Source organism: Oryzias latipes, chromosome 12 (assembly GCF_053564925.1).
Source record: "Oryzias latipes strain Hd-rR chromosome 12, Olatipes_Hd-rR_3.1".
Taxonomy (NCBI): Eukaryota; Metazoa; Chordata; class Actinopteri; order Beloniformes; family Adrianichthyidae; genus Oryzias; species Oryzias latipes.
Genome location: NC_136248.1, coordinates 18,869,177 through 18,937,309, shown reverse-complemented (window position 1 = coordinate 18,937,309; position 68,133 = coordinate 18,869,177). Strand labels below are relative to the sequence as shown.

The 68,133-nt window shown below is 37.8% G+C and overlaps 3 protein-coding genes across 4 annotated transcripts; 1 reads left to right on the top strand and 2 right to left on the bottom strand.

Annotated features, from left to right (window-relative positions):
• Positions 1 to 7,453: 7,453 nt before the first annotated feature.
• On the bottom strand, positions 7,454 to 38,348 carry lrrc75bb (leucine rich repeat containing 75Bb). Its single transcript, XM_004074932.5, has 4 exons — positions 37,808 to 38,348; positions 31,046 to 31,174; positions 26,562 to 26,674; positions 7,454 to 8,517 (listed from the first exon to the last, which is right to left on the bottom strand). The coding sequence occupies exons 1-4, from the start codon at positions 38,096 to 38,098 to the stop codon at positions 7,926 to 7,928; spliced, it is 1,125 nt and encodes a 374-aa protein (XP_004074980.1). The 5' UTR covers positions 38,099 to 38,348; the 3' UTR covers positions 7,454 to 7,925.
• Positions 35,134 to 51,013, top strand: ggt1b (gamma-glutamyltransferase 1b). 2 transcript variants are annotated; one of them, XM_078955461.1, is made up of 13 exons: positions 35,134 to 35,279; positions 42,608 to 42,802; positions 42,996 to 43,126; positions 43,203 to 43,292; positions 43,449 to 43,641; positions 43,751 to 43,911; positions 44,532 to 44,681; positions 45,945 to 46,081; positions 48,424 to 48,611; positions 48,692 to 48,819; positions 48,910 to 49,022; positions 49,099 to 49,212; positions 50,291 to 51,012. In XM_078955461.1, the coding sequence occupies exons 2-13, from the start codon at positions 42,636 to 42,638 to the stop codon at positions 50,435 to 50,437; spliced, it is 1,719 nt and encodes a 572-aa protein (XP_078811587.1). In that variant the 5' UTR covers positions 35,134 to 35,279; positions 42,608 to 42,635; the 3' UTR covers positions 50,438 to 51,012.
• A 1,846-nt stretch (positions 51,014 to 52,859) lies between these two features.
• ggt5b (gamma-glutamyltransferase 5b) lies at positions 52,860 to 66,435 on the bottom strand. Its single transcript, NM_001252237.1, is given in 12 exon segments — positions 52,860 to 55,835; positions 56,014 to 56,124; positions 56,201 to 56,310; positions 56,418 to 56,509; positions 56,596 to 56,783; positions 57,934 to 58,064; positions 58,927 to 59,073; positions 61,199 to 61,359; positions 63,555 to 63,750; positions 64,503 to 64,598; positions 64,685 to 64,812; positions 66,213 to 66,435. Coding segments are annotated over 12 exon segments (1,677 nt in total). The 5' UTR covers positions 66,383 to 66,435; the 3' UTR covers positions 52,860 to 55,688.
• Positions 66,436 to 68,133: the final 1,698 nt, after the last annotated feature.

Sequence of the window (68,133 nt, the reverse complement as noted above, 5' to 3'; positions counted from 1 at the left end):
CTTGTGTTCACACATGTGTATTGTGTTAATGTTTCCTATAAACCAGAGCAGGATGCTCTCTCTGTTGTTTGACTCTTTGTGGGATCAGATTGGTGGCCTCAGGCACTGCCCCTGCATTCGTGAAAATTCCTCCGTCAGCAGCATGTTGACATGACTCTGCCTCCAACAGGCCTGAACAGGGAACCACTTTCATCCGCACACACCATTAAATGCTGACAAGGAAAGCAGCTGAGCCATCACTATAAAGAATCCCTGAAGCATGAAAGCTGTTTGCATGACTTTTCTTCTGTTTATTCTGTCTGTTTCCTTGAAAAACCATTGTTTCCACATATCACATATGGTTTTGGGTTCCATATTCTGATAGGTTTTTTTTATGTTAATATTTTCACACTGATATGTGTGCTTTGTCCATCTTCTAAGGAAATGCAAAAGCTTGTATTTAGTGTGAAATGTTACTGTGTCTGTTTTGACCTGTGCAAGCATGTTTCATTTATCTTTTTGTTTGTTTTGTTTTTCGCCTTGAAACTTTGATTAGATTTTTCATGGTTATTCCGCTCCGTGTCATGGTGGTGCCTACCTTCTATGACGCATTTTTCTGTTAATCTAATTTTAAAACACAAAGGAAATTTTTTGGCACCACATAAAAAACCAAAGACATGTAAAAAAAAAAATCATTGGTTGTTTCTACTTTTAAAATCTGCTTAAAAGTGATGTTTGACATCCTAAATCTTTAAAATCTGATGCCAATAGGTAAAAGGAAATTATCTTTTTACAGAGATGTAAAAAGGTAGTTCTCATGAAGTAAATCACTATCATGTGGATTTTTTTTTCATACACTCTGTTACCAATTATCCCAGAAAAGTTTGATAAAAAGGTCAGATATCAGTGTAGGTTGGCTCATAACATGGAGGAGTCAAATAGAAACCAAAAATAAACTTACTGTAACTCCAGTCATGGATAATTAAATCACTGATAAGTGTACACTTTCTTTTTCTCATACTCAGTTTTACCAGAAAAGGGAGTTTTGTTCTTTTCGAGGAAAGGCCTTTTTACTGTAATTGGAAAAGTTTATAATGGGATCTTTTCTCTTTCTCTTTTTAAAATAGCCTTCTGTGGGGGGGGGGGGGGGGTTACTGTAAACTGAGGGATGTGCAGCTTTTGCTTGACTCAAAGGCAAACATGTGCTTTTTCCCTAAGTCTTCCTTCAGCTTAAAGTGATGACGCAAGGTGAGCCTGGAAATCTGAACTCAGCCGTGTATCATCAGAACTTTCTTTAGGGATTCAGGCCACTACTGGTGATCTCAAAGTCTGCTGTGGTATGTTTCAGGTTAACACTTCAGATTGAAAATGTGTTACCGGAGGGAAAGGTAAAGAGTGGGTTGGGCTTTTGTTTTATTTTTGTCATGGTTTGGGTTTCTTTGTATTGGTTTTTGCTTTCCGTCTTGTTTCAGTCATGTTTTAGTTCTGTTTCCTGTTTTATTTTGAAAGGTTTCCTGTTTTGTCATGTTTTTGAGTTTTACTTCCTTGGTCTCAATCTGCCCTGATCATGATCACCTGTGTCTTGTCAGTCCTGTCTGTACATACGTCTTGTCTCTGCCTTCCTCTTGTGCTGGTCCATTAAAGTCTCTAATGTCTCTCATGTAACGTCTTTAACGTCTCTTCCCTGACTCCCTTCATGCCATGTTTTCATGCTATGCCCACAGTAAGTTTAGTTTTAGTTTTGTGTTCCTGCTCTGCAGCGCCTTCTGTAATTTAGAATAAACCCCTTGCCTTGGAACCGTGTGCCTCCGTCTCTGCATTTTGGGTCCTTCATGCTCCCCAGCCCTCCCCAACTTGACAATTTTCTGTGTCTGTTCTTATTTATTTATTATAAAGTGCTTCTAGCTGCGCAATGAGATGCGCTTTTTACAAATACAGTTTGATTTGATTTCATTTGAAAACTTTAAGGTCCCTTTATCCAGTTTGATTCTTTAAGAGGTGATTTAACAATGTCCTTAATCAAACACTTCTATTGAACAACTTAAATATTTTTTTAGATTACATTGATTCACACGGAAGACTAGGCCTGATTTGGTCAATTTTTGTCTAAAATAAAAATGTTTTCAATGGATTTTCTTCAAAAAAACCAAATAAAAAGAAACAATAGTTAGTGTTTGTTATCAGCTGATTTAAAAAATATTGATTCAATTTTGCCGACAACTCAGTGTTACACACATGTCCTACATTTTTTTAAAAGTGGGGGGTAATATTTTACAAAGTTACTTGCAGGCTGATGTGACATTTGTGACACATCTTTGTTCTTCAGGATCTGTTTCCTTCCTTTTAAACTCCCCTTTATCAGGGGTGTCAAACTCATTTTGGTTCGGTGGCCACATTCAACCCGTCTGATCCCAAGTGGGCCGAACCAGTAAAATAAAAGCAAAAAACAGCTTTTTTTTTTGGTAGCCTAATCACTTAATCACTTATTACACATTCATTCACAGAGGACAATGGATCTCAACTAAAATGCATTTCACTTTTAAAAAATTGGTCTATTCAATTTTATACAGACTGAATATTTTACATCTGACACTGAAGCAATCCCGATAATAAACTCAAGAGGGACTACGGAAAAAAATGAAACGCCTGCCTAAAATGTAAATGTGCAATCCAATGAAAAATTAAACTAAAAAACTCTTGCAAACTTTTGTGAACATAAGAATTTGGAGTTCACCTCTTTCTCCTGAAACTTCACCCAGCCATCAATATCAAGATTCAAATCCTTTGCAGAAACACATTTACTGTCATTCAAGTGTGCAAAACACAATGACATGTCCAAGAATCTTTTCCTGGTTGCTGCCTAATTTTTGTGGCAACACCTGCCATCTTCCTGACCTTTGATGGTGCGCCATCAGTGACCAGACTGACATCACGTGACCGGTTCACTCAAACATTGTCCAGCACAGTAACTAGACAGCTGACTGTGTCATCAGCTGTTGGGTCCATCAACTCAAGAAACGGTGCTGTGACAGTCTCTTCAGCACCTCTAATAAATATGCACAGCTGTATATATGTGATGTTGATGCTTTTATCAACAGCGACCGAAAATCCCAAAAATGACTGGATTCCTTCATTTGGTGCCCAAGTCTCCTCAGAGATGTTGGGTCTGTAATCGTAATCCTTGACAGACTCATGTTGGCAAAGGTCGACTGCTTTTTTGGAACAAGACTTCTGCAGCCTTCAGCATTTTTCCACAAGTTTTGGATGTTTGCACCAACTTTTTTGCAATAAGGTGTTTGTCACTGTTCAATCACTGTCGTCACTGCTGCAGTAAATGCAGACGGTTGTTTTTTCAGTTCAGCTAATAGTTGATAAATCTTCTCTTTTCTTAACTCCCCCTGCAATTGGTCAAGCTTTTTTTTATGGTGATGCTCATAGTGGTGCTGAATGTTATATTCTTTGAGCACTGCGACCTGTTGATGACATACCAAGCATGCAGGTTTTGCATTCAGCTCCGTAAACAAATAAAACTCTTTCCATTTTTCCTGGAAAGCTCAGCCCTTCACTTGAACCTTTTTTTTCTTTTTGACAACATTCTGGGGCCTCATTTATAAAACTTTGCGTAGGATTTGCGTCAGAAGTGGCGTACGGATGAAACTTAGGACGTGCATACGCACAAAAATATTCGGATTTATAAAACCGTGCGAACGCACATCCTACGCATCTTTCCCTTAATACATCACATTTCATGACACGCCCATAGTTGCCCATAAATAGTCCGTGAAACGCCCACAAATGAATATTCATTGATTGCGAAACCATGGCAAACACAGGGAGGAAATCAAAAAAACGTAACTTCACTCATTGTGAAGTAGAAGTTATCGTTGGCGAGGTGGAAAAGAGGAGAAAAGTGTTGTTTGGAGGGCACAGTGTGGGCATTACTAATGCCAAAAGGCACGTGAGTGGCAAACGGTAAATGCTGAAGCTTCACAACCTCGGACCGTAGCCGAAATAAAAAAGAAATGGTCGGACATCAAAGTCGAGGCAAAAAAACATCTGGCGCTGCATCACCAGAGTGTGTCTGCCACGGGGGGGTGGGGGGTGGGGTGACTGGCGGCAATAATTGGGGAATCCCTTTTAAGTGGAGTGGTGTCTGAGGCGCAGGGGGAACACCGACGCGCCCGATGCACCGGGTAACACACCCCCAAAAGCCCGCAGAGGTCCAACAGGACGGCTCGAGGAAGTCGGAACCGGCTCATAAGCCACTCGTCCTCGTTTGCCAGCAAGTCTTCTTGCTGTCTAAAGATGCGTTCACTCCGAATTCTTCCATTTGCCACATCTTGTAAGTGCGCAAGAACAGCCATTGTGCGTCATTACGCATTGGGATGGGGCATTTTATTTCCATCCATTTAATTACATCTGACAAGCTACAGATGTCGGTAATAATCGACGTGGAAATGGGAAATTGATCAGCGCAAATGTAATTTCTTGTTGCTTTCTGAATGGTTGAGACATACCCCATACATTGTTTTATCAAAAATAAAACAAACTAAAGGCATATGCATGAATACCATAATTCCGTAGCTTATGAAGAAATGTTTTACTGTGAAAACAACTTTCCCCAGTGGACAATTAATATCTGTCTGTCTGTCTGTCTGTCTGTCTGTCTGTCTGTCTGTCTGTCTGTCTAATTGCACCTATATCTGCTCCGCCAGACGGACACACTGACGAGAATCTCAGTTTTGTACATTATTTCGTTCTGTTAACTATTATTTATGAGGATGAATTGCACAACATGCCAATATTGCAGAACATATTTCACTTTTCTTTCTGCAGTGTGTTCATTTAAATTTCTGTTGTAATTTTCGTTTGATTTTTTTGTTTGTTTCACTGCTGATCGATCAAACGGTTGTTCGTGTAGGCTGTTAATTGTAAGACTTGCTTTGTGAAGTCTTCATGTTATTTATGAGAGGCAGTATTGTCATTTTCACTTTCACGTGTTTCTTCCATCTGCCGACGGTGTCGCCGTTTCTCATTTCACCCGTTTTTGTGCGTACGCCTGGGTCAGAGCTTGCGTGAAGGACCGCACATTTTCCCGTCAAGTTTGCTTTTTATAAATCTCAAATATTGCGTAGAGAGTGGCATACACCTTCTTTTGTGCGTACGCAACGTTTATAAATGAGGCCCCTGGTCATTAGGGTGTCACTGCTGATCATTCTTATAGCAATGTAACAGTGGTGAGACTCACGAGGAACCAAACTAGATCTTACCCAGACACAGAGCTGTTAGGTTTAGCTTTTGGCACATGTTGATGCTGTTTCACCTGTTTTGCTTTTCCTTTGCTCCTCCTAGTGGTGGAACTGCGCATTTCAGTAATTTCTTTAAAACAATCCTAACTCGCCACAGGAATGGACTAGAAAGTGCTTTCTTTTTTAAACATCCTTTTAATTTTTACTCTGCATGACTGGGCCGGATCGAACCATCTGGCCGTATGTTTGACACCCCTGCCCAATATGCTTCTTTAAAAAGAAAAAGTGGTCTGAGTCCTCCTAATTTAAATAATGAATGAAAAATATTGTTTTATTATAGATAAAAATAGAAGTGAAAATGAAAAACTTGATTATATTTGGAATAGTATTGTTAAATTATGCAATACAGAAATTGTGCATACTTTAACAATTTAAGACAAAACACTTGTTTCATTGGTTATCCCAAAAATGTAGTTTTGTCATGAACAAAAGCTCAAGATGATTTATTGTGTGTGTGTTGTTTCAGACATTGAAGAAAAAGCAAATATTTTTTTTCTAAGGATTTATTTAAAAAACAAAATCAGGCAAACACCAAGCGGTATCTCAATGGTAAAATCTAATCAGATGTACCATTTTCTATTATTTATTTTTATCCCAACACAACACGTATGCAATAAGATTAAACTCTTAAATGAAAAAGCAAAAATATTTTAATATGAGTGAGAACCTTTTTAACTGTTTTTTTTTTTTGGACACAAGAACACAATATGTTTGTCTATGTTTGTGTGTCTATGTTTGCGGATGAGGCTGTGCAAAAAGTGCAAATGTGCAAGCGTTTTTTTACATTTCCATGATCAAAGGTAGTAATTTACTCTGCATGCCCACAACAAACTCAGACACACACTCTGATCATCCTCTGGCTCCCAGACAAACCAAATTTTTCCTAAGATCATGAACAAACTGAAATGAATTTCTGCAGGTGGGATCAATGACGGCTGCAGTATAATTATATGTAAATACACTTTCTGCATTTGCGGTCCAAAATGATGCAACAAGAAACATTCAAACCTGTAAATTCAATGTACAAATAAGAGAAATAGGAGCTGAACAGAAGGTGCTTTGATAAATCCATGCCACAACAGAGTGACTTTTATGTACTTTGGAGAAGAGAATACAAAAAAACAGTTTTTTTATTTAATCATCGTGTCCAAAAATTCTTTGCAAAAAGAAATGGTCGTCTTTTTTGTAGGTTTTGGTCTGACTCATAAATGGCAGCAGTTTTAGACAATCATTGGACAAAATGATCTGGGGTCAGTCCTGTTTGCAGAGACCATATGAGTATGGCTGAAGGGGCATAATGAGGCCTGATGGAGACAGTTATCAGTTCATGGGTGGCTCACACCCAAACACTCTGTAAGGGGTCTGCATGTGTGCATCTGTGCTTTTCCGGCAACGCTTAACTATCAGTAAACAGAATCTTTATGGAGATCAGTATTTTTGAAATTTAGTTGAAATCCTTCTTGATTAGAACTAAATATGTTGAGTCAATAGGCCTGTTTCTCTTTCTGTTTATAAGGAATTCTACTAATTGCATGGCAAAATGAAGCAGAAGTATGAACAAAACAGACGAAAATGAAAAAAAAAAAAGTTTAGAGTTGTGATGAAAAGGTTTATAGATTTAATATAAGTTTTCATATTAATATAAAATACTTATTTTTGTCAATAATTCAAACAACTTTTAACATCTACAAAATACAAATAAGGATATTTACCCTTTTTTGGGGGCACATCATTTGGTGAAATAATCTCCTTACGTGATCCTGTAGGATCAAACTGGCTGCTCAACTTTCAATTGAAAACTTTTCATTGACTGATCCGATTGTGACTAGGTAGTTGATCCAGGTTATACCTGTCCTCTATGGTCCTCTTCCTCGATTACAGCAGAGAAAAACTTCAACTCCCAAGATCCTGAGCTCTGAGAATGAACTGAGATTTTAGGGTCCACAAAAAACTTTTGTAAACTCACTCCTGCAGATTTTCTGTGATTAATGTAACGTTTTTTTTCAAAGCTTGCTCCTCTCCTTTGCTTAACAACATAAAATGATGATGTTTGGATCATCTTGATGAGGTTCTATCATGCTTCATGGTTTAATTTGATTGTTGTCTGATGGGAGCAGAGGTTGTAGGTTATTTTGTGGTTTAAAAAATGTCAAATTTAAAAAAAGTCATGGATTAAAAACCATTGTTTAATAATGAATCTGACACCAAAGAAAATGTGTAAAACTTAACAGTGTCTGAACACTTTTGGACTGCCTTGAAACATGTCTTACCCACTAACCTGCCCTTGTGCAAGGCACTTACTCCCCATGTTCTTCAGTGGGACATGTAAAGATAATGGAAACCTGTGTGGTAAAAAACATAAGCTGAAGCAGAAAAACACTGGAAAACAGTAAGCCTAAATAATTTCTCTGGGTGAATAAAGGTCATGTCAGTCCTTAAATGCTTTTACACTGAAGGTTCAGCTGCTGATATACCTGCAAAAATCACAGCATTCATAGGGAGATTCTATGCAGTTAATATTGTTGAGGTCTGAGTTTCAGGGTCAGTGTCAACACCGTCGGTAACTCTGATGCCAAAAAGCTGGTTGGGCTTGAGGGCAAAAGATGTTCCATCCACAGAGAAAGTTGCTTCGAGAAATCAACTCCCACAGAAGTGGAGCGGCACATTTTTTGGCATGTTTTCTTCTCCGAAGCCCCAAGCCTGAAGCTCCAGCCTGTCTTCTTCTCTGTCGTCTTCCTCTGCCTCTTCATACTGACTGGGCTCCTCCACTGACGTCTCCATGTTTGGGTTGTAGCTCCCGAAAGCCTGCTCCTCTCTGTATTCATAAATGGTGGGCAGGCTGCTGCGTAAACCGAAGCGGCGGCGCAGGGCCACGAGCAGTGGCTGTGGGATGGTGAAGACATCGACATTGTTGCCCAGGTCGATCCATGCCAGGCTGGGGAACTTCTTAGGGTCCTTCACTGCGTCCGTCAGGTCTTTCAGAATGGCTGATGTCAGGCGGTTTCCATTGATGGCAAGTGTGGTCAGCTTGGGCAGACAGCTCAGGTAGGGCAACAGCAACCGCAAGCTCTCATCTTGCATCATAGTGAAGCTCAGGTCCACGGCTGACACCGCCTCACCGCCGGTCTGAAGATAGAAGGCCACACGGTGGACATCTCTTCCAGACAGCGGAATTCCTGACAGATTGATCACGTCACCTGACAGTTTCTTCTTTAGGGTGGTCTTCAGACTGTTTAAGGACAAGAAAAACACTGATTATCTTTTGGTTCACAAATTGGATCTCCGATCTATACTGTAAGAGGCCATTTCTGGCAAACACCATTAAAATGCATCTGTTTTTTGGTACTTGTAACCTGTTAGATAAAGATAAACAACTAATCAGGAACCACCTTTATTAACAGGTCTGAGGACGTGCAATGTGCACAGAAAGGATAGCAGCTTCTACCAGTGTGGAGAATTCAGCAAGCAATAATGCAGAAAAGGGAATTAGCATTTCCATGTCACTCAGTCTGAACCACTTAACAGCAAAGTTCTGCTCACAGACTGAAAAATGTCTGTGAAAAGCAGCCAGCATCCACAGTCTTCAAGTCAAAACACCCACAATAGCGTTCAAAAAACTATGCAGAATGGCTCATAAAGCAAAACAAGTACCGGTAACTGGGTTTGCCAGCCTGACAGGGCCTATTTATGTTTTTTTTCTTATTTTTTTACATCTGGTCACCTATGTCTGCATTTTTGGAGTGACAGGGTAGCCGGCAGCATTTACAAAATGAGACAATTAACTGCCGGACTTTTTCCATTTGAACCATGTAGGGAATCAAATTGTTAAATTCCCCAAATGAGCAGAAAGAGGCAATTTTAATAAGAATCCTCAGGCAGTAAGACTCATAAATTAAACAGTCAAGCGTGTCCTAACGTAGTGTACTTGGTCTATGTGATGGATTATTTCATGGAAAGATGTTAAATGTTCCTTCTTGTTTTTTTTTTTAGCTTATTACAAATGCAAAATGTACCTCAAAGGCATTTTAAAAACATTTTTTCTAGAGTTAGGAACTATAAAGCACAAATTGGGAAATGTATGAGAATTGGTGGACAATTCAAAGAAGCTGACCAAGGTTCCATTTCAAATCCCAGCTGTGGCCTTTCTGTGTGGAGTTTGCATGTTCTCCTCGTGGGTTTTCTCTGTGCACCCAGCGTTCTCCCACGGTCCAAAACCATGCTTCATAGGCTAACTGCTGGTTCTAAATTGTCCCTATTGAGTAATTGTGTATCTCTGCAACAGACTGGCGACCTGTTTAGTGGTTCCTTGCCTTTGCCCAACAATAGCTGGGATAGGCTCCAGCAACCCTGTGGATGAATATGAGCATCAACTGTCATTAGAAAATAGTATTTTTTTTTTGTTTGGACTGTTTTAAGTTTAAAAACAGAGCAACAGGTGACAGAAAAGTCAAACACTTTATTTTGCTGAATGCTATGAAAAGCTGAACTTGCTTATTTTTAATAGCTCTTTTAGCTTGTAAGGAGCACTAAGGACACTCCCTGCATCTCTCTTTCCTCTGTCTGCAAGCCTCATAAATCGACAGGCTGCGCTCTTTGCATCTGTCATCCCCTCTGCTTGGTTAAGGGAAAGAGAAAGATCTGTGGCACACCGATGCTGTGATTCGTAAGATTATTGATTCCAGGCGTAGGCTATAATTCGTCTCTCCCTCCCTCACATCTTCTCTCCTGCTCATTTTCTTTCACCTCTTTCTTTTGTGCAGACTCGCTGAACTATATCTGCTGAAGGAAATACACTCGTTCTTTCTTTTTTAGCTATTTCTTCTGCTTGAAAAAACTTCATTTCAATTTTAATTAAATTAAATGTAGAATAGTTAATTGATCATAAAAAGCAATACATTCTATCCTTAATGTTCCGATTTAATCTATAGAAAGAAAAAGTAATCCATTTTTTATATATATATATATATATATATATATATATATATATATATATATATATATATATATATATATATATATATATATATATATATATATATATATATACGAGACATGGGACTAAACTGTTGATGAGTCCTAGAAACAATTATTTTATTCAAATATCACTCATGCCCTTTAGGTAAAGTGAATACAATATTTTCCTAATGAATCTTGGGGTTTGTAAAAAACAAAAAAAAGCTCCAAAAGGGGATCTTGTCAGTTATTCGAAGAAGAAAATATGTTTTGCTTGTCTTTATTTTTTTTTTCGAACCATTTATACTATAAGTAATTGAAAACCAAAAGAAGGTTTTGCAAGTTTATTGTTTATGAATGCAACTTAGAACAATACCTACATTTTCTTGAAATTAATGCTTGATAAGTAGTTGGTTAGTACTAGTGTGAGCATATTATCAAAGTAGGAATGACTTTGTTGCTGGGATGAAAAGACTGCGGGCTATCTCAGACTCATGAGAATTTCTGAGAACAGAACAACATGACCATCAACATTTATATCAGCCTGCAGCTATGATGTTCGTCCATGTTTGTGACCAAAAGACCAAAATATTCAAAAACAGGCATGAAAAAACAGAGAAGAATCTCACATTGATTAACTCATGTTGGTCTATCAGATGTATCAGCGTTCGCGGCAACATTAAGGCAATGCAGAAAATCTGCGACATATTTTTGACCCATTTCTGTGACTTCTGGAGGTTTGCAGGCACGCGCTGGAGTTTCTGTGTCAGTCTGATAAAACAATTGTCCAAACTGATTTATTTATGGGAGGAGGGGGTTCCTGTCGCTTCTACAGATTTTCCTCTTACATGTCCATGTAGCGGGAGCAAAGAGTATGTGCTCATGGGGAGGCAGAGATGTAATGTGTTTTTAATGAGACAGAACCTAGACAACCTTAGACTTCCTTCCAAATCCACTGCCCCCGGGTTTGGTGAACACACTTCCACCCACAGGCTGCTCGGCTGGCTGCAGGCCCAGCAGCACAGCTAGCATTTTTTGCAGCAACAGCATATGCCTCAGTCCATCCCAATCAATCCATAATATTGTAAACAAGAAAAAAGCCACATCGCGTTGGTCGTGACTGCCAGTCCTGCTTGCTGTGGTTCACATCCCACAGCTTAAAAAAAAATGTGTCTACATAATCATTTCATGATTGCTAGCATCCCCTGTGCCGAGACTCATTTAAAAATAAAACAAATAACCGGAGGAAATCCATCTATTGACATCCTCAGGAGTTACTGTTGTAACTGCAGCAATCTAATAAGAACTTAGTCTCATGTGTCAAACTATTGGCGGTTAAAATGTGGGTTCAATCCGAGGGTCTTAATTGCTTTCCGTAGCTTGTCTGTCCTCCGGGAAGTTGTTAATTTTTTGAACAGGGCTCCCTCCGGCTCTGTTGTTACATAAGCCGTACAGGTATGAAACATCTGGGCTTTGTCACGTTAATGCTGCAGGCAAAGACATGGAAAAGGTGAAAAGAAAACCTGCACATTTCCATTAAACAGAGAAGGGTTTCAGAGCTACAGCTTGCTGCTAACGACTGATTGAATCTGTTACACCTCACTGGACGGCATAAATCATAATTCTGCAGCTGTTTGATCTTTTCTGGAGACAATGGTTATAGACTAATGAATATAAAAATCTTCTGTCAGAGCACAACAGATAAACTATGGTCAATTTGAAATTTTGTTCTGTGGGTTTTTGCCACGTACAAGCAGGTTTATGTGAATATGCATCTTTAGAGAACATTAAGTCTCCACCTTTAAAGGGCATATCGATTGATTTCTGCGTTCACACACATTTTCCAGCCCATACTCCTGTGCCACTTGGTGTCAGGTTAGTCTCCGCTCAGTCTGGCTGTCTCTCCTAGTGAAAGGAAAGTGCTCGTCATTAGTCTGCTGCCTCCCTGCTTCACCATTCTGCCCATCAATTTTCTTTTAAAGAAACTAAACTGTTTCAACAGCTGAGAAAAGACGGAGAGCGTGAGGGATGAACCAGGCAAAGAAAACGCGGTCAGGACTTAACGCTCACTTATATTTCAACATGAAAAATAAAGCAACATTGTGACAGGGGTGTGAATAAAAGCCAGTGGCATCCTGTCTTGCCCCTCCCAAAACGAAGTTCTGCTTTACTTAATCTCTCTATATAAATAAGTAAAATCAACAAATATAGGAGGGCGTGGTGGAAGCTTTAGTTGGCTCATTTATTGTGGGATTTAATTAAACTCTTGGGGGGGGCGTATGTCCTGGTAATGCATTAAAGTGCCTATTATTGATTACATGTTCAGTCATGTTGCTTGTGAGTCCAGCAAAGACTTTACTGAGGCCGATGTTTGAATTTTAATGCCTTAATAACAAAAGCCCTTTAAAATTGTTGCTAACAGCAACGCTTGCACAGAGTACGCAACAAAACCTAATACATATTTACTGCCACTGTACTGAACAGAACGACAACCAGATGAAACTGAGATAAACCTTCATCAATCCAGGAGATTCCTGAGGCTTTTTGGGAATCCAAAAATCAGAGTAAGAAAAAAAAAACAATCCACAAATGAAGAAATCACAGAACCTCAAACTCATCCAGATAATTATTAAAACTGCTGGAGTAACTTTATGCCTGTTTTTTGCAGCTCCATTTAGTGTTCACACAAAATAGAAAGTAACTGGAAAAAATAGCATCTGTGGGGGAGTCCACCTTAAATCAAAACAAACCATAAGGAAATACATTTCAATACATTTCTTTTTATCATTGCAAATCTTAACCCTCAAGGAAGATATCATGTTGCAACCTCAAACAGGCCGTTTTTGCTGAAAATACCCTCCAGTGCAGATAAATTAAAGCAATTTTTCAAAGAGGACTACAACTCCTGCACAGATGTGAAACACTCATTGCCAATTATTGCAAAAGCTTGATTGCATTTGATGCTGCCAAGCGTGCCACAGCTAGTTATTAGATTAAGAGGACAATCATTTTTTTCTTATAGGACCAGCCAGGTTTGACCATCTGTTAAAAGTAAAAAAAATAAAATAAAATAAAAAAACAAGATTTGGGCCTTAGAAATGTTAGATTACCAAAAAAAAAAAATCACGTTTACTGTTTATTTTTCTAAAACATGAGACTCGATTGCTTTACTTTTATTATCCTATAGTGGAAGTATAATCTGTTTTTAGTCTAATTTTTGGGCTCTATTTTTACTATGACTATGGAGCTGTAAGCAAGTGTAAGTGGTCATACCAGTCTGCTTTGGTGAGCCAAGTATCCAAAAAGAGGTGACATTTTAATGTAGCGAAACCTAAACAGGATGGATGAAAATTGTGCAGTGTTTGGAGGGAGTCACTCGCAGCCTTTTGGCAGCAGATGAACGATGTGGATTTAGGCCAAGAAAAGGGCCAGCTGCGGTCAGACGAGGACGAGACAAAGCAAGTGTCTGCAGAAAGTCTCCAAGAAAGTTAAGAAAACAGAATTTTTTTCCCCAAGTGCATTCTCAAGAAATTCTTAAATACAATGGTCTGGGGACAGCAAATATACAAGGTTTTAAGCAGTTTTGATCAACAACTCAGAAAAATTTAAAATTTACTGAAATCTTCCTTTTTTTCCAATTGCTTCTATTTTTACCATTTAACCAATACAATTCTGGACTTTCTATTTATTAGAAATCAATCATTGATGTGGTTTAGAATAGGGTTTCTCTGACCTTGTTAATAGAAAATATTACATTCATGATTGTGAAGAAATAACCAGCATGAAGACAAATGCTTTATGATTCGTTCAGATGAACCCTGTCTGACCAAACGCTGAATATGGACGCCCTTTCACAGACTAAACAGAAGGCTTGATCAATGCCACTTCATCAATGGTTTGGTCTTGACTTGTTTATTCCTCTAATTGATCTGTGCTGTTTTGGCTTCAGGCGTCTCTGTAACTCAGGAGTGAAAGTCTGACTGAGGCGTGGGAGAGCCTGCCAGGCTCAACTTTGTGCTGCTCCTTGATTTCTGTTCTCATGTTTTATCTCTGTGTGCCTTCATGCTTGTGACTGTAAGCTTCAGTGCTGAAAATCTCATCTGCAGATTTGAGTAATTTGATTCCTCTTCTTGTTAAGCATCAAATACTTCCTTCATGTGCTTTAAGGTAGTCTGGCCTGGGTTAATTAGCCCTCTCTCATGGGCAAATGGTTGAATCTGCCTTTTCCTCAATAATGCAACTGTCAAACTGATGCTGTGAAAGGCAGCGGCTGCACATACCAGCCACTGTCCTATAATTTCACAGGGATAATAGCACATTTTCTGGGGAGGAAAAAATAGCCTCAAAGCTCTTTTGGATTTGGATTAAATTTCAGTGAAACATTTAGCGGATGGGCTGATTAGGGCTGCCTCCATTGTGCATTGTAAATGAAGCAGCTCTGAGATGTTCAGCACTTGGACATCTTTGATCTGTCAGTTTGTTTAAGATAAAACTTTAAGAGACAGGATGCTTTCTGAACGCACATGCACTCAAAACCATTTAAAGCCCCACTCCAATCTTTCTGATGTATTGTAAAAGCGTTCCCAGTGGTCTTTTACTTGTAATTATGCCATTTTCTGCAGAGCAGCTGTAGTTCATTAGAAATTCACCTCTAAGTTGTGGGCGGGACTGTTGGTGTAAAGTAAGCCTGCCCCCTTCCCATCATCCACCTGTTTACACTCTCTCCTGATATAGCTTACAGCCCCTCATCCCAACCTTTTGCTGTGTTTATACAGCAAAAGGTTTATGAATGCGGGTTCTTGAACTCGCTTTTAGCATACAGTATTTACACTGAGCTGTTGTTACCCGATATGAGTGCACGTACTCACAGTTACAAAACACTTGGTGCAAAATGTTGGAGTGTAAATCTTGTGAATCTTGCTCCAGGCTTTTTCTTTCACAGCTTTATTCTGATCTATGAAAGCTTTAGTGTCATATAGTTCCGTCCAGGCACAAATCCCAATCATATATTTCTCCTCCATGATTCCTTTTCAAATGGTTGGTACTTTGTGTTTTGAAAAGCACGCTATCCATATGTCACTACCAAATCCGAGTCCCCAACTGGTCAAAGTTCAACTGGTTTAACTTTCAACACACGATCAATGACTATGCGGTTTGTATGTAGACCCCAAAAACGAACTTAAGAACTTGAGCAGCGACATGTGAATGCAAGGGTTTTGAATCTCAAAGCCAGAAACGCTCATGTTCGTGCATTATCAAAGACATTTCATTGGAAGTGGTTGCTTGAACGTACGTTTCTGAGCCCAGTTTGAAAGTAGCATGACATTACCGGTGCAACAAAAATGGCAAGCAATATTGGAGCTATCCAGCCGATTAGTTTTGAGTCAGATGCCAACTCGGACGAGGAAAACGAAGACGTACATTGATGTCGTCGTATAGAAGTGGATGCATTGGAATGGAGAACGAAGCTGGTGCCTTGTCACAGTATAGCTTCTACGTCACACCTACAAAGCTCTTCCAACTGTATTTTTTATCTGCCCCTGATTCACAACAATTTGGATAAATAAATACCAGGAAAAGCAATTCGAAGCCTAATATTCTTTATGTATGCCCTATTTCATCAGAAAAGAAATCTGCCACAAGAAAAAAAGCACTAAAAGCAAATTTTTCATGGGAGTGGGTCTGTAAATGCGAACGAGTTAATCTCGATCATCCTTTGTGCAAGTCAGAAGGTGTGGGTTTAATTAGAAAAAGGGTAAAGAAGGACTCAAGAGTCTGTTGAGTGCAATAAACCTTCAGGAGCTTTAAGCTACTCCATCATCAAATTCTCAAAGGGACTGTGCCAATGAATGCAGTAAACATGTCAGACATGAAGGAGAGAAGAGGGAACACAAGATACACTGCACTATACTAAAAATAAACATAAACTGAAGCATATCATGAAAAGTATTGAACACCTTGGAAAACAGTTGGGATTGCACAACAGCATACCATAAAGCAGGATGATTGTGTCATCTGTGATAAGCAAAGTCACTATTATGAAACTAGTAATAAAATGAACAGGTTTCCAAATTCAGACAGAAAGCTTGGGTAATGGGGGAAAAATATGGTGGCCCTGAAGTACAAATCACACCAACGGATCACTAAATGCAAAGTAACCAGAAAAGGTAGGTACTATGAGACCTTGGTAATTGGATGATGACATTTGAGTGCTGATGTTTAGGTTTTTTCAAATGGGTCTTAAATGTCTGCAGACTAATAAAAGTTTTAAGATTAGTACATTGCATTTCCAGAATTACTTCATGCCAAATAACTTTCGGTTGAATTTATGGACACACATCATCATCCAATCAGTGATGTCCCATGGTACCTATGATTTGCTGTCTTTGCAAAAAAAACAATATTTTTTTTTTGAAAACAAAAGTAATTTCCACAAATCAAACTGAAATGTTAAAAAATGGAAGAAAAGAAGAAATCGGAAAAGCTAGGTACTATATGACATTGCTGATTGGATGATGACAGTTGCCCATTATTTCAATCGAAAGTTGAACTGAAAATTGTGTTTTGTTTTTTTCATTTTGATTTGATTTTGTAAATGTAATGTTTTTTTTTATTATTTGTTTTGATTTTTTAATTGTTGTTTTGATCTTTAATGTTTTTGGGTTGAGTGGTTTCTTGGTGTAATTTGTACTTTAGGGCCACTGTTGAAAATGAAGTTGAATCAGACTAAAGGGGAGGGATTCCATAAGTGAGGTGTCAGAAAAAACAGCACTGACTTTTAAAAAAAAATACTTTGGACCCATTAAAGACTTCGTTGAATACAATAAGATATTGGATTTCTGTTTGATGAGAAAAAACAGAGCAAAAGTTTTACTAATTAAACCGTATAACTTTCTGATTACTATACAATAAAGCCCTGTGCCCTGAAGACTCAAAGGAAAAACTCTGATCTTATCTTCCTTCCTTCTACTCATCCTGCAGGATCTGTTTGTGCTGTGGGAAGCCCTCAATTATTAATAGAAGAGGATGGTGGCAGGATCTTTATGTCTTTCAAAGTGGAGGTCAAATGGAAAGCAAAGGCAACAAGGTTGGTGTTGCAATGGAGTCAAGTAAGATTCTTTTTCTGTGAGTGGAAACCTGACCAGCAGCTGTTTCAACTGCCTAGCTTAGCACTGGAAAAGAGGCGGGTTTCAAACACGCCTGGGGAGTCAGGAGTTGGAGGTCAGACTTGCTGTGTCAGAGCTCCGTGGGAGCACTGCTGGGTGTTTATTAGCTTCATAAAAAGAAGTAAAACATGTGTCATCTGTAGATGATGCATGCACTTTTGTGCTAGATAAAGGGCATGGAAACTGCTGCATTAGAGGAATGAAACATTTAGTCTAGAATTTATACATATAGGTATACGTCTGAATATGCTTATGTAATAAGCACACAGTGCCGAGTATAAGTTTTAGGCAGGTGTAGAAATTGCTGTAAAATATGGTTTAAAAATGGAACTGTTTGTCATTTCCATAAACCAACGAAATGCAAATAATAAAGAAAAAAGACACATCGAAATCAACTTTTTGTAAGATCATCCTTCGCCTTCAAACAGCATCAACTCTTCTTGGTACATTTGCACACAGTTTGTGAGGGAACTTGTCTAATAGGCTGTTCCAAACATCTTTGTGGACAGGCTTTCTTCTGTCTCTTGTGTGATCTCAAACATATTCCATGATGCTAAGGTGGGGGCTCTGTGGGGCCATGACAGCACTTGCTCATCTCTATGCTGAAGACAGTTCTTAATGACTTTGTGGTCATCATCTTGCTGCAGAAGAAATTTGAAGTAAATCATCCCCCTCCCTGATGGTTTTGCATTATGGATGAGAATCTGCCTTTTTTTCCCACTATTAATTGTGACCAAATCTCCAACCCCATTTGCAGAAATGCAGCCTCAAACCTTTAAGGAACCTCCACCGTGCTTCACTGTTGCCTGCAGACACTCATTATTATGCTGTTCTCCAGCCCTTTCATGAACAAACTGCCTTCTACGACCAAATATTTTTAATATATTTTTAATTTTGATCCATCAGTCTGGAAAACCTGCTGCTTTTTTCCTGCATTCTTGAGTCTCTACATCCTGTTTTTCTACATTTGACGTTTGACTCTTTGGCCTGAATTCTTCCATGAAGGCTACTTCTGACCAGACATATCTAAACATTAGATGGATGTACCTGGGTCCCACTGGTTTCAATCACTTCTGTACCAAGGCCACTGCTGGCCATCTTCTGATTTCAGTATTATCTGCAGCATTTAGTTTCCTTGATGGACCACCATGTCTACCATCGTCATGGTTATCCATATCTTTGTGCTTCTTCAAAAGAGCTTGAACATCTCATCTCAAAACCCCAGTCTGCTTTGAAATCTTTGTCTGGCAGAGACTTTGCTGATGCAGTAGAACTACCTTGTGAATCTTGACATGAAACTGTCTTCCACAACCTCACCTTGGTGGCAGAGTTTTGGTTTCAGTTTAAGACTGGATCTCAACCCACGTGTGATTTGATAATCATTAACACCTGTCTGGTGTCATTGGTTAATAATACATCTGACCATAACTCTACAAATTACCTCACTCAGTTTGACAAAGTTCCATGTTAGCTCACTTTGTAAATTGGCAAAAATAAGTAATTATATTATAGTTTTGAAAGCATTCTATGATGGCTGCATGTTTTCACACCTGCCTGCACAGTATGTATGCTGTTATGTACATATTCTTGAGTATTTAGCAAAACAAAACTTTTGTAATTTGGGGGTTTTTGGGGTCTAAGTGGCAGAAAAATCTCTTCTATTACATTCCTCTTGGTTTTTATTCCCAAATGCCAAAGTCAAAGTTAATGTTAGTGTAAACTCATTTGATTAAAATTACATAGCATTCAAACAGCACGATTTTGCCTCTTCAGGGTTTTTTGTGTTAAAAGGCGACAAAACTATAATTGCTGTTAGTATTCAAGCAGTCCATGGTTAGATGACCCCACCTTAAATGATGGAAAAATAAAAAAACTCAATTCCAAAGATTTGAACGCTTTTACAAAAATGTGAATTTCATGCAAAAAATGTACCTATTTGTTAGTTAAGCAGAATTACAATAATTGTGTAGTGGCATAAACATGATGTATCTCACAGCCTGCAGCTTTCCCCTGCAGAGGCAGCTAAACAAGCATGTGACTAGTTCAAATGTGACAGATGCTAACTATACAGTATATACCAGATGGCGTAAAAATACAAAAACAAGTTCCAAGATGGGATTAAAGTCAATTAAATTTACACATAGCTATTTCTTTTAAAATCATGTTTATTCTAAAATTTCCTGACAGTAAATGATGAATGTTTAAACAATGTTAATTTATGCAAGAGTGGGCATTTCCTCAGTCAACATCATGTCGGTGTTGAACATCTCAAAAATGGCAGCTCTTAATAAAAATTAAATAATAATGAAATATTTGTGAATATAAAACAAAACTGTGTATAATAAAGAAAAAAAATAAAAAAAATATTAGAAGCGATGTATCAATCTCTAAGGAGATCAGGACTATCAGGACTCACAAAAATGCAGCTAAGGGGAATTTTACTGTATCTTTTCCTTTGTATGTAACAGTAAAAAAGTAAAACGCTCTGCCTTCGGCAGGTTTGAGAGATGTTTTTGAAGTTGTAGAGGGGGATGGCTAAAATATAGAAATAAAGAACTCCAAGACATTACACATCTAGCAACTTTTTACAGGCTAAACAACTACACGCTGCAGCTGTAATGAAGATGCCTCGGCAGTTTTTCTATGGGCTAATGCTTGCCGTAGTTTGAATTGGAAATGACAGGATGACGGGAAGTGCCACATGTGGAAATGAGCTTTCAGCCGCTGAGCTGAGGCAGGCAGAAAACATTTAGTGATTAGGGAAGACTGAATTTTCTTGCAGCACTGCAGCTCAATAAAAATTTTCAAGTAATTTAAATTTAGTTATGAAAATACATATGTTTGGAAGGACTGCAGGTTTTTAAATGATCACAAGCATGCAGCGGTAGAGTGAAACAACACCATGATTTGAAAGGAAAGTTAGCATGCATCTTAAAATACAGCAGAATGCAAAAATCCAAGGATCCTGTAATTTCTGTGACAAATTTATTTTTTATAAATCATGTTTGACTTTCATTTCAGAGGATTTCATCTCCCTTGCAAAAATATTCATCAAAAGATTACAACAAAATTTACATGAATGCTTTTCCACTGTAGGTAAGTCCTGTGAAGATTAGGGAAATTATTCCACCGACGTATGAAGGCACAGTACAGCGCACTGGTAATGAAGCAGCAGAGGGGAAAAAGGCGTGGGCTTCAGCTAGATACACACAGAATCTGACAATGTTGCTTCAGAATGTAACCGCCGTGAAACAGTCAGTAAATAATGATAAATCTTTTTGATTCACTGCCTTGTTCACACCACCGCTGGTCCTGATTCTCTGTGGAGCTCAAGTCCGGATTCACACCAAGGATTGGTGGAAAAAAGAAAAGCTTTGAACACATTTCATAAATGCAATGGAGAATTTTTAAGGGGACACAAATTTACAAAAATGTAGATTTGGAAATGTATCATCATTAAGTTTATTACTAAAAAATATTGTCATGTAGACTTGGTCTGATTTCAAATTCTACTTTCTCCTAAAAGTAATTTTAATACCAAAGATAAAAACAACTTAATCTGTCTTACTGCAGAGGAGACTTTCCCCTTTTTTACTTGATGTAGGTTTCTTAGTTCACTTCCGATGTGTTTGGTCAGTGTTAATTCCCATTGCTGCTGGACTGCACCCTTATTTTCAGATTGGGGAGCTTTCACACCTGCCAAATAAAGTTAACAAAAATCTCAGTGGAGTTCATGTTTCGATTCTAATCATGATAAGACATCAACATGTAATTTTTCGGTTTCCATTCAAAAAACCATGTTTGGCGGCTGGATGGCTCAGTGTCATGTGGGGCCGGTGTATGGGATGCCACAGGTTTGTTCCCCAGGGGGTGCAATAAGCTTCATACAGTGTGGGTCGTTATAGGCAAGACCCTTCATGCTACTGGCTAACCATGTAGCCACAAGGAAGTCTGGTCCCCAGCCCGGATAAAACACAGGGTTGTATCAGGAAGGGCATGTGGCATGAAAATCTCTGCTCTGTGGTGACCCCTGAAGGCAAATTCAAATGCCTTGCTCAAGGGCACCGGAGTTGAACTACCTACCCTTACGTTAACCGCATCGTTTGTCTTTTGTTGGAGAATTTGTTCAGCAGCAGCAGACATCTGGCCAATTTTCTGTCTCACCAGGGTGACAAGTTCATCAAGAGCCAACATCCTCTAATTTCTGGTGACATTTGGCTAAGAAAAGCCATTTATTATTGCTTTTAGATAGCATGGGTGAAATGTAGGACAATAAGGAAAAAGAAAGCTGATTTTCTAAAGTGAAGATAAAAAAAGATTAGATGACTTTAAACCTCATCTTCGTGATAAATTGGTCAAATGTTCACTTGTAAGAACAAGTCCTGTTCAATGTTGATTGACTCACTGAGCAGAACTTGTACTATTCTGCAAGTTAATTTGTGAGGTGTCTGTGTTCTGTGGTCAGCCACGATCCAGCTTTTTGTAAATACTAAAAAAATGAGGAAATGATTTTTTGGAAGGGTTCTGCAGCTCTGTGAGCTGTGGGTGGAGAGGAGCTTTGGTGTGAGCAGCATGAGGTCTGGGTCAATTATCAGAATTCAGACAGTTTCCAGCACTCACCTGCAGCTAATGACACCTGCTCAGACAGCTGTCACAGACACCTTCTTCACTCTCACTATCAGCATTTAAAAGAATCTCACAAAGCAATGTGATCAGGGAAACTTTTAACAATGTTTATCAGTGTTTCTAGTATTTTGAAAAGGCTGATGCAGAAAATGTAAAGAGATATTGCTCTTTATCTGCAGTAATTTCTTTAATTGCGTCTGCAAAAGCTGATCTAACACAGCTTTCGGCAGCAAATAAAAGTGAATTTATGAGAAGATTCCAATCTCTTCAAACCCTGCTGCAATGGCAGTTTGAGTCTAATAAAAAATATGAGCTTCATTAATCTGAAATTCAATATCAATCGCGAAAACATTGGCAACCCCCCTCCAGGGAATCGGCGAAAGTGTGCTTCCCAGAACATACGGCTCCTGCTGCTGCAGAGAGAAATGAGATTGCCATACCTGGGACAGACTTATGTGGCATTTATGATATGAACTGAGCGAAGATGCCCTCAGTCATTTGGGCAGATTTATGCTTTTTATGTTATCTCCCAAACATTTTCAACTGCAAGCTTTGACTTCACTAAAACACACCAATTTATACCACAAAGTGCAGCTGCATTTATCCTTTGATTTAGTTCACAAAGGAAACAAATTTGTACAATTTTATTGTAATATGCATGAAAAAAAAAGAATTCTTGAAGATTTCAGAGAGAGGCTTAAGGAAGGAAGAATAAACATGACTTTTATGGAGCAACCTTGCAGTGATTCCACTTTCCGTCTGACACAGCGCTTCCCCAGAGCCTCAGCTCAAACTGCACAACTGCTGTGTATGGCAACTGTTGAACAAAATGGGATCTCACTAGACAGAGGGCAAGAAAATCAATGCGAGGAGGGGATTTTAAACAAGGTGGAGTGGAGGTTCAGGGGGAAGACAACAGGAAAGGAGAGTGGAGAGGTTATGGAGGAAAAGATGGGCAGGAGTAAGAAGAAGGAGAAAAAAAATGACATGAAAGGGAAGCTTTTTGAAAATGTTGTGATGTCTAATTTAATTCAAAGATATTCCTATTCCCAGAGAAAAGAAACCGTCTGCTTTGAGTCTAACAGTGGCATGCTGTTGCTGTGTGGATGGTTGCAGCTCAGGCTGTGAAAGACATGGCGGTTGCTAATGAGCTCACTGGGAGAGCCTGCTTTGTTGTTTTGTTGAGTGTTATTTTGAAATATCGCTACCAAGAGAGTGGGACAAAATAGAACTCAAGTTTTCTTTTTCTCATTTGAGTCTGTTGTTTCTTTTACCAACGAATATGTTTGTTTGAGCAGGTTGGCATCCATTAACACTGGTGTTTTTTTTGTCACTTGAGCAATGCTAATCTCTTCAAGTGTGGTGTGCCACAGGGTTTTGGTATAGTACCACATTTAATCTCTACCAAAAAACACCAAAAGCGTGACATTTTCTTCAGATTTTACAATTAGGGTGACCTTTAACTTTTTTTTCTGCTGACTACAAACAAATTGGGTTTTGACATTTAAACATCAGTTTGATTGGTGTTGCTATAGCTACAGACTTTCATGTTTAAATACCCACTCCAATCATCTTTTGATCTATTTTAAAAGCATTGTTTTCTAGGACAGAGTTTCTGCAGAAAGGAAGGAGTTCATTAGAAATTCACCTCTGAGTTGTAGGCGGGACTGATGGCACAGAGCAAGTCTTTCTCTACTTCCTGACATCCATCTATTTACACTTTCTTCCCCACCCATTACTGATGCAACAAAACGGGAAGCTTCAATATTTGATTCGAATTTTCTTTATATCATTCCAGCTTTTACAACTGTAGCCAGTTAGTTTGTCTCAATTAAAGTCATTTTGATGCCTATCAAAAAAACAAGAGACAAAAAAAAAGAATCATCTGCAGAAAAAAATAACAATTGCATCAGGAAGTAAAAGCCGTCTTTGAACTAAAGTGCTCACAGTCTGCCTCAAACCGTCCAGTCATGCATTTCCAAAATCCTAGATTCTCATAAGTGACTTATCTGGGAGTTTTACTTAAAATCTTTTTTGGCAATCACTTTGAGGAAAAAGAAATAAACACATGTTAAAGGTGTTGCAAGACTTATTTTTGTCACAACTGTTCTGAAAGTCATCTTTCTAAATAGAAACAAGCTCAGACATGAACGCTGTTCTAAAAACTCTCAGGGAAAAGGTTTACAACATTGCACCTGTGCAAAACAACTAACGACTTCTGATCATTAAAGCAACAATACAAGTGCAACAGAAAAAAGATGCTTTGAATGTTTTGATGCAAGATAGTTTAAAAATTATACATATTTTCTGTCTGATTATATGTAATATTCTTTACATTCTAACATTGTTTTTTTTGTGGATAAAAATATTTCTCTTTTGTTTTCCCTATTGTTCAGATTTAAATTGGTTTGAAAATACACATATCAAAAGACAAGGTGCTTTTTGCCATGATTATCCTGTGTTAGAAGTTTGTTTTGATTCAAAACCAGCAAGAAAATGGGGCAAGAAGAGGCTCTTCCTCTTATTTCTTCCCTCCTCCTCCGAGGCATGACCTGATTCATTTCATTTTTAATCAACAAATGAGGGGTGCGGCTTTATTGTATATCTGTGAAGTGGATTGCTTGGTTATATCAGCAGAGTGTGGGGCTGCCACAGGATTTAGCACCGTGCTTACGTAACCCTGACTGGCTGAGACAAGCTCAATGGAGTGTTTTTTTTTATTATAGCCTCCTGACAAAATCAAGTCTAATCTTGTTGCATATCACGCTGTTTATGTTAAAATGACAGTGCCTGAGGGACATATTGCAAGTGAAATGTAAAGTTTTATGATTATGTATTTCTTCACAGTAGCAGGTCAGTGGGAGGTCTCAAAAACAGATTCTAAGGAACCTTGAAAGCCCTGAAACCTGCAAGTTGGGGCCAATTACGGTTTGGAGAACTAAGGCATAGTAAATTCATAAAGACATTACTGTCAGTTGAACACAAGTTTGAACTGCTGCGACTTTGATCACTCTTTTTGAGTGCCATTTCCTTCAACTTCACACCCCCCTCTTCCAAAATCCTCCAATCTCTTGCGAAATCATCAAGCATCAGAAGAACTTGTTTCCTCTATTTTGCCTCAGATACAAACTGTTTACCAAGTCGTGCAACTGCCAAGGGGTAAAATCATGTGTTGCAATCTATAAAGTGCAAAATTAAAAAAAGCTTTTTCTTTATTTTTTTCCCCCCTCAATAATCCTCTTTATGGTTGAAAGGAACAGAGCCTGTCCTGGCTGTTAATGGGATGGAGGTGGATTACATTCTGGACAGACAACCTGACATGACCACAAGCTCAGAGACAAACAGCAATGAACACTCACTCTGACAAATTACAGCACGCTTCTTTTCCACTTGAACCTACTTGGCTCAATGAAGGGGCAAAGATGGACAGTAAGTTTGTGCCTTTATGGGTAACTAGAAGGGAAAAACAGCCACAGCAGTTATTAGCAATTATTGGAACACGCTCAATAAGGCTGTTCAAGAGCTGAAAATTCAATGCTCATAGGCTTCAAACAGGAAGTTGCTCTGCTCAGCACAGCTCTAGTTTAGTTTTGCTTTTGCATGAGGGAAACTACCTGGCACCTGTTTCAAACATGCAGTATTGATCCTAAAGTACAATGTCAACAGACTGACGCTGATTGAGTTATAGTGCCATTACAAACATGTGGAATGAATGCTTTAATATTTTTGATAAGTTAGCATTTAGACAGTTAGCATAAGCTAAAATTAGCTTATGTTAATAGAGGGCAAACACCAACTTTTAACAGTGGTTTTTCTTACATCTTGGTTTGACACTGCTGTATAGTTTAAAAGATTTCCTGTAATTTAACCTATCCTAAATTCATCACCTACAGGTTGTGCTTTTTCTCCTCTCCTATCTTAAGTTAAAAAGCCTTGGAATGAGCAGCAGGTTAAGAATTCTTAAATTACTAAATTGCGATTGTGTTTTTTCTTGCTTACAAAGATCTCTATGGCAGTATGTAATATTTAAAACAATGTCAAGGTGAAAGGAGTTCAGTTAAGTGATGATTCAAGTGAATTATGGAAAAATACCAATAAAATTACCCAGATACCTAAAAACCGTGCAGAATAAGGGGAAAATATGCAACTCAAAATAAAAAAGTATAGTGCTTAGTGAAAAATTCATTTCTGGTTATCATAAATTTTAAATGTTAGCATAAGAGTCATCAACATTCTAGACTCATTGTATCTAAAAATGTCAAAGAAAATGTAAAATTTGCATTTGACATATACAAGAAAATGACATTTGCTGATTCAGCTTAAAAGCCAAGGATGCTCTCGGGGTACAGATCTCAAAGGGAGAAAGTTTTGCTGGATCAGGCTGAAAACTTTTTTGTTTCAGAATTTTAGGGCAACTCTGGGGAATTTTAAGAGGCACTGATGCATTTGGTCAGGAGGCATTTAGCACCCCTGGGACATTGCATTCTGAGGAGTGTTGGCATGGCTTCACACACTCACACACACCCACCAGGCCTGAGTCTTCCTCCTGGGCACGCCCTGTCTCTTCCACTTGGAGTGGGGAGACAAGTGATAAATCAGTTGGCGGCATATCTTGTTGGTGGACTTGAGCGAGTCAGCCTCCTGAAAACAGGAAATTTGATAAAGCCATCACTTAAACACAAAAACTGAAATTCAAGTTTTATAAAGGGATGGAAATAAATAATACAAGCAAGAATAAGGCTACATTTTCTACAGAAAATATCTACTTTTTCTCCTTTGCAATCACACTCTGATCATCTTTTGATCTATTGCAAAAGCATTCCAAGCGGTCTTTTTTATTACCATTATGCTGTTTTTAGCCAAAACAACAGACAAACCTCTGTTTTCTAGGGTATAGTTTTTGCAGTGTGGCAGTAATGAAATTGTGTTGAGGTGGGAACATTAGTGTGGAGTAAGCCTATGCTCATTTTCAATCAACTTTTTCGTTGTGCCTGAATACCTTCTGTGATGGCAGCATACCCTGCCACACCCACAAACAACATGGCGGTAACCTCCCTTCAGCATTGCACACTTTCTTTTTAATTTTATTATTTCAGATTCTCTATTCTTGAATAAATGCACACATTTCTTTGAGTTAAAATATACATTCATTATCTATTTTCAATAATTTCTAGCACATGGACACTTGTTTAGTTTACTTATTTTGGTTTGTTTAATTAATGTCACCTGTTTTTGAGTTGCCAGTGCTGAGGGGGCTACTGGTCGCTATGGGTGTGGCTGAGGTTCTGCTCCTGGAGCTGTGCTGTGAGGACTGGCAAAGGAGGAGCTCAAGTCTTCACAGCCTTTAAATACTCCAGTCAGGCAATTAGGAAGGCACCATCTACTGAAGCCTCCAGGGGAGAAACCAATGGACTTATTTAATGTTTATTTGCTTTGCTTCTGTTGGTCATTATTCATTTTGTTCAGTTTTTGATTTTTTTCTCTTCCACTAGGAGACCAAGTTTTGTGTTTAGTCTTGTCTTTATAGTCTTTGTTAAATGTTTGTGTAGTCATGTTAGTTCCCCCCCATGTTTCTCAAGTGGTATGATCAGCCACTATATATGTTCCCCTGTTCTGTCTTTGGTTAGGTCAGTTTGTTTCTGTTACTTGGTCTGTTCAGTTGGTTAAGTTAAAGGTTTTGCCTGAGTTAATTATGTTTCTGTTGACCTCTTTTAAGGGCCCAGTTTGTTCATCTTTTTACATTTTTTGAGAAAAATTAAAACTTTCATTTTTGATAAACTTCTGTTGTCCTCATTGGCCGCTCGATCACTCACACCTTCACTACTCACTACGTAGTGTGTATATGGTGCATTTGCCATTTTTTAGTGCTGTAAGGATCTACAATTCCAAAACGGAATGCCCTAAATATTTCTCAGAAGTGTCTGTGAAATGCCACAGTGCATCAATGCTCACTAGATAAATAAATATATTATAGACCACAATGAATTGTGTGTGTGAACAATTTATTATGGAAAAAATGTATTTAATTAATTTTTTTAAACAAATCGTCCAGGTTTTCACCATCAGAACACAATAGATTCATAAATAGTTTTCATAAAATGTGTGTATTTATTATTATTATTATCATAACGTTTTTACAAAAAATCTGTGACATCATATATGCCATGAAAAAAAAAAGTAGCATTGTGTCCGAATTGGTTTTAAAATCCAAGGAACTAAATAGTGCCGTGCTGAATAGTTTTTAGTGGTTAGGTAGTGGGGAGGGACTTCTGACATTAGCTTTGTTTACACTCTCCTGCTAGTTTACAGTCCACCTCAACCTAGCATTAGCAGTGTAAAAAAAATGGTGGAGCTGTCCAGTTTTACAGTCCTGAGCCAAATGCCTGTTTGGTTGGATTCATCAGCATAAAGCGGAGGAGAGAGGTTGTGGCTGGCTCATTATAGTTTGTACGGAACAACTGCAAGCTTTTTCAAACAGAGTTTTTTTTTAATCTGCTCCTGATTTGCCACCATTTGAATAAAGAAATACTTAAAAAGGAGAGAAATGCTACAACAACATGTTAAAAACAGCGAAAATACAATTTTCATTGGAGTGGGTCTTTAAACCCTTGTTGTTGTTTTTTTATCCTTCGTGCCTTCTGTCCACCTTCTTGCCTTTATTTTAGTCCCACACTTCAAAAAGACTTAAAACGGCATGGGTTGCACTGAGCAAGGCTAAATCTAATTAATGGGACAACACAACAACAAGAAAGAGAGAATGTGGTGAAAGAAAAAGCAGAGTCAATTTAGCCTTAGGCGATTAACCATCCTTTCTGCCAGTTCTTCTTGTGTGTGACAAAACAGACGGGCCTTGTGCTTCTAAAACATTCGCCTCTGCTGTTTCAGAGTCTGGGCATGATTTACAGTAGCTAAAGCTTATTTGTGACGTTGAAAGTGCTCAGGATGTGTGATCTGCACGGATCAACATTGCCTTCCATAACCATAGGACATTAATCATGGCGTCTCAATCGAAGTGCATCCAAGCGTGTGAACTGAATTAACTATTTAGGATGATAATTGAAGGTTTTGAACTTTCACAAATGATGTTTGTTTTACTTCACGATGTGCCCTTGAAGTTTCATCTGAATAAAGACAAAAGGAGGCCACTGAAGCAGCTGCCTGGGCCTTAATCCAGCACATAGCCTCTCAGCATCCCTGTCACGTTTAGCACAGTATCTCGCCATGAGTCGACAGCTAGTCAGGAGCACATTGCTGCCAGCTCCTTACTTTCTGTTCTTAAGTCCCGGGCTTTCCTCACTAAAGCAGAAAGAGACGGGATTAGAGTTTCTTACAGGTGATTTAGTCTGGACATGATTGCAGAAAATCGCAGTGTCCCTATTTTTAGGGCTTTCTCAACTTTTTCCTGAAAAGATAACTACTTGCTTTTAAACATCTTTTTATAGCTGCTTTTACAGGCTGTCTAATGCCATTGCTCATATACTTGAGTCTGAAATGTTGGAAATTAAAGTGACTGTTTTATACACTCTAATGGATGTGACTCGGCTCATTTCAAGTCTTGACAAAACACTTTATTCATCTGACCTCATGAATTTTAACTTGATATTAGGATATTATGAAAAACTTTGTTTAGTGTGAAGGTCTGACATTGACATTTTCTATTTTACAAGATATAGGTAAGGCCTATTGCTTGGTCTTTCACATGTGTTTTCTCTAAGTTATCAACAGATATTTTCTATTCAGTCAGAATTTAAGTCCACAGTTTTTTATTATTCATTGATAAATCCTTTGTAATTTTTTGTTTTTAAATAAATTTTGTAATATTTTTATTAAAATCAAGTTTTTAAAGACCCTCTCTAATGAAAACAATTATATTTGGTGTTTTTAACATGTTTTTGTGTCATTTTTGCTGATGATGGAGAGCATATATTAAGAAAATTCAGCTCAAAACGAAAAATTTCTTAGCATTTCTTTATTCAAATTGTTGTGAATCAGAAGCAGATGAAAAAACATAGTTTGAATTTAAGAAATTCTTACGTAGAAAATATGTCGTGTGGGCCACAAGCTCCCTGCTCTGCTCCATCCATGTACGTCTTTGTTTTCCTTGTCTGAGCTGGCATCTGTCTCAAAACTGTACAGCTAAACAGCTCCAATATTGATCACCGTTTTATTTTGCACCTCTAATTTTAGATTGGGGGTGTGAAGGGCTGAAAGTTGGCAGGAAACCGTGTAAACAGAGAGCTCTCAGCAACGGGAAGGGGAGGGGGGGGATTGCTCCATGCCAACAGTCCCGTCCATAAATCAGTCATGAATTTCTAATGAACTACTGCCCACTTGAGAGAAACTATATCCTAGAAAATGTCACAGGTTTTTTGATTTTGGCTAAAAACGGCATAATCGTAATTAATACACCACCGGGAACGCTTTGAAAATGGACGAGAAACTGATCGGACTGGGACTTTGGTTTCCCCAAAGTAACCCTGGCTAATATTCCAAGGATAGCTAAATTGTTTGTAAGAGATGACATCTGTCAACAAACACACAAATCGGTTATCTATCAGCCACATGCCAAAATCCCCACAGGGCTGCTATTGTGGTTGGTGCCAAATCTAGGCTGACCCAGCCTAGATCTGCATTTATTGTGGTCACTAACTTTACTGACCAAATCGCAAAGGCCTCTGGACTCATGCCCATTCTCTTTAATGCAGGGAAACCAAATGTACCAAACATCCAAAGCTAGGGAACAGATGTCTGGGAAAACCCAAACTTCAGGTTCTTCTTTGAACAATTATTTGATGTTAATCTAGCAGACTTTTGTGTGTAACTTAGGAAAAAAAGCATATTCAAATTTTTTCTTAAGGTTTTTTTTATCTGAAAACCTGCTTTCTATGCGTGAGTAAAAAAAAATTATAAAAGAAAACACAACAAATAAAAATAAACATGAAATCTCTTCCAGGCTCTGAATGGAGAACTGCTTTCTTTTTATTCTATTCAAATATCACAATCAAAACACACCTTTTTTGGACATTGCAGGTCTCGAGCAAGACGAACCAGCAGCTCATGAGAAATGGGGTCCACCAGGTTAAGAAAAGCAGCATTTTTGTACAGAATGTCATTGAGTGACGACCCCTGTAGTCCCAGATCCTGAAGGAAGAAAAAAAAAAGAAAGAAAATAGCAAACTGAACATTGCCCTATCTGCATAACAATCTACATTTCCTCAAATGCGTTTAATGGATTTTTCCATGAAAATAGATTGGAAATAGATTAGAAGCTTTCTTCATTATCCCCTGTCATCTTATGCTGTTGAGCTGAAGCTGATCAGAGGTTCCCTTTAGAGCTACAATGGTAAGCATCTGATACAGTTTATTATACAGATTTTTTATAAAACTTAGTTTTGTTTAAGGAGCTCATAATGCAATATAGTTAGTGGGTGAACTATTACACTTTCACTCTGGTGAGGACAATTACAGGCTAGTTTCTGTGATCGTATTAGCAGTTTTTACTTATTTCTATTAGAAAAAAATGAGTTCTTGATGCAGTTCATGTCTTATGGTTCTGTCAATAAGGATGATGTGAGTGGAAATGTTTTATCGAACCGGGACACATCCTTAGAGAGTGGTGATACTTAGATTATCTTTAGAGGATTTTCTTTTGCACCTAAAATGTAAACAAAACATTCTGACCATAACATTGGTAACATCATCATCAGTGTTTAGGAAGCTTGTCTTCAGCTGATATATTATTGTCGTTTTAGGGTTGACGTGTAAACACAAGGGAAAGAAAGTTCAAGATAATCTCCATTTTCCACCTCCATGCCTCTGCTATTGTGCACGTTTCCATTATCAAGATCACTGGTTTTACTGTAAAAAAAGAACAAAAAACTTTCATTCAGTGGAATATCTTCCGCTTGTTTTGCGATGCAACTTTAGAGGCAGTGAAGCTGCTGAATAAAATGCCTGTTTCCGCTGTATAAAACTGAAAGGCTTTTCAAATAGCAGGCTGGAGGCTGCAGCTGTGTATAAAATTCTCTATAAGCGCTGACAGCCATAACGCTCTCAGGCACAGAAGAGGCAAAGAGGAAAACTCCCATCAGCATTTTCTCCTTCTTCAGCTTTGAGATGATTTATTACAGCGGAGATCTGTGGGATTCCCTTATGCTTGGCTGTTCTTCACGCTATCACAAACCGGGTGTCCAAAGGCAGGGATGGATGTTAAAGAGGTCGTTGTTTTTGCCAGGTGCAGAATTCAATACAACAGATTTTTTTTCCCCCAGACATTTTTTGTAGAGGATTCACAAAAAAAGGAAGCACTTGTAATAAATTGCATGACGATCTGATTCCATGACTTAACTCTGCTGATTCCTCATTGTAAAGGAAGAAAGCTCTTTCAATGTTTGTCACTTCCAGGATGCCTGTGAGCCTTCGGGTCCCCTGACAAATGTCCTCGTTAAAGCTGCATATCTAATCCGACATCGGCTTTGTCACAAAACATCTGAATAAGACGATGAGTTCAAAATGCAGAACATCCTCCCACACATGCAGTTCATTAGAATCCAGTTACATAGAACACACAAAGGCAAGTCATACAGTTGCCAGTTTTGGTCTGTCAAATAGGGCATCCAGCATCCTCTTCTGTTTCTTGGCACTTGGCAAAAAAGCTAGGGTTAGAATACCAAAGTGCATATGTGTTTTTTCCTTATCAAGGAAAAGTGAGCTGCTGGAAACAGTTAAGTGCGGAGTAAAAGCTTGTCTCTGCTTTAATAGTTAACAGTCTATCCATTTCTATTAAAACAATCTTTCATCATTGTTATTGTTTGAGTGTTTTTTTACGGAAGGGCTGTGCAACCTAAAGCCATATGTGGACCATCAAACTATTTAATCTGGCACGCCAAATCGGAATAAATCACAATTAGAACCCTTATTGATAATTTCAAATTCCCTGTAACTCTGATGTCTCCACATATGTGGCGTACTGCAAATACATTGACCTTTGTAGCAGAAAGTTGTTCCGCATTCGTGTGGTGTGGGAAGATTTGTTGTTTTCTCTGATGTTCCTGTGTTTTCCGAGATGGACATTCATTTTTCCGGTGATTCCAACACGTGTTGAAATTCTCCAAGTTTGCATTTTTCCCTAAAGAACATCAACCCATTGGTGCAACTGAAATAAAAATGACAACAAAAGTCACAGGTCCGCCCTTTTGTCAAATTTTAGAACCCTTTGTGGTTCATGAGTCAAAAAATGTGCCCAAACCCTGATTAAGGGTGTCAATGGGTGAAGATGCACTGACTGGACATCTTTAGCCTTAAAACACACTGACACCATGTGTCGTTTTGAGGTTGACTGAGTAGGACAGATTTATTATGGGACCTTTTATTAACATTTGTCATACAGGCAGTGTTTAATGTCAGAGGTCATGTCTGCACGCAGTAGTCTAATGCTGTTTAAATTAGCTGGAAATTACCCTTGGCCTTTTTCAAACTTTGAGAGCTTTCAGAGTTTGGTATGTTTGGCAACTGTGAAAGCTCATCTGAACTCTGGTGTGAAGCAAAGACACAAACACTTGTTTACCTGAAAAATAACGCTGCAAGAAGACTCACTACAGTGTGATTGTAAACACATTTCCGAACAGACCAAAAGTGATCCAAAAACATTAACACTCGCAATTTAAATCCACATAAATGAGAAGATGCTAATCACCTGCAGGAGAATTAGGCTGAATCCAAATCGCATTCCTAGCCCTCTGGCTCCTCTCTAATGCTTAAATTCTAGGGGCATTTGAAGCTTTAGTGGAGTCCGATAGTGTTTTTTAAGGCGCAGGCGTTACGACTTAGGGATGACTATCCCTTTGCAGTTATGGTGATTAGTGTTGCGCTTACTCCTAAAGGTAAGTATTGACTTTTTGTTTTTGCATGATTTTGGAAAGTTATAAAACCGAAAATGTTACGTATTTCCGAGCGCTGGCAGCTAACGTAGATGACTGCGACTTATTGATGCCATCATCGAGCGGTAGTAACTTCCGAATTTGAAGACACTATTTTTTTCATATCTCTCCACTTGGAAGGGATAAATGTAGGGATGGGGAGAAGCCGTAGGGGTAGGGAAGCAATTTAGATGCAACCTTATGGGGTGAGCTAGCTTTCTTCAGTGCTATTTTTTGTCAAGCAGATTTTGCTACTGGATCAGGTTTTATCCACTCCCATATCTTTCAGATAAAAAAATAAAACAAAAATAAAAAAAGAAGTCCAATTGGTTCATGTTTCCCAGGCTAGATATCTGAATTTACCGGACTTTACATGTGATCGCCAACTGGGTTGGATGTTTTTTTTTTCTTTCTACTCATTTGAGCTTTTGTATGCTTATCACTGCACTTATGTACATTAAACAAAACAAAAAAAAAAGCCCATATTAGGTTGTTTTGTTAAATGGTTTAATTTATAAGAAACATACCCATGTTGTCTCATAAATCATTCACTTTATTCTAAACGTGGTAGGTCTACAATATCAGTGCAAATCATTGGACCTTCATCATTTCTACAGAATTGCCAGAAAATTTGAAATTTAAGAAGTTGTGACATCACTGACATTGAAGGTCATGTTTGACGGCAAATAAACATTTACTCTTCTGTAGGACAGAGCATTTTCCTTCACTTTTTAATTGAAGACTTACAGAGAGACGATGACTTAATCAGAGTTCAGATTGGCCTGTGATATGTAAGGCTGAGGATCTAAGAGTTAAAAAGGTGCTCGTGTAACCCTTGTGTAACCCTTTAACATTGGGAGTTGGGTCATCTAGACCACACAAGAGAGTGCGCTGAACATTTTTTCTTCAATGATTTGTGATCTTCACTGGTGTCCACGGATTACATGAAATCCTCTCCACCTTTATTCACCTATGTCATGGTAGGGAGTGTAAATGACCCATTTTAATTGTATTCTTATTACCGGTATTGTTTAACATTTCCTTTGATTGAAGATGCTTTTAATTTCTAAAGAAGTATGCTGAAGATGTAAAAGAACATGATAAAAAAAAGTATTATTGTTTGTAATGTGTATTTTGTTTTGAGGACTTTTATTGTGAAGGTCCCACCTACTCCCATTTTTTCTGTGAAATCCCTGTGTCAGTTCAACAGAAACAAAAAAAAATGGTTAACAGCTGATACTACGGCAACAAAGGAAACAGACAAATGACAGACGGATTACTGTCTAAAGCTATAATTTGTTTTTGGCATCTAGCTGGAAGGCGAACAGGTATGATTTTTGGTTATGTGTACTCTGTATACATTTTGTGATTATTTTCAATTTGTTTTATGTAAAATAACAAAAAATGTTTCTGTTTGAAGTTATTCAACAATCTAACGCTACTAGTTGAGGTAAAGAATGATTGTAAATCAAAAAGGAATTATTGTAAATTTGTTGGTTTGCTTTTCTTCAGCTCTTACGGTGTGACTATGACTGTGGAGTAAATAAATGGGTTGGAATACCCCATAATAGTCCATTAGTTACTATCATTGAGTCCATCGTCTGAATCAAGTCCGGCTGGAATGCTACAGGGAGAACACGTCAATGTAAGGGTGGGGTCATAAGATAGCACAAAGGTTAAGTGGTCACTTTCTGTTTTGCCTGTGGTAACTTCTTCATGCTTCAAATCAAAGTGTTTTTTATAAACATTTTAGTTTTACATGGGTCTACCTTTTTCAACAAACTCTGCCCAAAGTATAGCCTAAGATCCCTGTTTTTATTGCAACCTGTTACTTCTGCAAAACAAAAAGTGCAGAATCAATATTTCAAGATCCTGATGATCAGAGAAAGTTAAATCACAAGTGTTGGATGTTTTATTTTACTTTCAGTCTTAATAGTGTCTAAAATGTTAAACTACCACCAACAAGGAGAGTTCTGTATAATTAAATTTTTATAATTCTTTTTTTTTATTTAGGTTGTACTTGTTTTTTGGCATATGCACAGAGGCAACTAAAGACAAGACTGTGCAATTGAAAGCTATTTGTAACGACTAACATCAGTAAAGAAATGTCAAAAGAAGTGAAAGCTGCGCCATGACGTTATTCTTTTTATGTGTTCCACAAAATACCAAATTACATTCTAACATCACATCAAAAAGAGAAGTATTTTAAAAACATTTTGACAATGTTAATGACAAACGGCTCTTTTATACTATATTAAAATGTCTAAAATCGCAGTAAGTTCACCTTCCTCAGTTGGAACTGAGAAGAGTTCATCATCAACCAGAGCTGCTAATCAGATATTTTTTTTGTGGATTGATAAAAGGTATAGGTTTGACCTCCTTTGTAAAAGCAGGCGTTCTGTTTTGAAGGATTTTTATGATGAAGTTACAGCACGTGGTTATTATTAAATACCCGTCTTTTGAAATAATATGTATGGTTAAAGAAAAAAAAGGAAGGCATATAAATCAATCATTTCAGGGTAATTACCCCAACATCATTCCATCCCTCAAGGGAAAAGCTGCCTTACTGTTGGACCACAGCAAAAGGAGATCTGCTGCCACTTTCTTTTTTTTTTTTCTTTCTTAATACCGTCTTGAAGTATTATTAGTCAGACTCTTGGCTTCAGCCCCGACAACATAGCTGTGCTCTGGCTTCCCCTCAGTGCGGGATGGAGGGCGAAGCTGTGCTTTGTGAGCAGTTGCCATATTCAATACCGACAAGTGTACATGTTGATCTCCGAATAAACGCATTTATTTATTTATGGAAGATTTGACAGGACTGCTTTAATAAACATGAACCCTATGAAGTCTTAAAGAAGGCATGAGTCACATCCCATTTTGCATAAACTGCATTTTGTAAATGAAGACAAAAAATTCATCATTATGCACGTTTATTGATGTTCATGAGGAAAGGGAAGAATGAGTCCTGCAATTCTGCTTTCCATTCCTTTTTTTCTTATTCTCCCTGAGTGTAACATTTGCATTGATTTCCTGCTTTAATCTGCATATATCTTTGCGATTTATTCATGGTCACCATACAGGTGGGCAGGGAGTTTTTATTTCATGACAGGGGTCTGTCTCTTGATCAAAATTACTTTTGTCTGCACTCCAAACAGCTTTCCTTTGATCGGCTTCCAGGAGGTGAAGAGCTCAAGCTGGGCTTTATAACGAAACATCTAGAACTTTGTTTCTCTAGTTTAGATGAAGCCACACAAAGTGAAGATGTGTGGAAGCAAAAAAAGCAACAAAAAAAAGAAGGTAAAGACAGAAAAATTGGTTCCGTTTTACTATCCAGAAAAAACAGATTTTGTATTTTTTAATCAAGGTTTTATCAGCCAAGCTTTTCGACAAAAATAACCTTTTAAACAAACTTTTTTTTTACTTTTCGATTTAAAAACCTGTTAAATGAGCTTACCGTGTCAGCATTATAACACAATGACTTTACTGTGCAAAGTCTAACTTTTATAAGCTGAGGACGAGTAAATGATTGAAAGAATTTATTTGTAAAAAATATCTACAGCATACCTGAGCATTATGGCTTTGGCTTGTTTATGTCATCCAATGATTGTGGAGCATTAAGTTTTAATGAGTTAATAAATATCTACTACGCATTTGGGTGTAGCTATACAGGAAAATTTAATATTTAATCAAGCTGAAAACCCATTTGTGATTATATCATTTAAATAAAAATAAAAAAAAACAACTGTTATTTGGTGTTTCTTTAAATCTAATTGGTGAACTTCTTTTTTAAATAAAGTTGGAAAAACGGTGCACACTTTCCCATCAACGAGGTGTTTTTTTGTTTGTTTTATTTTACCTTTCTCAGCAGTTTCAGCACTTCCCCCGCTTGCTCCATCTTTTGCTCCCTGAGCAGCCTCTGGATTTCTCGGACCCAAGCCACCCGTCTGACATACGGGCTCTGGTTGGCTTTGCGCAGCATCCCCGGCAGCTTGTCGGAGCGGATCATGAGGGAAGTAAACATGAAGTCTCCGCCGGTCCTGCCGGCGCTCCTCTCGTTCTCCCTCGGAAGATCATTCCTTTGGCGTCTCCTTTGGGTCAGTTTACTCTCCAAATCAAGACTTCTCTGCCGAGTTAACTTAGAGCCCATCACTCCAGGGAGGATGCGTCGCGGGTGAAGGTGGTGGAGAGGAGGAGAGGTTTACGGCACGCATCCAAAGCATCACACTCAGCCCGCATCCAGGTGCGTCCACGGACGTGAAAGTGGGGCTAAAAGTTTTGGAGACAAAACGAAGACGAAGCATCAGCCTGGGAGAGTCTGTCTGACGCGCCCTGCCCTCATCCGCGCGCGCTCTGTCGGAGTCTGTGGCATCCTTTGCCTCCACTCCGAGCTGGTCCTGCTCTCAGCCAATCAGATCGCGATCTGCCTCACAGACTGAGAGTCATGCTGGAAACGGTACCCTGACCTGACTCTACACCAGACAGACAGACCTATACCTGAATAGGAAAAACTTGTTATAAACTCTCACAGCATAAATCAGTCGTAAAACACGCAAAACCCTGAAAATGCAAGAGAGAAAAGAATAGCATTAACAATCCCTACAAACTTTTAAATTAGATTACTAATAGTGATTTTCTTATAAATGTAAAAATTTCCAAAAGCATTTCAAAATCCCAATATTTCATCTGAATGATTAAAATAATACAACTTATGAAGTGCAACCTAAAAACTAAGCAGTCGAATTTAGTTGCTTGAATCAATTGTTGATTTAGAAATTGCATTTAGTAATCTTCATATTATTTTGCAGTTTTATTATGATCATCAAACAGCTTTATTTGTATTTCAAAGACACACCTAGTTCTCCTGTACTATATGGGTCTCTTAAAAATATTCAACAAAAAAAGGTTATCTGTCTTCTGTGTCATGAAACTAAAATAAAATAAAAACAACAAATTGCTTTTGAAACCGTACGACTGGATTGCGCCAATATATGGCAACGGTTCCGTCTACAACTCAAAGGTGAATTTCTAATGAACCCCTGCCGCACTGCAGAAACTGTGTCCTAAACGACACAGGTTTTTTGATTTTGGCTATAGCATAATCATAACTAAAAGACCTCTCGTAACAATTTTAAAATAGATCAAAAGATGATCTGAGTGGGACTTCAGCTTGTTTGATTTTGACTCCTGGTAGAACAGAAAACCAAATAAAAATTGAAGAGCACCACAAAATCCACCAAGCCAAACATGACTGAAAGCCTGTGTTCAGAGATGTCACATCCAGCCAAGATGGAGATGATCACACAGCTGAAGAACTAAATTTAAATTCACCCAAAGCCACCCAAACCAGGCGGTCAGCTGCAATTAAATCTGGTTAGAAGTGTAGTCAGCTGTCACTGTTTATAACAGAGGGGGAATAATGCCTGAACTGCCAAAAGTGACAAAAAGGGTCTCTCAGCAGGGGAGAACAATGCATGAACATGATGCATTGTTCTCCTGTTTTTCCATGCGGTTGGCATAAAAGACATTTTTTGTAAATGCCATAACTTCCTTTCATCATGTTTTTTTTTATCAAATGATGAAATGTTAACATTATTTTTAGCTTTGTGATGAAAAAGATGACTCTTAGATGAAGTTTCACATGCTTCTTAATCTACATGAAGTTTTTACAGCTCATTTTACTCATCAGCATGACAAACTGTTGTCCTGTTCTGTTTTCAGTTAGAGATAATCATCAGTATAGTTTGTTGTTGCTCCATGTGAGATAAAGTTCAGTTCAATTCAATTCAATTCTGCAGGGATCGGTGCACACGTTTATTTATACGTTTTTTTCTTGCCGTGATGATCTCAGAAACCTAAAGCTGCATGAAATCCTGACATAACCTGAAACTCATTGAACAGAGTAAGTTGGAATTTAGCAGAAGCTCGGAGCTTGCAACCCTCTTACATCACCAAGAGGAGACAACCCACTAAGTTGTGAGAGAACTCCTTGCATTACAAAGTAATGGAGAGGTCCCACATCCCATTCAAGTTAGATTTGTCATAGTGACTCTTTGCGCCTGTCAGAGTTATTTTTATTTTTCTAAAGTAGAAATTTTTTTGTTTTTTTGTTTAGGGATGTACGGAGAGCGAATCTCCTCCTTTGCTGTGAGTCTTTTGTGCCTCCAGCGTTGCGTTTCTGCTTTGACAGCATCCCAGTTGCTGCCTTCAGCAAGAGAGAGCTGTTCTTTCAGATTCTGCTTTTTTTTTTTTAGTACTTTCAGTCTGTCTTGTAAAACTGATTAGGGATGAATCAGGAGAAACCTGCACAGACTGATAGTAAAGATGATTCTGTTTATTTGAACGGGACAAAGACACAAGTTTACCAGCTGCTATGTGTTTTGGATTTTATCTAAGAGCCTAATGTCTAATGCTAGTGATTTCTAGATTCTGTTTCAGGTTGTTTTTGCAAAATGTCCAAAAATCTGCTGTCATTGCCTCTTTTTTAAACCCCCTGAAGGAAACTTGATGTTTGCTTTATGAGACATTTAGAACACTTTCAAATCAGAAGAAATCACCAAAAAAGTTGCTCAATTTCTCTGTGCTCTGCTCTTTAATCTTTTCTTTCAAAACTGGATTTGTGGTGTGTTACTTTACTAATGCGACAAAGTGTTTCCGCACCTGTCTCCAGCGACTAAGAAGAGTTCAACTTCCAGATTCTTTGCACCTTGGTTGCAGATACGCATGTGTGAGATTTAGCAGATTTTTTGTGAGTGAATTTTATATAAAACATCAAAAGAATAAAGAGAAAAACACTATTTGAATTAGTCATCAATATTATAACAGATCCGGCAACACTTTTGCTTGTGAGCTGATGCACATTTTTGATGGAAAAACCAGGAAAGTGTCTCATTCACATCAGTCTATACAGTTTTCACCATCAGAATGACAAAGGTAACGAGGAAGACACTGATAAGAGGGAGCAAAAGGTCTGAAGTTTGATTGTGTTTAATTGCACATCACACATCTTTAGATCCTCCGAACTGGAACAGATTCCTAATTTGAGTGGAGCAGTTTCAGGACACTGATATTAGGCCCCAGAAAATCATTCACTTTAAACACACAAACTCTCTTATTTACAGTGTGGTGTCCCTGGCATTGCACCTGTCTAACTGGTGAAGCTGCACTTTGTTCAGCTCAGCACTCCTCCACCCTGTGCTCCTGCAGTTTGTCCTCCATGTTTTTTTTCCTTCTCCCCCGCAGATGCAAACGCCTCATTTTTCCCGGTGAGGTAGCACCTTAATTAAAATGTAAACATCAAAGGTGTCACATACAAACCCAATAATGTTACAGCGTGAGCTGTACTGCGTAAAGATTGCAGTGTCAAAGCGCTTCCCTCCTATTGACTTATATGAAATGAACCACCAGGAAACTGCAGCCTCTGCAGGTTAATCTTCACTGGGAAGTTTTAGTTTCACCAAAGATCTAGATCTGTTTATCACGCACTCTTTTTTCAGAGAGCTGTGATTGTTCCGCAGGTATCAAAAGGTTTTGCATAAATTGGTTATTCACATAGTGATTTCTTCCTTCAATGCAGCTGCTTAAGTCTTTTCTGTTCCCTTTACATTGTCTCCCGCCAGTGACTGAGCAAGTTAGGCATTTTGGAACCGGTTAAAGTTTAATGGCTTTATGATATAAGCTCATTACCTTTTAACTGTGGGCGATTTCAGCACACATCCTGTCACTGAAAGCTTGGGAGGAACTAAGGTAAGACAAAGCTGATTCCTTATTCCTGCAATGTTTTAATGCAAACCTTTAATTATATATTAGATTTAAACAACTTTTTGATAGTTCACCTCAAAAATGACATTTTTTTCTTTTTTTTAAAAAGGTCTATATACAGATACTTGTTGTGTAGCTGCATGTTGAATGGAAGGCAGTGTAAATGAAGAGAAAATCCCTTTTTCTTACATTTATTTGAGTTATAGTGCTGCAAAAAGACTCAATCACAACTTCAGCATTTTTTCCTTAATGATTTAGAGATTTAAAGTGTATAAAATAAGACGACATAATCATTTGTTTTCATTACATAATGTCTAAAAATGAACGTTTACAGGAAAAAAAAATCTTTTTTGCTTTGCTTTGTTTAACAGAATTTTATTTTTTGAAAATGACATTTTACATGATTCTGTTGAGTTTCAAGACCCCAGGTTAGCCTTGAATAGTCGAGACTAAATCACAGTTGCAATGCAGGCTTTGTGCTGTCAGCACACAGGAAGAAAAAACAATTCAAATTTATTTCATCCCTGCATAAGAAATGACAAGGACTTGTTTAAAATTAAAAAGACAAAATATGTTTTATTTAAAAGGCACAATTCCTGATAATCATACAAGAGCAATGAATTGGATAAATCAGGGTTTTTCTAGCAGAAAAGAGTGTTTCCTATCCATAGCTACAATAGTTAAGAACTATGAGGAAAAAAAGGATCTTATCAAAGAGAAATCGTCATTTTGCTTCTGACATTCTCACTATCGGAGATGCTGCTCTGACTCTTGTGGTTATGTGATTTTATTCAAATTTAATGTTTCCCTTTTCTACTTTATTAAAAAGCTTCTTCTTCCAAAAGCAAAGTCTCAAGTATTAAAATTTAAATTATGATAATTTTTTATTGCATTTCAGACATAAAAGAAGAACGACAAAAAAAAAAATGGTCAAGAAAACAGTGACGATCGCTTTGGCTGCACTGGTGTTGTCATCTGTTGCCGTTTTTGTGGGCGTCTTCTTCGGCGTGAGGAGAAAGTCATCAGCTGATGGGCAGATCTACCTGAAGGCTGCTGTGGCAGCAGATGCTGGACCCTGCTCAGAGATTGGCAGGTGAGATAGAGAAAAAGACAAAACGAATGCAATTAAGAACAGTTAAATAAAGTTTATAATTTACATCATTATAAAAATATGAGATGTATTAATGTCATTTTTTGGCAAAATCTTCATTTCTTGATTAACAAACAACGATTAATGAACAAAGCAATGTCTCATTTCTTCATGTATTTCCATTTTTTTGTTGCAGAGACATCCTTCTAAAAGGAGGGTCAGCCGTGGACGCCACCATAGCTGGATTATTATGTGTTGGACTGATGAATGCTCACAGTATGGGCATAGGCGGGGGGCTTTTCTTAACAATCTACAATGCAAAAACTGGTACACATATTCTTAAAAAACTTAAAGCCACCAATTCTCCTTGCTTAAGAAATGCTCATGTGTAATTTTGTCTCAGGAAAAGTGGAAACGATTGATGCCAGGGAGACGGCTCCACACAATGCAACGAGGGACATGTTTGGAAATAGTACAGATTTAGCTACGACAGGTAAACTCTGAGCTCACAGACTTGGAAAATTATGAAAAAATAACCATATTACAGGAATCTAATCATGCTCCAAACATTGTAAAGCTTTTGCTTACAGCAACAAAGTTTGAATCAATATCTGATGTAATGTCTGCTGAAATGTTTCTTGATTTATAGGTGGTTTGGCCATTGCTGTACCCGGGGAGATACGAGGCTACCAGATGGCCCATCAGCGACACGGGAAACTGCCTTGGAAAGATTTGTTTCAGCCGAGCATTCAGCTGGCAGAAAAAGGTTTTCCTCTGGGCAGGGCCCTGGCTTCTGCTATATCAGACAAAAGAGACATCATCCTGAATGACAAAGTCCTGTGGTGAGACATCAACTTGCAACCCCCAACCACTTTAAAAAAAATTTTTTTTTTTTAATTTTAGCTTTTAAATGGATGCATTAAACATATCTGCGCTTTTCTCTCCTTTCAGTGAAGTATTTTGTGGGGAAGATGGCGACGTCTTAAAAGAAAACAAGACCATTAAATTTACTAAACTGGCAGAAACCTACAGAAAAATAGCAGAGGAGGGTCCTGATGCCTTTTATGAGGGCTCACTAGCCCAAAATCTTGTGAACGATATTCAAGCAGCAGGTAGCTCTCCTTTAAAAAAATCATCTTGGAAACTGCAACATTTTTTTATAAGATCTCAAAACCCAAAAACGTATACTCTAAAAGGTTTTTTTCTTGCTTAATTGATGTGAAAACCATGTTAAAACTTAGATTTTCATATTTTCCATTAAATTTTGAAGGCTAAAATGTGGAAAGTGCAATTACACAGAAGCTGTTTTAAGTTTAATTTGTAACATGCATTTTAATTTTTGCTACTTAACCATAATATTAATTTAGGGATGTTTTTTTGGGGCTTCACTTGTCCTTAAATATATTCTCCTGCAACTTACTGCTACAATCTCATTCATTTTGGATCTATTTGTCTTTGAGCAACAGAGCAGAGCTGAGTGATTGAGTTTTGTCTGGAAGATCCTAAATGATTGCATGAGTCATCATCAGAGGTTAAAATGACAAATGCAGGTCTTAGAATGATAAAGGGCCGCTTCCTGTGCCAATTAGATTGAGTTTTTTCAACTGCAAAGCCAAAATTGTAATATTCCTGTTGTTATACTCTCTGCATTTCTAATTTCCAGGATTTGGGGGATTTGCACCCCCACATCTCTTTAAGTGAGCATTCACAGTGTTTGTCAATCCATGTTTAGGCGGAATCATCACAATGGAGGATCTGAAGAATTATACGGCTGTTTTAGATGAGAGCCCTCTGAGGGTGAACGTGGGGGAGTACGCCATGGTTGTTCCCAATGCCCCCGCGAGCGGCCCCGTGCTATCGCTGATATTAAACATCTTGAATGGTAAGCCTTGATGCTCGGTCCAAAAACACATCCTGAGTGGGAGAGAATCTGCTTCAATGTTGGCTGCCTTCGAGTCACTCCTAAAGGAAGGAGTCTGCTATTGGCAGTGTACTGAATTACTGTATGATCACTTCTCTGTTTGAGGCTTTTGTGACTTCATCTCATCTGAAATAAATGTGTAGGTTTTTTAAACCCTGTGCCGTTTTTACCCAGACTCATTCAGTGGCAGTAGTTCGTTTAAAATTAGCCCCTGAGTTGTGGGCAGGACTTTTTGCATCTCCCTCCCATCATCCCTTTGTTTACACTCTCTCCCGCTATAGCTTACAACCCATCACACCCCCAACCTAACATCAGTGGTGAAACAAAATACTGGAGCTATCCAGCCGTACAGTTTTGAAGCAGATACCAGCTCAGACAAGGAAAACAAAGACGTACATGGATCTATTTGTCTACAAGTGGATGCATCAGAATGAAGCGGAGTAGAGAGCTTGTGGCTTGTCCTAGTAGCTTCTACGTCACACCTACAAGCTTTTACAAACTGCTTCTGATTCACAATGATTTAAATAAAGAAAAACACAGAAATGCTCTTTTCAGCTTAATTTTCTTAATATATGTCCTTCATCATAAGAAAAATGCCACAAGAACATGTTAAAAACACCAAAAACACAATTTTCATCGGAGTGAGTCTTTACAAATAGCTCATTATGTAAAGTTAAATCTATTGTTATCAATTCAAATAGCAAATTAAATGAATTTACATCCAAAGTTGAGTGCTGATTGGATGCTGGCTTGAAAAAACGCTAATAAGAATCGGTGTAACCTTTCTTGTCTTTACTTGTCTCCATATCCTTGCTCTTCTGTCAACGTGACACATAGAATCGGAGGTGTTGGTGTGTGACGACAAAGTCTCTTCCTTCTGTCAGAACTGTGACAGTATTTTCTACTGAGGATTAGATGGCAATCCTTTTTCTAAAATTATCCTCTCTAAAAAAAAAAATTCCATTTCTTTGACTGGCCACCCACTCTCCCTGCCACCCTTTCCTCTCACACACACTAACACTAATCTCACCAATTTTTCTCTAATTGGACACGGTCGACCGGTTGTAGATTTTATTTCTGTCGCTGACCATCATTCCACTGAATTGGCACACCTTCCTGTCTCTGTTCTGGTCACAGCAGCTTTTAGGCAAAACAAAAGCTCATTTAGTCTGTAATGCATTTGAATTCACCTCTGAAGATAATTGTTTGTTTTCTTCTTTTTAGGATACAACTTCACTGCAGACAGTGTGGCAAGTCCAGAGAAAAAGATCCTAACCTTCCACCGGATTGTTGAGGCGTATCGGTTTGCCTACGCAAAGAGGTCGTCCCTTGGAGATCCCAGATTTCTCAGCATCGATAATGTAAGTTTGTAGAAGTTCCACTTTTTTTAAAATCCTGATTTGCCAGAAAAGCCTATATTGTAAAAAGTCATTAAAACTCTCTTGAATTAATACATATCTGGCAGAATTCTTCAACCTAAAACTAGAAAAATAGACGCAATCTTTGCATCCAATGCTTAAGAGACACAATGAAACATCATTTGAAAAATGAAACCAACACTCTAGTAAAGACTCAACATTTACAAAAACAAGGCAGAATCTTGTCTATGAAGACTCTCATTCATCCAGGTTGGTTCCATTGTACTAGGTTTAGGGGATGTCATCTGGACTTGGTTATTAAAGTTAGAAGACGTTTCGCCTCTTATCCAAGAGGCTTTGTCAATTCTGAATTAGCTGGTCTAAGAGCTGGTATATATGTGCGTCCATGGGGGAGGAGTCAGACCTGAAACTGGAGGTATTGTCCACTTAGCCTACATGGTTTCGGGTCGTTAATAGTCCTTTGTCCTCAGCTGGGGGTTGGAGAGCCAGTGACTCACTCTCCACATTGGTCCTCTCTTTCAGCGGTTAACGACTCAGGTGGAACTGGTTTGCTATGTTTAGGTTTCAAGACACTGCCATAGATGGATGGAAGAATAAACCTGAGACCACCATTCTTATTAAGAGAAGGTTTATCCTTCTTGACAAAGATGGCTTCTTTCACTCCTCGCTCAAACCATCCTTTCTCTCTGGCTAGAATTCGGACTTCACTGTCCTCGAATGAGTGGTTTGTGGCCTTCAGGTGGAGATGCACTGCAGACTCAGGTCCACTTGGGTTGGCTCTGCGATGTTGGTAAAGCCGCTTGTGTAGAGGTTGTTTGGTTTCTCCTATATACTGTTCATTGCAGTTCTCTTTGCAGTGGATAGAGTACACAACATTACTCTGTTTGTAGCTGGGAATTTTGTCCTTTGGATGAACCAGTTTTTGTCTGAGGGTATTGACTGGTTTGAGATGAACTGGGATATTATGTTGTTTGAAAATCCTTTTAAGTTTTTCAGACAGACCTGAGATATACGGAATTGAAATACTGTTCCGTTTCGGCTCTTGTTCATTCTTGTCTTGTTTTCCTGTATGTTGGGATCTGGTGAATGCCCACTTGGGATATCCACAGGTTCGGAGGGCTTGGTGGATATGTTGCTCTTCCTTCTTCTTTCCGTCAGAGCTTGTGGGCACCTCCTGGGCTCTGTGTTGTAATGTCCTGATGACGCCTAGTTTGTGCTGTAAAGGGTGGTTTGAGTCAAATAAAAGGGACTGATCTGTGTGAGTAGGCTTCCTGTACACTTCAACCTGGAGCTGTCTGTCCTCTCCAATGATCACAGCACAGTCTAGAAAGGCTAGGGTGTTGTCCTTTGTGTCTTCCCTGGTGAACTTTATGTTCTTGTCGACTGCTAGGGTGTTGTCCTTTGTGTCTTCCCTGGTGAACTTTATGTTCTTGTCGACTGCTAGGGTGTTGTCCTTTGTGTCTTCCCTGGTGAACTTTATGTTCTTGTCGACTGCGTGTAGGAACATAAAGTTCACCAGGGAAGACACAAAGGACAACCCCCTGGCCTAGACTGTGCTGTGATCATTGGACACGTGTCCCAAAAAATCAAGGAAAAATAATAAATCAAATGATATGACATGTGACACAAAGTTGTGAAAGTTAAAATAAAACAGAATAATACTGTGAACGTGAGGTGTAATTCCTGAAATTGTGATGGTACATTATGTAGGAAGCCTTGTTGAGTCAAACCAATCTCCTAAAAACACACACACTCCTAAAATGTAAACATTTGAGCTTTGAATCAACCAAAGTGACTCATCTGTGAAAATGCATGCACACAGTTGTTAATGAATAGAAAAAAAAGCAACATAAAGCAAACAATTCATTGAAACCAGACTGGAAGGTGTCTATTTTAGTGTGAAATCTAACTTTTTAACATGGGAGTCAGCGAGAACTTGTTATGTCCTGATCCTGGTGGTTTTTAAGAAACATTTTCTAACTTTGTGGTTTGTGTCAACTTCAGGATGGAAGGTGTGAGATTAAGATACTACGAATTAGATATCTAATACGGGACACAACAAAGCTTTACTTACAGACAACATCTTACTTAAAGACGAGAAAGAAAAAAAATCATTCACATCATACTTAAATTTCTGTTATGACTGCCGCCACCTCTGAACAGCTCACACAGAAGTAGTTTCCTAGCTGGAAGCGTATGTAATCCTAACAAATAAAATTATGTTCATGATTTTGACATTTTGCTTCAAATCTCTAGTTTCTAGGTTTGACAAATTCATATCTATAACTTTGTGGTACGGTTTTCCTCATTATTTTCTCTCACAGCTCATCCAGAACCTGACCTCCCAATCGTTTGCTGATGCTCTCCGTGAAAAAATCAGTGACAGCAGCACGCAGCCTGTGAACTACTACGGGCCAGACTTTTATCTGCCAGATAATCATGGGACGGCTCACATTTCTGTGGTGTCTGAGGATGGAAGTGCTGTGGCTGCAACCAGCACCATTAACCATTAGTAAGACTTCTCACCACAACCAGAACATTTTTATGTTTTTTTCCTGCATAGCTTTAGGATTGGGTGATATTTTCTTGCAGTTTGGGCTCCAAAGTGATGTCAAACTCTACAGGGGTTATCTTCAACAACGAGATGGATGACTTCAGCTTTCCACTCATAACAAATGGCTTCGGTGTTCCTCCTTCTAATAGCAACTTTGTTGAACCAGGTAACAACAAACGACAGCAGGATTTTTGACCAAAAACAAACAATTCAAACAATTAAATAACAATTAAATAATTCTGAATTCTGTCATAAGGGAAAAGGCCAATGTCGTCCATGGCTCCAGCCATCCTTTTTGATAAAGACAACAAGGTAAAGATGGCTGTTGGAGGTTCTGGAGGAACAAAAATCACAACTGCCATTGCTCAGGTAAAACTTCTCTGACTCTAGCTGTGTGCTGTTGTGTAACTTGTCCTAAATCCCAATTGTTCAATATTTTTCTTAGGTTATCCTGAATGCACTGTTCTTCGACTATGATTTGGAGAAAGCTGTGTCAGATCCGAGACTCCACAACCAGCTCCTGCCCAACACCACAGAAGCTGAACCAGACTTTGACCAAGTCAGTTTTGCACATTGCATAAATGCGTTAAACACAGTCAATGATTTAACTCAGCCATCAGCAGCACCAGTGAAACATTTGTTGCAATCATCTTTTAGAACTAGTGAAGTTCAATGCAACAAGGAAAGAGGTGTAGTCCGCTTTAAAAGGCTTTAACATTATCATCTTATTTGTCAATTTTAAAAAGTCTTAAAGTTCTAGTCCGATGATCTTTTGATCTATTTTAAAAGTATTCCCTGTGGTCTATAATTTATGATTTATAATTTATGATTATATAGTTTTGCACCAGGAAAAAAAAAAGAAAAGTTTTTGCCGAGTAGGAGTAGTTTAATAAAAATTTTGGGCGGGACCGGTGGTGCAGAGTAAACCTGCCTACACTTCCTATCATCCATTTGTTTAAAATCTGTCCCTCTAACTCACATCCCCTTACACCCCCATCCTGTCTTTAGCTGGGCAGCCCCAGCTAGCAAGGGGCTAGCAAGTACACGGTTTTGAGCCAGATCCTACCTCGGATGAGGAAAACAAGATTTTGTCATTTACAAGCAGATGCATCAGAATGGAGTGGAGCAGGGAGCTTGTGGTTTGCCGTTATAGTTTCTGTGACACCAACAAGCTTTTTCCAACCACATTTTTATCTGCTCCATAATGATTTGAATAAAGAAATACTCAGAAATGAAATTTTCCGCATAAATTTCCATGTATGTGTCGTCCATCATGAGAAAAATGCAACAAGAGCATGTGGAAACACAAAAAACATCACTTTCACTAGAGTGGGTCCCTAACCATCACATTGGAACCAGAAGAGTTTTATAAAATTTTCAAAGTCCACACGTTTCTTCAAGTTTAAGTTAGATTTTTAAGTACTAAAATGATCCTCAAATATCAGAGCTGTTCAGTTTTTACATGTTTACATTATACTCTTTTCTTTAAAAAAAATTAAATTAAAGTTTGCTCCTCTAAAGAGTCTTAAACTAGTTTAAATATTTAAATTAATGCAGTAACAACCCTTTTCCTGCACATATTCTAAATTTGGATGTACTATTTTTAAAAATATTTCCTCATTTTCTTTGGTTCACAGAACATCCTGAATGGTTTAAAAGCAAAAAACCACAACACAAAATACCTCAAATCCTTTGGAGCTGTGGTGCAGGCGGTGGTACGTTACAAAGACGGACTCCGTGCTCAGTCAGATCACAGGAAGTTTGCATATGCAGCAGGATACTGAGACCATATCTGGGACGGTACAGACTGTGAAGCTGCCTGACACCTTGAGGACATCCTGGAAGGGTGACGTAAAGATGAGCCGATGAAGAAGGCAACATGCTTTTTGCGCATAATAGTTTTGACTAGAAAGATGTCCACTTTCAGACATGACGCCCCAGCTGATTCTATGAAAATCATTTTTTGATTTAAGCATCGGATCTGCAAAACCTGAGCTGAGCTAAGAGATGAAATACCTTTGAGACCATTAAAGACCATTAAACTATATGCAGTTTAATGGAGATTTGTTTTGTAAAACATTTCTTTTGTTAAGCTGTTTTTTAAGGTTTCAAACATGGAAATTTTTTTTCAAGTAATCAAAAAGTTGCTTTGTTACTTATAGAGCCAAAATGTTTAGTAAGGAAAAACAATCTTTCATTACTTAAACTGCAACAATCTGTAATTTTTAATTACAGATTGAAATTTGTATGTCAACCTTTAATGTATTAGCTCCTTTTACCTCAGCTTTAAAGCATAAATATATTGCATCACTCCTATTTTAAGGATGACTTTAAACAATAAAGTTATTTAATGAACAAAGGTTTGTTTAAAGAGCATTCTTTTTTAAAGCTCACTCATAAAATGATCTTTATAATTACTGCAGGTAAAATGTTATATATTTGTGGAATGATTAACATTTTCTTCCTGGTTTTTTTATCCCTTTTTAACTCGCCTAATCCATGTTAGCCAAAGATAAAAGTACTGGGAGACGTTTTTACAGACGTATTCATAGTATTCATTTTTGATCATAGCTTAGGGACAACCAGTTCATTTTTCCGTTTTAAAGACATCAAGGGCCTTTAAAATTCAGATCATTGGAACCACATCATTTTTGTATGTCAAGCTTGTTAATTCCTGTTTAATAAAATTGGAAAAGTGTCAGGTCTTCCAACTTTCCTAAATCTCTTAAAAGCTAAAGTTTTGAAACAATCTACCATCCTTTCTAATGTTAATATTGTTCCACTTTCTTGCTCCCGAAGGATGTTTAATTTTTTTGGATTGAAAAAATTATGTTTTCTAGGACAGAAACACTGCCTTTTATCTATGTGAGATTAGAATAAAAAGCATAAACTGCATATTAAAACCCTTAATGTTGCACCACACTTAATATTATTGGACTCTGAGGCTTTTTCTTGAATGCTCTTATTTTATCTGATGTAATCAATTACATTTTCTTCACTCAAATGTAGCATCTGTAGGTCTTTGAAACTGTATTTTGTCCTTTTTTGAGCTATAAAAAAGTGACCTTGTTGCATTTACTGTACACTAGAGTTTTCCTTGAAGGTCCAATTAGTGGCAGGCTAACATCCACATACAGTAGTTATGGAGAACAGAGTTATGCAACTAAAACAGGGCAATGTACCAGCCCTGCAGGCAGACAAACTCTGCAGAATCTGTGCTCAGATAATAAGACAGCATTTGTGCAGATATATATAACATTGCACAGATATGCAAAAGTTCACATATAAAAAACTATTAAACAGCGGCTGTTGAGATAATTTGCTTCATCAAGAGACTTTGTGACTGAGGGCGTGCAGAGTCATCAGTGGATTATTGAACTGCCTCTGGCTCTTGGGTAAAAAGACATCGGCTGAAAGAGGTTTTCTACACACTTTAACGCCATACTCACTTTTTGACAGCTGTTTTTTTTAAACAAAAGACGTTAATATGATGGCATCAAAGCTGTGGAAATCACAGCTTTTCCAGATAAACTCCTTTGTCGTTCACAAAGACAATGCTTCTGCATGCAGGGACTGCAATTTGCATTCCTCATAATGTTCACGGAGCGCCTCAAAGGGAGATAGAAGCAGAATCCATTTAAGAAATCATAACTAATTCAGGTTTCTTCACTGAATATTCATCTTCTCTTGACTGTGATAGTGCTGCTTGGAAATAAAAACGGCAGAAATCAGCGGGTCATTGATAGTAATACTAAAAAGTTCTTTTAAAGTTTGCGAACACATTACTAATTTCCATGTATGTGATTAAAGACACTGACTCAATAGCAATGATTCAGCTGAGGTAGTATGCTTTGTTATGCAATGTTGTATTAAGGGAGTAATCTAATCTTGGAAATCCTGCCTTGGAAGTTAAATCCTGCCTTGGAAGTTGGCCATGCAGTCAGCTGCAGTCCAGAGGTGTCCCACACTCATGATGAATAATCAAACTGAAACATGTTGCTTTGATTGCCCCTAATGCTATTTTTCAGACTTTTGCACATCATCAATTAATAAATAAACACACCTCAATAATAAATCTAATAAATGATTTTTAAAATCAATTCTAATCTTTATGGTTTTGTAGTTTTTTTTGACACTAAATAAAAAAAGTTTTAGCTTTTTCTTGGCAAGGAAAAAAACAAATCACCCAAATTTCAGAGGCTTTTGTTGTTTTTAAGGTTTTATTGTAAAACCACAAACATTAACAATCATGTTCAATGTTCTAAAAAAAAACTATAAAAATACATGTTTAGTAAAAAACATACATTTGACATTAGAATTGATTACAAAAACAAGATTAACTGTTAGAGTGCCTTAGCACTGGCCTGGTTGGTCCACATCACAGTTTCTATCCCCAGAGAGCCATCCAAAAAGGCAGAAAATGGTTATTTTTGTAGTGGCCAAGGTGGAGGCACTTAACCATTTTTGATTGTTGCTTATTTTACTTCCAAGGTATATCTACTTTAAGACAACACCACCCTTCTCCACACAAATGCACCATTCCCCCCCCACCTTTTTGGTTTGCTCACACCCGGAGGATTGTGGAAGAAGAACAAAATACAACGTTGTATTCTTCAGAATGAAAGTCACAGTTAATTTCACAATTTAAGCAGCAAAGAGCCACTAAGGGAGTCATCCACAGGCAGCATTACCACAAAAAGTTCAGTCAAAATACAAAACATTCACTGCTGGAGTTGGAAGACAGTAGGATCGTATCGATCAAAAGGACAGAGTGTATTAGAGTGCCATCCTGGGTGATCCAAAGAAAATCTTTAAAGACAAAAAGCAGCAACTCTAGTTCAAATCAATCTGTTTTCATCCTTTCTCTCCTTCTTTGGCTCCGAAATAAAGATTTTTCTTTGCTGTCAAAGGCCCTAGCAGATTCCTACTTTAAAAGCTAATCAATTATTTCCTAAAGCATGTATAGATATCCAAGTTCAATGAACTTGTGGCTCACTAAATGAATGTGGTGGTCTGTCACTTTTATCTTTGAACCTAGATAAAACCAAAGTGATGTTTTTTTAGTAACTATAATGCCAATACCGAGCTCTCAAATAAAATAAATAATGTCTCAATTGAAAGTGTTACTGAAATCAAATTCTTAGGGGTTTTTATTGATGACAAACTAAGTTGGAAGCCACACATCAGACAAACTAAAGTCTCAAAAAGCCTCTCAATCATAAATAGATCTAAACATATATTAGAATACAACAGTAGATATTTATTGTACTGCTCCTTAATATTACCACATTTTACCTACTTTATAGAAATTTGGGGGAATAATTATTAGTTCACAATATCCTGTCATTTTACTTAAAAAAACAAGCCATCAGAATTGTACATAAAGCTGGCCATCTTGATCACACAAACAATTTATTTGATCATCAGATTTTAAATGTATGACCTTGTTGATTTTTTCACCTCCCAACTTCTATACAGAACTAGTGAGAAATCATTAACCGTTTAATATCCAAAAACAGTTCTTAGAAAATGAAGGCGGCTACAAACTGAGGGGATGTAGGAACTTCAAGACCAAACTTAACTTATAAGAACCACAAAGAAAAGTTTCTGTGTGTCAGTGTGTGGCATTAAACTTTGGAACGGGTTAAGCAATGAGCTCAAACATTCAAATATCCAAATATACAAGAAAATGTATAAAGAAACTCTGATTTCACTATATGAAGTTAAGAGGAGTTAAGGATCAACAGGTGTTTGAATAATTACAAATACATTTGTGAACTTGATTGTGGGAAATAATCAAAGCTCTTTTAATTACAATCAATGATTATTAAATTGTGTAATGTGCAATAATGGTTACAAAAATGTTTTAATTACAGTCAAAAAAACTATTGATTTTCTTTACTTGATCTGCAATGTGTAGCAATAATTACTGGTTCAATGTGATAATGTGTTCTAATAATAATCAATGATCATTGAATATCGGTTACCGTTACTGTTTACTGAAATCATTAATGAATGTTTTCTGAAGATAATCAATCATTACTAGGCACTTGATTTTGAAACTTGAGAACAATCTATCTGGTCAGAACCGGATTACAAAGACTATGTAAATTATAAAATGAATTAACTCATTGGGTGGGATTATATGATCTCGCTTCTTCCCACTCCTTTTCAAGCAATAAAACAAACTCTACATGACTTTAGTTAATTATCACTAGATTTAATCAACCAAATGTGACTTAAGTTTGTCTTTGTTTATTTTTTTTCTTTCTGTTTTTTATCTATGCATTATATTATTTCTGCACTGAGTTTAATGAATCTGTGTGAATTCTTTATTGTTTTGAATACAATGCTTGAAATCAATCAATCATTCAATCAATCAATATATGTAAACACCTCAAAAGCAAATTAAAGATTCAGAATAGGAGGATGATCAAATAAAACCTTAATTTACACTTTTGGAGCTGCTGATTCATTGAAAGAATAGAAGTTTTAAGAGCACGTTATGCAATGAGCATCTTCAAATACAATGCTTTAATGGCACTTGACTGCAGGATTAGTTCTGCTTGATGTTTCATTTTTTTTAGATCTGCACTTTTTTTCACAATGACATAGATCAAAAAACTTACCCATTCACATTTTCTTTAAATATTTTTTTTTAATATTTATAAGTAAAGATGATGACTTGCAATTTTATTTCTATAGTACAAATTGTTTAAACTATCTGGATTAAATAATTTTATCATAAGTGTTTTGCACTCAGACATCAGCAAATGTGTTTTGATGAGAAGAGATACATTTCCTACCTCTGTAAATGTGTATCTGATGTCAGTTTCGTGTGTGTAAGCAACAGTTTTTTACCTAAGGTTTACCAAGATAACCGTTTCAGAAGTTCACCTTTATCTCGTATGCATCATGCAGAGGGGTGGAAGATACGCAGTCTTCTCTCATGATAAAGACATTGGGTCACATGTCAACAGCATGATCCATTCACAGAAATCTGCAGCACATTGTTTTGGGTTACCATCATAATGATTAGTATCCAGCAGATTTTCCCAACTTCCTGTTGTCTGATATCGCGCTGATGCAGCCGTTCTCCGTTCCCACAGCGTTGACCACATTTAAAAAGAAGTTCCAGTTCCCAACTTTGTGTCCAAAAGCTTTGAGGCCATCTCTGACATTCTGATAGGAAACACAAAAATACCTTAAAGATTCTCTCAGAGAAATTAAAATTGAGTCTTTGATTGTTTAATCCCTTCTTCAATCCTTAAACAGGAATTATGTTTAGATTAGTTTAGTCTAATACAGTTGAATGCCGTTAATGGACTGTGAAGATGAAGAAAAAAGAAAATCAAGTTACCTCGTTAAAACCCGGTTCGAAGTTTACTTGGTTCTCCGAATCAACAAAGACTATAGGCGCAGCAATGGCATCTTTTAAACTCATCCCCAACCACAAATGATTTATTATTGACTGTAATGAACAAAAAAAGGCATGTTACAACAAAGAATTGCATAATCTAGAGTTAAAACTACAATCACTGAGTTACCAAGGCCATGGCTGTGGTAATCATGCTTCCTCCTGATCCACCAATCGCAAGAACCCCTCCAGACTTTGACTCCAGTATCGTTGGAGCCATGGAGGATGGAGGCCGTTCACCTACAGGGGAAAGACAAAAGTCATGCACTGTGCTACAGAAATTATTAGTTGCGATAGTGAAATAAAAACTTTTTACTGGAAGGTAAAAAGAAAGTTTGTGACTTTACCTGCCTGCAACGTCGTTGTCCTTTTGCAAAAGTCAGCAAGCTCATTGTTTAGGATAATTCCTGTTCGCGGAGAGTAAACGGCTCCTCCAAACCTGCAGAAGGAGTCAGAGGACAGAGAATGTCTAAACATAAGAAAGTAATTCCCTTTAATGTGTCAGTAAATGATCTTTCAGCTCACAGTTGGTTTATGGTGCTTGTGGCGGAGACTACAAGTCCATTTTGATCCATGACAGACACGTGTGTCGTCCCAAAGTTGTCAAAGGGAGGCTCCACGTTGTTGTAATACGTGTTTTCATGCGTGGAGTTTGGGGAAATCATCTTTCTGATGCGATTGATGAAAGAGGGATCAACCAGGTGGTTTGCACTCTGAAAGGAAACAAGGCATCAAAAGGCCCAAAACGAACAGCAAACATGATCAATTCTTTGTTGAAGTCTACTTCAATTTCTTATTGTTTATAAATGTTCTATTTATTTTTTACAAATAATTAAAAATGATCCCAATTTACTACTTTTTTCTCATTCAAATATAATTGTTTTAATGTGGCAGGTTTTTTTCATTAGCTTGTTCTAAAATCCTGACGTGTAAAGTGTAAAGCAAAGCAGGCAAGAGGCACTAAGGAGATTAAAGTTTGTTTCATCATATGAGGCTCATTAATTTTTCTTAGAGGTTTTTTTTCATAGAGACTTAAAAATAGCATGATATGGCTTCTTTAAGCTTGTAAGACAAAAACTAACTGGTCCAATTTGACATACAGAGGGCATCGTTTTATCCTGTTTTTCTTCAGGGAATCACCTTAAATTTTGCTTTTCAAAAGAAACTTTCATGACCTAAGGGGGGAAGACCCAGAATGCAGGAGGTCAAGCTTGTGGAAAGAACTTTAAACTTCAAAAACTAAACTGAATGACTGACAAAAACGTGAGCAAAGAGAGCAACAGAAAGCAGACGACCAGACAGGTTTTAGTGTCTGAAAACCAAACACTTAAATACACCGAAGAGGATTAACTTACTTAAAGAGAGCTGTGGATAGTTAACAACCTAAACCTGGTGGGATTGTGTAATGTGACCTATCAAGAAAACCTAACTGAAAACCAACCAAACAAGATGTCGATGAAGACTCTCATTCATCCAGGTTGATTCCATCATAGTAGTACGTTTAGGGGCTTAGTTTTTAAAGTTACTCAGGGGTGAAACTACTTCTAACTTTAAAAACTAAGTCCAGAAGACAGCCCCTGAACCTACTACTGTGATGCAACCAAACAACAGCACAATCCTCACAGAAATGCTCAATCAAAGCTTGCTCTTCAATCTAGTTTATTCAAAAATACAATAACAGAACCATAAACTAGTCCTTTCAAGAAAAATATTTGTCATATCATCTAAAAAAAGCATAAAAGGTTCAAATTAAAATCTTATTAATCTTGTTTTAGCATATGTTATGTAATGTCTGTTTATCTTGGTTCTCATTCTTACTGATAACCCAGGTTAAACATGACTAATGACATTTTTTATCGTCACCTTTTGGTCACTGAAGATAGGATCACGAATGCTCTTTTTTTGTCCATTAGCAAATTTAACTGCCTCGATGTAATGATGGTACATCTGAATCTTCTCATTAACGTTTGGAGATCCTGCAGTGAAAGAGTAATCTGTACAAAGAAAACAACAGTTTTTTAGTCATCAGCCAAAAACCAAAAATATTTATATATACCGTATTTTCCGGACTATAAGTCGCACCGGAGTATAAGTCGCACCAGCCCAAAAATGCATTATAAAGTAGAAAAAAACACAGATAAGTCGCACTGGACTATAAGTCGCACTTTGATGGGAAATTTATTTTAAAAATCTGAGACCAAGAACCTTGAAAGGCAACTTAAAATAACAGGGGGTTAGAGAACAGGCTAAATAGCTACATGACGCACAACAAACTGAGTACGTGCCTGCTTTATTAACATAAAACCACTGCGTGAGTGGGACTTGGACTTTAAAGGGCTACTGGTAAGCTCAATGCTGGACTCCTTTTTTTAATATGTCACGTTGTTGTATTGGGTTAAAAGAAAAAAAAATAATTACCGGTAAATGTTCTAAAATGTTATACAAATGTTTGTATTAAAATGATACATATTTGTTAACCTGAAAAAAGATAATTATTAGTAAAATACTACTTAAATTAAAATAAATTGTATTTAAGTGTGGGAGCATGCAGGTCACAAACACACTTGACAGTATGAAAGTACCACTAAGTACCACTCCGAGCCTGGAGCGCCCTCTTGCAGTTGTCAGTGAAAATAACGAACATGTGAAATTATTCAACAATGTAATTTATTTCAAATATAAGTCGCTCCGGAGTATAAGTCGCACCCCTTGCCAAACTATGAAAAAAAGTGCGACTTATAGTCCGGAAAATACGGTATATATTTTTTTTACACTTGTGTAGTACAATGATGCCAGTTATTGGTCAGTTCACTGGAAAAACAGCATCAGGGTCATTCCACAATAAATCAAACAAACCTTTCATGATCCCGAGGATGAAGGCAAGCAGGGGCCCCCCCGAAGGAGGGGGAGGGATGTGCATCCGAATATTTCCCAGAGGAACCGTCCAAGCATTTCCTACCTGGACTTTGAAGGACCTCAAATCCTCCATCGACAGCGTCCCACCTGACATCAAGAATAGAGACAAAATGTTTGTCTTTTTCTCTTTTATATTTGTGCTTTCATACGCTTTTATAGGCCTGTGGGGTTGAACAAAACAAAGATCTACCAGATCTTTAAATCAAATGTAGCCTTAACAACCTTAAAGTAATAATTAATTTATTAAACTGTTACACTACAACTTTTTTTTAGTTAAAAACTAAGGAAAAATGCATGAACAGTAGATCCATAAGTTTGGGTTTAAAAAGTTCATCTTAAATGTAATTATAACTAAGAGAAAAAAGACTGACGGGTATGCGGAGAAATAGCTGCAATCAGCAAAGGGTTGGAAGCACATTTCTTTTTTCAGAAATTACATTTCTGTTTGTTGTTCTTTGTTCAGTACTACACAGTCAAAACACACAGTAGATGTTTTTACCTGTACAGTATTCCTAACAGCGGCTGTTTTCCTTTTTGGTATGCCTGTTTAAATTGGTTTTACACATCTTAACCCCCCCACACACACACACAAACATACACACCCTATGAGAACTGCAAATATGAAGCCAGCTGTGAAGCTGAGCAAGATAAGAATGAGTTGGTTGTATGATGACCTCCTGACCTTCTCTGATGCGATAATACTGCACGAATGATAGGCACCTGTTTTAAAATGTTACAAAAACATGCCACAGGATCGTGTTATCTTATAGATACTGAGCTGGAAGTTTCCACAGATTGAACTTTTTCCTCATAAACCACCTAAAGACTAAGAGACAGTTTTGAAAATGCAAATAATTTGTAGATGTTACTTGTGAGTCTTCTAAGGTGCTCATATTTGAAAGGCTGCATTTAAACAAAGCAGAACAAGACACTTATTTCAGACAGATGAAACCAAAATGGAAATGTTTGGCCCAGGAAAACTCATTTTTATCTTTTCTAATCTAATCAACTATTAGCATAAAAATATATGTCAAAATCAAAAGCCAAGCACAGTAGTGAGGAGGTGATGATGTGATTTTGCTGCCAGGACCTGAGGCTCTTTTGTTTTTTTGAGTCAACTAAAGTCTGATGTAGATTACTGGCATTGGGTCTGCTTTAAAAGCAATCCCAACCACACAAACCAGTTTAATCAGGGCAGCTAAAGCAGCAGAATTGGGATTTTTGATTTTCACAAGGTAAAAATAAGTTTTATAGATTTAGAGGAAAGTCTCAAAAATGTTAGGTATTTTAAATTCTGTCTGACGTTTCTCTGATTAGTTTAAATAATTTTAAAAACTTGTCTACACAGCATTATTGATGTCTTTTATACATTTTATATTCTTGTCCTAAGCTTCTGTGGGTCAGAAAATCCCGCACACGTGAATTGATTTTACAACAAAACTTAACAATGGCTCTTGTGTGTGTCGAAACATCTATATGAACACCAGGAAAATATGAGTCCAGATTGCATTTGGAGTTTAGGGATCCATGCAATTCCATTTCAGAGATCTAACAAAAAAAAAAGGTGTATACTTATACATGGTTTTTCTACCTTCCTGTAAGGCCCAAAGTACTTTACCATTACAGTCCCATCTGTCCATGCACACACACACATTCACACACTCAGCTGCCTATCACTGGGGTAACCTATAACCACCAGCAACATTATGGGGTTAAGTGTCTTGGCCAAGAACACTCTGATACTCAGGCAGGCAAGGCGGGAACCGAACTTGCGATCTTCAAATCAAAGGTCAACTGATTCTACATTTGCACCATAGCCACCCACAAAAAAAGGTAATTTCTTAATTTAGAGTTCTGTTTTGCGTTGTGAGTTGCTCATGACCATCAGTAAACTAAAAGAACTTGAGTCCAAGAATGCACAACAAATATGAGTGATACAGAATATTATCGGTAAATATTTTTGATTACATTGATTTTAAATTGTCTCAAAGTGCAGGTTTTAACACATTCTGGCTCAGTTTTTGTTAGAATAAATACATGCAGCAAATTGCTGCTTTCCTGATTTGCATTTATGTTTTATAAAACAAAATCAGAAGTGAAAATTGTTTATTTTTGTCCACAACAGAAAAAAAAGCAAAATAAATAAATGAATGGTGGTTCTTTTTTTCAAGACTCCAGTAATCTAGCTTGCCCATACAACATTTGCACCAACCTGCGTTTTTTATGTCCTGGATTAAGTCTTGTCCTATCTTGCCATTATAGAAAGCATCAGCCCCTTGCTTTGCAATGGTTTCCATAGTTTCTGCCAGTTTAGGAAACTTGAGGATCTCCTCTTTGCCCAGACTTACGTTGTTCTTGCTGCAAAGAACTTCACTAAAAGATAAGCACAAAAAGCAACAGTGAAATGAAAAGGCACGGAAGAAAGGATTTTAAGCACAAAGCTAGCTGTTTATACTTCTTTAAAGTTGTTTTAACTTTAGATATATTTATAGTAGCAAACAATAACCAGAATTCTCGAGGGTTTTGTAATCTTAACCATGTTCATACTTGTTCTGCAAAAAGTTGCTATGTCTGCTCCTCTTTTAACAGGAGTGTTTTTTATTGGTGACATAAAAAGCTGACACTGCAAAAAAGGATGTCAGCATAACAGCTGTCACTTTAATCCTGAGAACACTTCTGAACCAAAGGGTGGAGAAGAGACACAGCTGTTTTGAAAGAAAACCTCGCCATGGCAATTTCTATGTATAAAATCATGTTTTACAACTGTTGCTTCCAAAGTATAATTACAGTAAAATGACTCAGACACAGTTAGAAAGTGGCACTGCTATGACTTTCTAGTTCTTATCAGTGCCAAAAATGGATGAAAGCTCAGCATGACTTGACAGCAGCTCAGCGAGCATCAAAAGGCTTTTTGATGCTTCTCTTCTGTCTTGCATGAAGATAATCTAAGTATTGTTTATTTAAAGCATGCATGGGATCTTTTAATCTTCTTTCTGGTGTACCTTTTGCCTTCAGAACTTCCTAAATCCTTGGAGGGCATAGATTCAACAAGTTACTGGAAACATTCCTCTGAGATTTTGGTCAATATTGACATGAAAGCATCACACAGTTGCTGCAGACATGTCAGCTGAACATCCATGATGCCAATCTCCCGTTCCACCACATCACAAAGGGGATCTACTAGATTGAGATCTGGTAACTGTGAGATGATTCCATCTTTATGACATGGCGCCTTATCCTGCTGGAGGCAGCCATCAGAAGATGGCATCCCCCAAATGATGGACACAGTCAGCAACAATACTTAAGTAGGCTGTGGCATTGTAATGATGCTTAACTGGTACTAAGGGGCCAAGAAATATCCCCACACCATTGCACCACCACCACCAGCCTGAACCGTTGACACAAGGCAGGATGGATCCATAGTTTCATGTTGTTAATTCTGACTCTACCATTCAAATGTTGCAGCAGAAATAGACTCATCAGACCAGACAACATTTTTCCAATCTTCTATTGTTCAGTTTTGGTGAACCTGTGTGATTTGTAGCCTCAGTTCCCGCGTGTTGTGCGTTCAGATGCGCCCTTCTGCAGACCTCAGCTGTAACCAGTGGTTAATTAAGTTAATGCTGCCTTTCTATCAGCTGGAACCAGTCTGGCCATTCTCCACTGACCTCTGGAATCAACAAGACATTTTCACCCACAGAACTGCCGCTCACTGGATAATTTCTCTTTTTATGAATATTCTCTGTAAACCTTAGAGGTGTTTGAGGGTGAAAATCCCAGCAGATTCGGAAATACTCAGACCAGTCCGTCTGACACCAACAACTATGCCACGATCAACCACCTTTCTTCCCCATTCCGGAGCTAATTTGAACTGCAGCAGATCATATGACCATGTCTACATTCCCTAAATGCACTGAGTTTCTGCCATGTTATTGGCTGATTAGAAATTTCCGTTAACAAGCAGTTGGACAGGTGTGACTATTAAAGTGGCCAGTGATTTATTTCAATTAAATCTTTGCTAAAATTAAAACTTTCTTTTCATTCTTGCATTGATTTTTTACATTTGTTTATGAAGATTTGGCGTTCAGATATGTCTGAGTAAAAAAAAAAAAACAGATCCAAAGGCTGTTTGTTTTTAGAGAAAGAAAGAAATAGTATTCCTGTCACGTACAAACGTGTTTTTTTTTCTGCATTCTGTCATCGGTCAACTAAGATAAAGAAGAAAAAAGCTTCTTAAAAACTTGAAAACCTCTATTTACATTTCCCATAAAAAGTCCCATAAATAACCTGGAAACCTAGCTGAGTAAAATAAGGTTTGGACCAGAGCTTAACTGTTGTGCAATATGTAAAGAACAGTTCTCACAGAGTAAAGTATGATGTAATGAGAGAGACATTAGTAACAAAAGGTAGTTTAAGAGGGGACTTTTACTCTGGGGTTATCGATGTGTCTAATCTAAAAGAAAAGATCCATCAAAGAACCCAACCCTGTCATTTTTAAATACTTTGTTTGGTAGTGATGATTACAGGGAACTTAGAATAGTTAAGAAGCAGGAAGTGTGAGACTTTACCACAAAGATGAGTTCTCCACATGCATTTTCACAAAAGAGTGGCTCATTATTTGCGAGAGATAAGGGGGCATGGGGATGCCTTTCCTGGCCAGCTTGATGGTCGGCTCGAAAAGCTTGGCCCAGGGCAGCTTCCCGTAGAGTTTATGAACAGCCTCATAGCCCCGCAGCTCTCCAGGAACACCGATCCACTGGCTGCCTGCAAAGTTCATAAGAGAAACGTGCAGCTCAGAGACAGCAAAGTTAAAAAAAATGATACAAAAAAAGTCTCTGTTCATTGATGCAAGCGAAAAGTTATGGCCTAAATAAAATATTCACTCTAAACTCAACTAAACAGTAGAAGTAGTAATAACACCAATTATTGAAATATAAATTTTAATATTGAAAATTAGTATTTAACATTTTTTAATGAATCTGTAAAGACTAGTTCATCCAAGATTGTTTGATTTATTGATACCCTTTTATTTTCAAACATAAATTAAAATAGTTAAATCAACATTATAAACAAAAAGCGATAAAGTGCTTGAAAAAGAAGAAGGTAGAAGAAGAATCGTAGTAATTACCACCCCAAATCTTAAAATAATTTATGCACATATTTTTACATATTAACATGTAATTATTTCTCACATAAGTACAAAAGAATTCAAGAAAAAAAACAAAAATCATCAAGGTACTAAAACAATTTTACAAGTAATGATGTCTATACATTGTCCCATTAGGCTTCATTTTCTAATGGTTCTATAGCAGAAAATGTTTTGAAAATGGTCATCTGGACACTTTTCAAAAATATTTTTGATATTTCTTAACAGAGGAAGTTTTGGTAAAGCTCAATAAAAGAAATATTACCATTCTATTTTTTTTGCTGTTCAATTGTACCTTTTAACAATTGAAACCATTTTTTTTTTCAAATTTAATAAAAGATGACATTGCAAGAGAAACAGCTCTGCCTACCTGTGGAGAATCTGAACTCTTTGGGACAATCACTCAACAAATTGGTCTTGAACAACTTGGGGACAGTTTCACGGAAGTTGTAGACAGTCACGTTGCCTGAACAAAGACAATCAAATAAAAATATTGTCCTTTTTCGAATAAATATCTGAGAAAAAAACACAATTTAACAAAGTCATACCAACCTGTTTTGTTTCTGATTGCCAATATGGAGCCACCTCCAATCCCCATGCTCTGAGGATTGACCACAGAGGTGCACAGAAGAGCTGCAATGGCGCCATCTACTGCTGAGCCGCCCTGCAGAAGCATTTCCCTGGAATACATAAGCAGCTGAGTTTACGGGAAGATTGTGAGCTCACATAGAGCTAGGGACCAGCTGAACCCTGAGTCCTCACAGCACATTTGTATAACAACAACAGACACACATTCCTTGATTGCCGCTTCAGACTCCTGCATGAAAGCATGTTTGTACCAGAAACCAAAACCTAAAGTCAACTTGCATGGCAGTAAAGATAAATCATAAAACCCCATTTTTGGTGCTACCTATTGGTAATCAAAATGGGCTTTTCATCAGTTATTCATGGGCTGGATTTACATGTGAAGGGCTTCTTTTAAGTTTTTTTTTTTATGCTTCATTTGACAACAAAGTAAAAAAAAAAAAAGCATGTAGTCAGGGAAAGCTCCTGCAAGATGTGAAAAGCTCTTTTCAGAGGTCTGGCAGGATGTCACATGCATTCTCTGAGCAGCAGAAGTAAAGACTGGGAGCACTTTACTGTGAGGGTTTACAATGCCAAAGAATACAAACAGGAATCTGCATTTTTTGAAAAGGCAAAATGCAACAAAAACCACATGAAAAACAAATCGAAAGTTTAAGATCATGGTAAGGTGACAAGTGCTAAGGTGTAACAAATTAGTTGAGGAGAAACTAGAAAACAAAACAAAAAACTTTCCACAAAAACTATTGAAGAAAGTTGGAGCAAATGTATGGATAAAACGTTCTGAGCACTTTATCATGAGGTCCTTTGCTGCTGTCTGTATGGACAACACATTTTTGTGATCCTCACACCTGAGGATCTTCTTTGTCCCAATTGCAAACCTGGAAACGAACCCTCTGGCAGAGGGAAAAAAAAGACTTTCACTGAATACAAACACAGGAAAATGTGCACAAATTCTTGCAGAAGACATCCCCTTTCCCCCTAAAAATTTGGGTTAAAGATCAGACAGGATTAACTGGTCCTGTTCTTGCACAATAGACAAATGAGAAATAAGAAAAAGTCTAAACTTGGATCCCTCAACGGCTCCAAGAAGGAAACTAGTTCAATGCTGTAACTCCTGTAGACACAAATGTCACTTGGCAGAACAGGATGAGCAGTGAGGAGCAGTGAGGAGCAGTGAGGGGAATCTGGGACCTGTCTGCTCTGGGTTTGCAGCCATACAGCCCGTCAAATCTCTTAAACTGCTTAAGTCACTGCTTGGCTCAGATTTATAATCATACCACCCCCAGAGATGCAGCCTGACAGCTCTGGGGTTTAATTAACAGTAAAACACGCACAACTTTACGCAGCTGAATTAGTGGAGCAAACCACTGAAAAAAAAAAGTACTTTTCTGTAACTATACATTTCTGTGTTTCTCTCTGAGCAAAGTCGTATTAAAATTCATTACTAATACTTTTTCTTTGAACTCAAAGAACTTTTAAAGGTAAGATGACTTACTTGCCAATGTCGGAACAAAGCTTCGAGTCTGCAGCTACCGCCGCGTGTTTGAAGCCGCTGATGCATCCCTCACCTACAATCGTGGCGATGCACAAACAAACTAGAGCAGCAGCGCAGATCAGGGCAAGAAAAATGCAGCAGCACTTCTGCCATGGCTTACACTTCGCCATTGGTCTTCAGGGAGGATGGAACTAGTGCGCTGGAGAAACTTGCTTCTGTGGCTCAGCGGCGCAGTGCGCAACAAGCGCGTAAAGCAACTTGGATAATCCAAACCGAGGGTTCACGCCTACTCCTTTCAATCAGAAGCGAAAGCAAAGCATAAGAGCCAACAGTGACCATATTGTTTGAATCCCTGTCAAACGTGGAAATTCCCATCCATCCCCTGGTCATTGGTGCGTTAAACCTGTGTTGTGTCAACATCTGAGGCAATTTGGGCAGCTTAAAAAAACAACAACATATAGAGCTGTCCCTACAGTGTATATTTTAAGTACACTGTTCCTGCTGATGCATCGTTATGCTTAAGACATGAACTCTGTGGCAGAGATCCAGTGGTCAGCAACATATTGAAGACTCTGTTCGGGGTCAGAAAATCATTCAGTGTTTTAACAAAAAACGTTGGATTTTCTATTTGTCTTGGGGTGTTTTAGACTCAAAAAAAGTTACTTTGCTCTGAACCAGAAACAATGCTTTTTTTTATTAATTATCTATTAATTTTAATTGATGCTAAACTCATCTTTAATTAAATAGCAGTTATACTTTCTGTGTGCTCTCAATAATTGGAATAGCACTAACATATAGATAAACACCGTTTTTTTTTTTTTTTTGTAAACCATGTGTCTCCAACCTATTTTACAAACATTTTACTTTTATAACAGTGGTTACGATTTGGCATGTTGTTTAACATTAAGTTGTCTGATGTTTTTTATGCATTTGAATTGGTTGTGTTAGTGTACATGTAACAAAAAAGCATGGTATGGTTCATTACACATTCTAATTTATTCTGATGCAGCTTTAGGAGACACTTTTGAACCACTTACCAAATACACAAGAGTTTTGTGGGTGCCACAACATGACGGAACATGTGGGTAACTGGTTTGCTGGAAAGAAAGGGAAAAATTGAATCTGTCAGGACTTGAGTTAGTCGTGTTTTTAAAATTGACATTTCAACTTTTCCAGCAAATTTGACTGTAAAAAAAGTAAACAAGCATGTGAATATTGTTGTGAAACGGGACACTGGAATGCTGAACAACCTGTGCTGTGAGTCCGATGCGTTTCTTGCTCCAGTAAAACTAATCATCATGTGCCATTTAAAAGTCATGTCAGCCAGATGGTTGGCTGCACATCCACGGATTATCAGAGAACCCTTTGCGTCGTTAACAGGAAAACGTTTCAAGGTTTTAATAAAAATCTTAAAAGTTGCATTATGTGCAGCATGTGGCTTCCTTTGAATCTGTTCCCAGAGACAGCATAGCATACTCAGTTGTCCTAGACTGTGAGCAGCTGCAGGGTCAAGAAGCTGTGGCCTTATGTCCTTCACCGCTCCTGATGGTGCTCATCATTGAAAGGCCATGGCTTAGCAGTAACATGTGGTCCCCCCAAAAAATGTTGATTATTTATTTAACATAAATAGGCTGCAACTTTGTTTACGTTCCTGTTTGCTGTATACCCACAAATGTTTGGCAGTAGTTACTCCATGATGAGAAACAGAACTTAGATTTCTCACAAGGTTTCTTTATGATCAAATGTACTACTGTCTGTGCCTATACGGCAAGCCTTTTTAACATTGAAACTGTAATTTTGATATCAGAACCTTTTAGAGTCTTGGTAATGATGCAGAAAGCAGAATTGCATCTATTTGGGCTTAATAGTTTATAAGTGACACAAAAGAAAGGCCCCTAGATAGATGCAAAATTTCCAATAC

Excerpts from the sequence above, each read along its gene's own strand:
- ggt1b (XM_078955461.1), top strand. The coding sequence starts at position 42,636 with ATGGTCAAGAAAACAGTGACGATCGCTTTGGCTGCACTGGTGTTGTCA. Across the intron at positions 43,642-43,750 it reads CTGAATGACAAAGTCCTGTG|TGAAGTATTTTGTGGGGAAG; the intron begins GTGAGACATCAA and ends CTCTCCTTTCAG. Across the intron at positions 48,612-48,691 it reads ACCAGCACCATTAACCATTA|TTTGGGCTCCAAAGTGATGT; the intron begins GTAAGACTTCTC and ends ATTTTCTTGCAG.
- lrrc75bb (XM_004074932.5), bottom strand. The coding sequence starts at position 38,098 with ATGGGCTCTAAGTTAACTCGGCAGAGAAGTCTTGATTTGGAGAGTAAA. Across the intron at positions 31,175-37,807 it reads TGCTGAAACTGCTGAGAAAG|GATCTGGGACTACAGGGGTC; the intron begins GTAAAATAAAAC and ends TTCTTCCTTCAG. Across the intron at positions 8,518-26,561 it reads AGGAGGAAGACTCAGGCCTG|TCTGAAGACCACCCTAAAGA; the intron begins GTGGGTGTGTGT and ends GTCCTTAAACAG.